At 36.8% G+C, this 72,089-nt stretch overlaps 1 protein-coding gene across 1 annotated transcript; it reads right to left on the reverse strand.

Annotated features, from left to right (window-relative positions):
* Positions 1-24,897: 24,897 nt before the first annotated feature.
* Positions 24,898-26,353, reverse strand: LOC128990734 (uncharacterized). The gene is made up of 2 exons (XM_054413277.1): positions 25,896-26,353; positions 24,898-25,411 (listed from the first exon to the last, which is right to left on the reverse strand). The coding sequence occupies exons 1-2, from the start codon at positions 26,227-26,229 to the stop codon at positions 24,921-24,923; spliced, it is 825 nt and encodes a 274-aa protein (XP_054269252.1). The 5' UTR covers positions 26,230-26,353; the 3' UTR covers positions 24,898-24,920.
* Between the last annotated feature and the right edge of the window lie 45,736 nt (positions 26,354-72,089).

The following is a 72,089-nucleotide window of genomic DNA, read 5'->3' on the forward strand; positions in this document are numbered from 1 at the left end:
TAATAAAAATGGTAAAAAATGATAATAAGAAAACATGTAAAAAGGGCAAAGGGTTATTCCTAAAGCCTTACAGGGGTCGAGGGTTATTGAATACTCTTATAAATAACCTTCCATTCCCACTTCACATACCATCATATCAGTACTGTGGACCTGGAACGAATATACGTGGGAATCTAGCCAAAAATGTACCTCCAAAAAATAAACTAGACTCTTATTGTAAAGAGCATGACATATTCTACATGAATAATCCCGATACCACTGCTCGGAACAAAGCAGACATGAGATTAGCAGACTTAGCTTGGACTAGAGTTACGGCCAAGGACGCAAGTCTTGCTGAAAAAGCTGCTGCTTATGCCGTGACAAATTTGATGAAGGCAAAAGCAAAAATGGGAATGGGATTAAAATTTAATAAAAAAGATGGACAACTACCAGCTGTTAGAGGCCGCAAAAGACGTGCCTCACTTCAGGGGGGTGTACCTAAAAAACGAGCTAAAAAATCTAAAACCAAGAGTAAAAGAGTGCGGAATAGTTAATTTGGATAGCTCATCTGGCACACATTGGACAGCATATCGTAAAAATAAAGATATTGTAATTTATTTTGACCCATTTGGAATCCAACCTCCAAAAGAAGTAATTAAATATTTTGAGGGATATAAAATCTTCTATACAACCGATCAAATACAAGATTTAAATAGTTCTATTTGTGGAATTTTATGTTTATCATTCATAAAAAATTTTTGTTTATAAAAATGGATTCATTTACTATAACATTTTCGGGTACAGAGCCAGAGCTTAAGTCAGTGTTCTTTCCTCCCATAGAATTAAATGATGATTATGTAATTGGATTAGTAGATTTTCAAAGTTATAATTCTATATTTAATGTTAAAAAACCTCTAAATACTTTAACATATTATAAAGTAGAGAAAAAAACATTACCAAAAGGAGATATCTCAGTTGATGATTTAAACCAGTTATTAGATGGTAAACTTAAAGTTATAATAGATAAAAATGGAGACGCATTAATTAATACTAAATCCAAACTTTTATTCAAAGGGCTTATTCCAAAATTAAATCAACTTAAAGGCAACAAATTAACCATTGGAGAAGGTGATGATGTTTTCTATTATGATCACAATGCTCCAGTTACAATAGAAATTTCTGAAGGAACATATGAGGTGGTTGAGCTTGCAAAGGAAATTCAAAAGCAAATCCCAGACTTTTTCCTTACAGCTAATAATAAAACTATGAAAGCGACATTACTTTCTAGCCATGTGTTTGATTTTACAAAACCATGTTTAGGGTCTGTTTTATTGGGATTTAAAGGTGTTTCTACTCCTGGTGTTCAGTTTGAATCTACAAATAAAATAAACATTAATAATGTAAATGTGATTAGAGTAAAATGTAATATTGCAAACGGGTCCTATTTAAATGGCAACAAATCACACACCATACATAGCTTTTATCCAGAAGCTCCTCCTGGCTACAAAATTATTGAAGTTCCAAGAAATATTATATATTTTCCTGTAAATAAGAGAAGTTTAGATGTTGTCAGTATTACATTTGCCGATCAACACGACAAGGCAATTGACTTTAACGGAGAAGAAACTACAATTACTTGTCATATAAAAAAGATATGAGAATTTATAAGAATTTATCTATAAGTGTACAAAATGCTAGGTTCCTAAAGTCAATAGGACTAAAGTTAAAATTTTCTATTAATAAAAATGGAAGATTTTCTAGACGTTACAGGGAAATCCCAATTCGACGATAGTGTGGTTAAAATTACAAATCACTCCTATGTTCCTCACAACACTTTGGCAATAAATAATTCTGATGAAATTCGAATATGTATTAATAATCAAGATTTGCTAACTCTCCCATGTAGAAGTTATCTGTATATTAAGGGAGAAATTGAAAATCATGATAAAGGTCATTTTATAAATAATGCATTTGCATTCTTATTTGATGAAATTAGATACGAAGTTGCAGGTAAAGAAATAGACATTGTAAGAAACCCAGGAATTTCTAGTCTTATGAAAATATTGAGCTCTTACAATAAAACAACTAAATTGTCAAATGTAGCATTTGATTCTGACACGAATTTAAAAGAGTTTCATAAAGGTGGCAAGTTTAGTACATGTTTACCATTAGATCTGTTAATGGGTGTATTTGAGGATTTTAATAAGGTATTAGTAAATGTCAAACAAGAATTGGTGTTGAAAAGATCAAAAAATGATTTGAATTGTATATTAACAACCACTAGTGCTCCAGCCAGTGGCACTGCTGATACGATTCCCAAAATTACACTTAACTCTATTCAATGGGTCATGCCACATGTGATACCATCAGATGGAGAGAAGTTACAATTACAAAAGATGTTATTGCAAAATAAAAATTTGCAAATTGCATTTAGAAGTTTAGAGCTGCATGAACTTCCATCATATCCCAATACCACAAGACATACATGGTCAGTAAAGACGTCTTCAAGTTTGGAGAAGCCTAGGTATATTATATTTGGTTTCCAAACAGCTAGGGATAATAGTGCACGAAAAAGAACTGATGAATTTGATCACTGTAAATTAAAAAATCTCAAAGTATTTCTAAACTCTGAATATTATCCTTATAGTGATTTAAATCTTGACTTTGAAAATGGAGATGTCTCTAAAGCTTATGAGATGTTTATGAGGTTTAGAGAGACTTACTATAATACTATCCCAGATCCTATGATTAGTAGGGCTGAGTTTATGAAGAAATATCCACTAATTGTAATAGATTGTTCTAGACAGAATGAAACAGTGAAGGAAGGAATTGTTGATATTAAATTAGAGATTGAAACTGCAGAAAATGTACCAGCAAATACATCTGCATATTGTTTGATAATACATGATAAAGTGTTTGAGTACAATCCTTTGTCAAATGAGATAAATAAAATGTAAATAAAAGATGAAAAACATTCAACAAGAATTGGTTGACTCTGCAAATCAAATACGAGAGAAATATAGAGCTTTAAAACGTGGCAAGTTTCTAGAGGCTGAAGAGAGGTTCCAAACATTCCAACCTTTAATAGAGCCATTACAAGAATTAAAAAAAATCACAGCTATTGGCAAAACAGAGAGGCCTCAAATGGAGATACTCCCAATGACTCCATCTAGAATATCAATGATACCAAGATTACAACCATTACAACCATTACAGCAATCCACTCCACAGAAATTAGATTTTGGTCTTTTAGCATCAGACTATTTAGGAAATTACCTCAGTAAAAGTAGTATGACAGACACTACATATGGTATTAGACGAGAAGCAAATAAATTTTTTATTGGAAATAAGGAAGTTGATATTGCCAATGATGATGTCACAGTTGCAAATAAAACCTACAAGGGGACAAAAGGCTTGTGGCAGTTGTTAACTTTAAAAGAACCTGAGGATTATACTCAGGTTGATTTGCAAAATTATAAAGAGATTTTGGAAGCCACAAATGGACATTTAAAGAGTTACAAAGATGGTGCACCAATTTCAAGTAATAGACATACTAAATATCTTAATATAATTAAACCTCTTTTTAAATCTGTTGGTGAAGGTTTGAGACAAGTGACTGGTAATAAAATAGACTATATTTATTGGGATGATCCTAATGAGCTTGTAGATAGGTTAAGACTTCTTTGGCTAAGTCGCCAAGCCGGTAACTCAGGAGTGGATAATGAAATAGATTCCATTATTGAGGAATTAAGAGAAAGTGGAATTATTTATTAAATAAAAATATGTTTATAGATAAATTTTATCGTTTATATAATCCATATAATAAGCCTACAGAACCCAGGGCTAGTAATGAACCTACTTTAAATTTACAAGACGATAGTTGGAATTGTTTAAACCGTAAAATTGGTAATGTTAAAGATGGGGAGTTTGTAGATGATGTATCAACTTTGGGTCAGACATTAACTAGAAAAGGTGATGTATTTTTACAAGGTAAAACTAAATATGAGTTTTTAGAATCTAAGAATAAAAATTGGAATGCTAAAAAACAGAAAATTACTAATGTGGAAAAGGGTGAAAGTTTAGATGATGTGCCCACTTTACAACAGACTTTAATACGTAAAGAAGGTGGTACATTTGTACAAGACAATAATAATTTTGAATTTTTAGAATCAGAAAATGGTGTTTGGAATGCTAAGAAACGGAAAATTACTAATGTGGAAAAGGGTGAAAGTTTAGATGATGTGCCCACTTTACAACAGACTTTAATACGAAAAGAAGATGGTAAATTTGTACAAGACGATAATAATTATGAATTTTTAGAATCAGAGAATGGTGTTTGGAATGCTAAGAAACAGAAACTTAGCAATTTGATAGAAGGTACAGATAGTAAGGATGCTGTGAATGTTTCACAAGTTCCAAAAATGGAAGCAGGCTATTGGGATTTTAATAATAAAAGGTTAGTACGTGTTAAACCTGCCGTTGATGACACTGACTGTGTTACAAAAGAACAGACTATAACTTTTGATAAAAAAGAAAAATGTTGGGATGCCAAAAAACAATATATAAGAAATCTGCCAATGGGGGAATTTTTAGATGATATTTGTTTAATGTCACAAGCTATGTATTATGATGGATCAAAATTTGTATATGGAGGAAGAAAATTTAATTTGATGGAATACAATCCTGATTTATTAGTTGCCGACCCCACATCTTTGAGTGGATTTAAGTATATAGATAATAGACCATATATACCAGAAAACTATGTATTTAAAAGAATGGAAGATAATCTATTGATTGGGGCTAATGGTAATATATTTACAGTACAAGGAAAGAGTGATGTTATAAAAAATGAATGAAATTGCATACGAACTTCATAAGCCTGCAAGAAAGAATTTCATTAGAAGGTCTTTTAAAGTATTAGGTATAAACGAAACTGTACAAATAGATTTAATTGATATGCAAAACTATGCTAGAGAGAATTCTGGCAATAAATATATTTTAACTTTAATAGATACATTTTCTAAAAAAGCTTATGCTGCTCCGCTAAAGAATAAGACGGGTTTGGTGGTTACAGAAGCCATTAAAACCATTCTACCAAAGGGGGTTAAAAACATTCAATCTGACAATGGAAAAGAATTTTTTAATCAATATTTTAGCAAACTAATGAAACAATTAAATATTAATCACTATCACACATTTTCTACAACTAAGGCTGCAATTGTGGAGAGGTTTCAGAGAACTTTAAAGAATTGGTTATATAGGGAATTTAGTGCTCAGGGGAGTTATAAATGGTTGGATTTACTTCCAAAGTTAATTCGAAAATATAATAATAAGGTGCATAGATCTATAGGAATGAAGCCTAACCAAGTGAATATTAAGAACAGTAAATATGTGCATGAGAGGTTGACTTCTAAAGTAGTGCAAGTTAAAAAGCCAAGATATAAGGTAGGTGATAGTGTGAGAATTTCCAAGTATAAACATGTTTTTAGTAAAGGATATACCCCGAATTGGACAGGGGAGCTATTTACAATAGCAGAAGTAAAGAATACAAAGCCTGTGACTTATATCTTGAAAGATGAAAATGGTAATATAATCAGGGGAGGCTTCTATACAGAGGAATTGTTAAAGACCAAATATAAAGACATGTATTTGATAGAAAAGGTTATTAGGAGAAAAGGTGATTTATTATATGTCAAATGGCTTGGGTTCCCAAGTAGCCAGAATTCATGGATTTCCACTAAGGATGTCCAAGGGAGCGCGACATGAGCCGGGAGCGCGCCCAAGTTCGCATACAAACCTCGCACGATTTTGTGAATGGATGTGGATTTGAAATAGTAATGGAGTTGTACAATGGTATTGAACATTTATATAGGCTTGTATAGGCCGAGAGCTGGATTTTTAAAAAAGTGGTCAAAAAAAGCTCACCATGTTATTCTTATGGGGAAAACGTGCCTAAAGTGGCGTTAAACCATCATATTGCCTCTACTAATGTTTAATATGTAAATTAAACGCCTAGAAACCTACTTAGTACCTGTGTTCTCCTCACAACCAAAAAGTAATTAAACATTCGAAGCACTCAGTATTTGTACGTGTGTGTGGCGTTGATGTTATCATAATAGACCTGAGCAGTGAGCAGTGAGCATGCGCCGTACAAAAGAACCGTCCGACATGTAGACAGGCGCATCACCCGCCTCCATTAGATACAATCCATTGAATCATTTATATGATAATTGTCTGTCGAATGCGGACAGTGGCCCGCTACATCTGAATGTTTGAATTGCGTCTATTACTGAAGTGGTTGTTTACATAATGGCTCAGCACGCTCACCGCCACAACGCGTGTTTAGCCTACTAAACGATCACGCACGACCGTTGTCATCTTGAGGGGGCATTAATGTTTTCAGAGGACGAATAACGTGTAAATGAGGACTTGAATAATGTGTGCAGTGTATCTTAGAAATGGTTATCAACTTTTCGACAAGTTTTTTTAATAAATCAAATTAAAAATAAATAAAACAAATATCCAGTGCAACCTGTTTCCGTCAGGGCCGTGATTGGGTTTAGTGCTCGCTTACATGTAAATGTTTTTGTTCCTACGTGTTAATACACACGTTGGTACATTTTTCATGTTTTAATAAAAGATTCTACGACTTGTCCAATTCGGATATAATGTTTCTGTATACCTTTTGATAATGAGAAGTATGGCAAAGCATATGTAGTGAATTAAAACACACTATTTGAACTGCAAAATGAGGTATGTAGACTCTGTCTTTAACATTTTAATAGAAACTAATTAAAATAGTGAAGATATCACCGTAGATTTTATGAGCTTTCTATAAAACGTTTAAATAGATTACTTACTAACTTAGCAAAGCAAATTTTGGATAGGGTTAAAGCACACTATTTTAATGAAAAATGACTATATTGCAGATATTGACATTATAAAAGGTATATTGATTACAAGTATAGGCCCACCATGATACTTCACTTTTCCTCCTGATTAACTCATAACAAATCTCTTCTAGAAAAAAAAGAAAGAAGACTTTCAGAAATCACTATTTTCACATTTTTTTCAGAAATGCAAGTAAAAAGTACAGTAGAGAAAGCGATTGTTAAGCAAAGCTCATTTAACCATAATACCGTTACAAACCCTTTAGAATTCTACAGCACGCGAATACAAACTGGTGAACAAAACCGAGAAATCTTAATCCAAAAATTACTTCTGAGCTTCAAAAGGCCTCTTCATTGGATTATATTGAAAATCCCAAACCGCCGAAGCGTTCTAAGTCCACGAGCCACAAAAGGGGTTGAAAGAACCTGTGGTTATTTGAGAAAATATTAAATCTATGGAAGGTCATCGGCGCAGCAGAACTTGCATTGTTGATGGAGGATGTCCAGTGGTAATCTTGTTTGGGAGATGAGATTGACAAGGGAGATGGGCAAGGGTTGCAGCTGCGATAGCAATGGCCAAGGGCAAACATCCGTCAGTGCGCGTGCCCTCTGCGGGTGGTAACACACCACAGAGCGGTAATTAGTGATGATTGTGAAAAGAGAAAAGAAAACTAATCCAACTGATTAAACATAGAGGAGTTGATAAACTGAGGATCAGATTTACGGAGTTGTCTTGTTTTAGGCTGAAGGCTTGTAAGCAGATTTTGTGGTAACGAGGAAACAAGTGTTTGGATGTGGAATCTTTAGAAGTAGAATACTATATCTGAATTTCTTTATGGTTAAATCATTGTTTTTATGTTTGCTTTGGTTTATAACTATTTGGTTAGGTAATAAACAAGCAAGACCAAAAATAGGCACTAAAGATGCTGTGTAAGCATTTGCTGGTGGCATCCAATACTGTATTCAAAATTACATCACTTTAAGAGTTTGATGGTTGTTGTTTGGTATTTTAAAACACTTGATAACCGCAAAAACACGTGGCATCTGAGCTACCTAAAAAGTGCAACTTAACAATGCTTTGGGGCGTCAAGCTTCCTTCATCAACTAGCAATAGGGAAAAATAATGCAAGCCAGAAGGCAGAACCTTCGCACGATGCGTGGCCAATTGTAGTAATTTGTAAGCACCTGCAACTAATCAGGCAAAATAGGAACACGAGTTAGTAAGCCATTAAAGTACAAAATGGATCAAACAAACCTTTCGCCCTCGGTAAGTAATAGGAGGTTGTTTCTCGTTGGAAAGATGCATTACTGGGTGGGTACATTGCGTGCGCGACCTTCGAAGGTGTCAGATACCAGTAATAACACTGAGTACCTGTCAGGTGTAAGCATTGGTTGTGCCAAGCACTATTATCCGGGTAATTTGCACAGTCTGGGTCATATCGGGGTATTATCTGCCTCAAACACATTCTAGTTTAGCCTCTGGTTAAACCTGTCAATTTTAACGTCTTGCTTAATTCCTAATGGACTGAAATGACACAGAATTATGAATATGAGGTGTGTAATTTTAACTGGTTTTTTGTTATTACGGATTTACTCTCGTATTTATTTTCTCCCCAGGTGGTATACTCACTGATAATGACAGACCGGAGAACTATCACGTGCAAGGTTGATTTAATTTTGTGGATACGTTTCTTTTGCAACATTCAAATTAAATACAATCCATCCTCCAACACGTTTCCTCCCAGTAATAGTTTTCATTGTCACATTCTGTTCTGGACGTAATTTAAATGAGCAACTGAAATGCGGTGAGACTGAAAGGTCCTCCTGGTTTCTTCTGTAGATTTGTGATTATGTATCTTAAGTTCGTTTTCTTTTAAGTACATCTCGGGGCATAGTAATTAGAAACTTGAAAACTTAAGTACTGTGTGATTTAATTTAAATTAAGACGCTACATCCATCTGGTCATGACGCATCATCCCTTACCGTTGTGACCATTTTTAGTCTTTCACTCATTATAAATAAATGCACCTTTTTATCGTTTATATGTTCGTGTTCATGTCCCTGTCCATGTTCGTGTGTAAATTTACAATATGTGTATCAACGACCTTCTAATGAAGTAATTTTGACATCCCCTGGACGCCCGAAGATGACTTCGTGACAAGTTGAAACTAGTTGTGTCATTGCAACAACATATTTGGATTACAAGAAGCAGGTATTTACACAATTTTTAAATTTAAATCGATTACTTTAATTAAAAGGCGATATGTTTTCTTACCTATTTGCCGCACACGATTTTTATAAGTTACAACAAAAGTCGTGTGCATCCACCACTCAAAGAGTAATTGAAAAAGATTACGTTTGCATTATGATATAGCGGTGAGTAGGCCGAGTCATCCCTTGGAATGTAAAGGTCAGATATCCATGGTAGCGATGGTAGCGATGCCGCGATTCAGCGATAGCGACAATAGCAGAGATACCTGTGATTTGTGATGGCCCAGACGTTCCCACGGCATCGGCTAATACTCTCATGAGTTATGACCACTCTCTCTTCTTCCTTGCACTCGTTTGTTCTTGGGTGAAAAACAATGCGAGACGTCTCCGAGATGAAGTGGCTGCAAGACGTTGTAATGGAGTTTTGTCTTGTACCGACATTGTGTTCCATTCCTCATTGGGTATTTGGAAGACAAGTGGCAAAAGATGTACTTTAACATTTTGGAATGAAATAATGTCTTTTTTTTTATTTCGTCAGAAGGACATTTAAATATCTGCGTGAGGAAGAAGGATGGTAGTATTTATTTCAAGGTTTTAATTTTTCCTACCGAAAGTGAGTACTGAAAATTTTTAATGCACTTTGGTAATAGAACGGATTTTGTTTTGGTTTTGAATGGTCGATTATAGAGGTACTCAAAGAGGTGGCTCTTGAGGTACTCAAACAGAGCAGATATAGCCCTAAGATGAGCAAACCTCTACCTTTAATACCACGTCTTAATTTTTGACCAGGTTACTGGATTAACTGCGTCAATGCAAAAAAATAAAAATCAAATTCAAATTTACTTTGATATAATAAAGTGTTCTTGTCATATTGAAAATAAATAAATATGTACACAATAATTCAACCCACAACTTGGAGGGTGGAGTGAGGGAGAGTCAGTTACTTGCTAAATTATCCTCCAAGAACTCCTTGATGGAGGAATAGGTCGACTGAGTAAGCTGATTCATCATTGTCATCTCTGATGTCCTGGTCTTTGAGACAACCGTACAGTTTCGTGTAAACTGTTGACTAGAAACTCGGCATCTTGCGCCATAGTTTTTACTGGGGAACATACTTATGAAAGGTCATCAGTGCGTCACTTTTATCTTTCATCCACAGGACCAACCGCAGTCTGATTGATTCTGACAAAACAAACTTAAATCGTCAAAGGATAATTCCTAAGAAAACCAAACTCACCCCATTCACCCGACAATGGAGTTGAAGAAATCCAATAATCTATATGGAATATGGAGGGGTATTATTCAAATTATAATCTGTGTGAAGACACGTGGTTCCCTAAGGGATTACCACCCCCGCCGTGGTCCAGGGTGCGGACAGTGGATTGACAGGTCGTGTGCCATCTGCCAGGTCCGGTGTCCACCCTTCTACTTCCACCACACTTGCCACTCATGGCCGCACCTGGAAAAGTGAGATAGATACAATATTTAGAAGGAAGTGTGAAGTTGATTTAAAAGGTTATCTACATGATCAGGTGTTGTATTTGACTAACACAAGTAGTTACCATTTGGACGCTGATTACTGGACAAGTGGAATGGATACAACAATTAGAAGGATTTGAGAGTGAAGTTGGAATAAAAAGTTATCTAAATGCTCAAACTTGCAATTTGAGCTCAGAGTCCAAGTCTTCACATAGATCAAATTGTTTATATTATGTAGCTTTTTTATAGTTCTAAACTGGGCCAAACTGTTATTTATGATTGGTGTTTTGATAAAAAGTGATTAATATAGGAATATGTTGTGAAAATCAATACACGTTTTTGATGATTGTCTTTCTTGTGAGTTTAAAGAAGGTGGATGCAAAACAATTTTAACCAACCACACCCCCTTCGTGGTTCATTCAGCACATTCTATAAAGTCCTAACACATACTTTGAAGAATGGTTTCAACAACCCCAGTATGACCCCAGTATGGTAACAGTGTCACATCCAGTTAATAACGCTAATAAAGTCTTTAATAATCTTTATTGTGTCCCTACGCAGTAAAATACTGAGTGGAACTAGGTGAATTTTAGTTAAGTTTTTGTTTTACCCGAAGATCGATTTCTGCAATGTATCCAACACGTCAGAAATGTCAACGACTCAGTCATATACCGGAGTACAAGGTTGTACATGCTCTTTAATGAATTGATTATTTGCTATCTTAATTACCTGCAGACTTCAAACTGCATCAAGCTCCCAGTTTAGATCGACTCATCTGTTTCCTGTCACTCCAATTTCAACCCTTAGTTCTCTCTTCACCTGGTCAAGGCAGGTGTGACTTTGCCAATATTGGCACGCCTCAGTTTAGCAATCCGACACCCCGAGGTTGCGCAAGGGTTGTTTGCTCGATGTGCGGGCGTGGCTCAACCCTTCCACCCTCCAACCTGGGCATCTGTCGATGTTTGTCGAGTGCTCGGCCAAAGGTGTACACGAGAATAACATGTTTTCTTCCATTCGAAACGGTTCGATCAACTGAATGAGTTTTGAGAAACGTCCAAAGGGCTGTGATAAATGAAACCCTTTCAGAAGTTGTAGAATCGTCCAATAACTTATTTTGGTGTAACACTACTTATTAACACATTATATTATTGCGTGACATTGGTAATAATATAGCAATATAATAATCAATATAACCAATATGGTAATATAATCTATGGTAAGTAATATATATGGATAATATACGTGATGTTAGAAATATTTTCCTGGAAGGTAACAAAGCAACAAAATAAACAATTTATCCCGAGAGTGTTCAGGTGATGTTTCATGGCTCGAAAATAAATTTATCTAAGTCCTTGATCATTGGACTTTTAATGAATGGTGCAGATAAACTAGCTGATCTTGGTCAGTAACAAATCTGTCATCTCATTACATTCGTTTACCACACATTTTCACCATCTTCGCCTTAAAATATGGACTCAGTTGAGTGTGCGTGATGATATCGCATCTAGAAACTTAGGGGGAAAGTATCCATTTCTTATTAAGTTCGTCATACAGATTTAGATGGTACGGGTTTATTAATTACAATCATCAAATTTAAATCAAACTCTGATATATTTTACAATACGCTGTACTAGTACTTCTACACGGGAGAGAATGCAAAAGAGAATAATTTTTCGGTGTACCATAGTATACAGAGATACATATCCTTTATTGATTGTAGAAACAATTTTCATATTAAATTACAGTAATAGGATCAAAGCTTTTCCCCAAGTTGCCATCAAGATTCTTCTGTACACCATGAATCTCTACACAATCCCATCGTCTGTTATCAGTACAGCGTGGGGATTATGACGTGCCTTGGCTGGCAGCAATGACATAAAGGGGGTGTAACCTGACTGCGATGTCCAGAGATTGTAATACATCAAGCATGATCGAGATCTAATCGTCTATCGGGGCTGGAAAGGGTTGATCCTGCATCTGCCGCGGCGCATTTCCATACAGCTGCGCCCCCTCCACCCTCATTACTGTTACTGCGCAGCACCCACGTGCGCGACTACGCACCCCCCACCCCCCACAATACACGCTCTGTCCATTTGTGCCATTTGTTTGCATGACGGGACTGATTGAAGGCCTTTACACTGGGGGTGGAGTAGGGTGCAGGAATTTTTAATGGCAGGATACGAGGGTGGAATTATAATAGGTGTGACGAGTAGATTTCGGCACTGAATAATTCTTGAGGGTGAAAAAGTAATTTGAACCTAGAGTTCATCAACAAGTAGTTGAAACAAGGAAATTTTTTTCTCATTGTCAACTTCATTGGTTTTTTAAGTATCACAACAACGTTCAAGGAAATGCAGTCACAACAAGTGTTACAAGAATTGCTAACCAGAGTCTCAGATATAATGCACCAAAGTCCGAGATAATTCGTTGAATATTTTGTTTTAAATTCATATCATGGCCTTGGTCCCAACCCTAAGTTGCATCATAAACGAACAATAGTTTGTGTAACTGTTATCAAAGTCGAGTATATTCACCTACACAGTGGCGGTAAATATCTAATATTCATTGCTCAACACTCTTGAGATTGTGGATAAAGCCTATAGAATAACCTTAGTTACGGTATTTAAGGAAACGTAATCTGGTACAGACAACTGATATACTTGGTGCCGTAAAAAATTAATTAATATATTACACAATCTTAATTTCTTATACAGTAATGATCATCTTTCTCCTAAAAAATTATAGTAAGTTACTACTAGCAAATTGACTACACAGTACATTATTCATTGACTTTTAGAAACTGAAGTAAATAATCCATTTAGGACCCACTGCAGCAAATGTTTCATTCAATTAGAACACAGTTTAGGAGACACTCACACTCCTGAGTCTTAAATTATATATTCTCCCTTTATTACTGTTATTTAGTTTATACGGCAAACAAAATGTATTGTTTACAATATGTTATCATTTTAGTTTGGATAAAAACGTGCTATTGGCACATTCGATCATGTATCAATTGATAATTCAAATCAACAACATTACATTATTCTAGATCCATTTACAGCTCTAACATTGTAATCAGATGTCTAGTTCTAGCCAATCAAAGCTATTGACCCGAAACAAAAAGTACTTGCGGCGATTTTATAAATGGTTATCATCCACATTCCTGTATAATATTAGCAATTGACATGTAAATATTAGGATGCCAATCAAACCCTTTCAACCCTTATTTACAAAATGAGTCCCCCAGGGTGGACATCCCTTCAGCTGGACGGTCGAGAGGGATGCTGCGATCGTTGGGAGGAGGTAGTTGGGCAAGTGTTAGATTATTTTAATGATAAAGCAAAACATCATGTTTGTTGGTTGTAATACATCGTAACATTAACACGTAATGTAAGTTAGTGAACTCAATTGTATAAAGTATCTCGCTAAGTAATAGAAAAGTGTTATTTGATATAATTAAGTCAAGTGATTTCCAACAAACTTCCAGTAGTGGGAAAGAACATGACTAAACAATCCCATTTTTTTTTTCAGAAGGAACAAATATAATAATGTATTCCAGAAATCCACAGGTTTGGTAGGGAAATTACTAAGAGCTTCCTTTTTTTGTCTTGTTCAGGGTTGACTCATTTTCCTTTAGGCTACGTACTAGTACAATTTGTATGTGCGATATTTTCTAGTTTGAATACACTATTTATAGTGTAGCCAGCCTATGAGGAAATATTCTTATTTTCAAATCTTGATAAATTCACTCCATTGCCTTGGATAGGCTAACCTGTAAAATAGGCGAGGTGGTATATCTTTTTACGTTTACAATACTGTACTAGATTTTAACATGATGAAAAAATTATTCACGCCAGCATAAAACGAGTTACAGATACGAATTACCCGAGTGATTTCAATGAATACCAATGTCATATTCGATACATTAATGATAACATTGAATGAGTGAGTTAAAAAGCATAGAAAATACAGACAACTGTAAAATCTATATCAAATCTAAAATGTGGCAACAAAACAACGGTCCCACAATTTAAGCCAAACAAAAGTGAAACAATACAAGTTTATCTAGTATCTTGGCTGATGTAATGGTAGAGTGTCGGTGAATTGTAATAGTGGCGAGCTGTAGGGCTGTAACACCATCCATCAACCAAGGGGGGGGGGGTGGCACGCGCCATACACCTGCCTCCCCCACCACAGCAAACCTAATACGCACTACGCAGGCGCGGTGTACACTCAACGCTGTATACTCAATGGCTATATACAATACTATATATACAGAAAATAAATGTTTAAATGAAGTTGAAACACAATAGTGTCTGAAAAATTCGGTATTTCTAGGTTGAATTGAGCATTTGAAATAGATTGACCTTGTTTTTATTATTATAATACCTTCTTTTGCGAAGTTCCAATGGGTGATAAACTTTGCCTTTTCAGCCAAGGTAGGTTGGGAGCTTGGTGTAGATTATCGTTTGTTTAGTTGGTTTGACAGTTGGGTGATCGAGACAATCATTCCATTAACAATTTTCTGGAGCACCTCTAAGATGCTGGCAAAATCTTGGTCTTGTACTTCTTTGAGGTGGTCGAGTAAGTTTCTGAGCGTGGAATTACTGATGATTAACAAGGGCAAAGCATTAATAAAATAGTATATCTTTTGCTTTACAAAAATACCCCCGCCACAGCAAACCTGCAGACAAAGCGAATTGCAGTTTCCCATATTAAATTTGCAATAAAATGTGTCCAAAATATTTCAGATTTATTCATGTTTGAAATAAAATTAAGTTTAATTGGGCAATTACGGCTACTGCTGTAGGAAATGTTATGAGTTTGTATTTAGTAAAGTGTCAATAAACCATTATGAAACGAAAAACTCGGAAAAATTTGATTAAGTTATGGAAACACACTATACGTAGATAAAGTGTTAGTATGTGGTATATTTGTTTGTTACTTTGTCCTAGGACGCTAGGCTTGAGCCAGGGATTGTTTGTCACATAACTTCAGGCTAGACCTAGGGGTTGCGGCATCACTTAGATCAAATCCATTGGTGATTTGGCGGTATTTGAACCCGGGATCTCAGAGACCGAAGTACCGCACTCTAACCACTACACCAGCTTGCTCCCCTTTAAGTGGTACATTACACTCATTTCAAATTAAACGCACCTTATTTTTCTATAGAGACTATTTTAATCGGGATTAGTTTTGTAATTAAGTTATCTGTGTTGTGAAGGATTTATGTGATGTTGTTAATATGGTCTATAGAAAAAAAATCCTAATTCCTGAAAAATTGTAAAATTCATTTTTCAAACCATGAACCAATGTAATCAATTTTCAATGACATCCTATCGACAGTCGATACTACGAATTAATTAATGGAGGAATTCCACCCCTCCATTAAAAAAGCATACAATCCGGTACTGTAAATGCGATACATCCTTTACTGCATTATAAAAACTGTAATTGATTATTTCATATCTTAAACTCTGACGAAGTAACGATCTAATGATGCGAACACACTATTCGTAGATAGAGTGTTATTACGTGTGGTATGTTTATTGAAAAGTGTATATTATGGACTTGTTTGGCTTAGTTTCAGCAGCGGAGTAGGCCATAGCTAAAAATTATTTAATATATTTTGAAAACTTTATTGGACAAAAAGTATTCTAGATGTTTAAGGGCAATGACTGGATAAAACTCATAAAGTACAACACACTCTAGGTTCAGTAATTTCAAAGCCCCCTCTTAATTTAACGTCCAACATACAAAACACAATAGACAAGTAGTATGCAAATCTCTTGGTGCATGAATGCGAACTCGTACAATAGGTGGCGCCCTCATTGCACGTCGACTGGAGGCATTTGATTCGGTGAGCGATTTGCGCGCGAGTGGACAATGCACGCGTGCGAGGCGTGTGAGTACCCGCGTTATACCGCAGCTGCTCCCCCCCCCCACACCACCGGTCACTAGCGTACCTTAGGGCGGGTCAGTGACGGTAGAAACAATAACACCGACTTGCTATTACAGGACTGGAATAATGGATAGGAATAGCTGAGCTGATAGCCAGCTATAACTGATATTACGCAGTATATCAGGAATAGAACGAAATAAAATTCAATAAAAGTTATTGTGTTAATTAGCGATACCATCACAGATGTTTCAATGAAAAAGATTTTGATACTGTAATTTCAAATATACGCTTTTTTGCACTTGTACTGTAAGTTATTGTATTTAACAACTTCTTTACAACTATTTTTGTACATGTACCTACATTAGTTATAAGTACAGATTTAGTTGGATGTAATTCAGACACTATTAAGCATTACTGTTGTTTAGTTACATTATCGTGAGATTTGCAAAACTATGAGTAACTAGCAGAAGTAGGGTAACCGTCCTTCTTACGGGGTTGGCAATGCTTATTGCAGTTATGGGAGACAGTTTAAAAAAAATTGCTTCTCTGGTTGTGTGGGTCTTGAAAACAATAACTCAAATAGCAACTGATAGTAAATTTTTTTTTCAATTGCTAAAATATTTACCTAGTTCATACAAGTATTATCAACAACAGAAATATGAAAAGTCACTATCAAATTTGAAGTCTATAACGAGTCAATACATCAAAGGGAGTTGAAATCACAGACCACAAAGCCCTTGAAACCACAACTATTCTCGCCTAATGAGGTGAACAACAGAAAAGTAATTATCTAAACTATAAACCCAGTCGGAATCCACTACTTTTTTACGCTTGGCGGAATACATGGGAGAGGTGTTTTTATAGTTGCTACTCCTTAAACTGGCGTGTTTTCCGATTTCACGTCCCATTCGAGGACTTATAAAGGAACTATCGACTAGCCTATTATCTATATCATCTACATTAACCCTAAGCGGTCAATTAAAGTGTGGGCCTCTGTTTATAGGCTATCACTTATAGGCTATGAGCAGGGAAGGCCGTTCGTGTGTAAATTGGATCGAATTAAATGAAACATTTCCGTTGTCTTCTTTAATTGGACGCCGCCGTTACGAAGGCTCCCCGTGGAGATGTATGAATCAAGTACTCGAACGATAAACAATACAAACAAAATGCATAGACAAACGCAATCAGAACAGATTGTTTCGAAAGTGATTAGGTTCACTGCAAGCATCAATCGTTAAAGGCCTTTATCATCAATATGTCATATTAGGATGGTAATTAAATTACAAGTTGCAAAAACAATTTTGTCTTATACTGAGACTAGCTTACCCGTCACGCGTTGCTGCGATTTCAAAAAAGTGAACCATTCTGGAATCTCTGTAGATCTTTTAAATTTTTAGAGCACTTAATTTTCGTTATTTTTAATAACCCATACTATTATTATTTTATTAAACAGTAAAACGTAATTTCGCCTCTAAGTGTTTTTCCCCTTCTTTCCCTTGAGATTTGTTTATAGTCATCGCAAAAGCGATACGCACAGTAAACTGTAAACGTTGAATTGAAAGGACATATTACCAGTAGGGATGGTTACAATACGTGGCAAGAGAACTTCTTCTCCCTTAAATTTGCCAAAATTGTCGCTTCTATCCTATTGGTCATCAGTTTCTTCACTGTTAGTCGCGATCATTCATCAACCTGTACCATTACATAATCGTGGAGGGTTTGTTTTTCTCATGAGAATGACGGATACTCCAAATTTTAATTTTGGTGGCACCCCTGGCAAAACAAGTGAGTTCAAGAATTCAGTTGGATAATTTACAGCTTCATCTTGATTCATCAACGTATCTTTGGATACTTATGTTGTTTCAACGGGTTTCACGTAGTCAAAGTAAAGTATTAAAGTATTTCTCAAATCAATGATACAACCCTGTTGGTAAACCACTTTTTACTACTATTGAACATCACAGAATCAAATTGTTTAGTTGAACCAGCTGTTAAGATTCTTTAATTCCATTAAAATATGAATACTCGTAAGGTTAACATGGGAAGCTCCAGAGCCACTGGGGCGGAGCCCTTTTGACGGATCTGCACCAAACTTCACACAAACCATCCTTGAATAATGCTTAGTAATTCCTGAAAGTTTCATTGCAATCTATCGAGCGGTTTCGGAGTCAATTAAGGACAAACAAACAAACATATATTGGATTATATATATATAGATTATTCCTTAAATTAAAATAAGACAAATTAGTATTTACGTTAATTGCTGTACACAATTGTTTTAAGATCCAAAGGTTTTCATAATTGAGAATGACTAAATGGATCAAAAAACTTTATGCAAACTTTTTTTATTAATACCCAAAATAGCGGGAAATCATACAATCCTGGTTCCAAGCTACGGCCACAAATACAACTCCGCCTTTCCCTACACCGAGGCCTCAACAGAAGCCAATGAAGAAAACTATTTTATTGTTGCGTTGCCCCTACCTTGTACTTATCGCGGGAAAACCTTGACCAAAATTTGAATTTTGGGGCCCAATAAAGCCCCAGGGGATAAGATCTGGGCAACTGAGCCCATTTTACTTGCAGATGACTTCCTGTGGGCCTGGGGTCCCTTTGTGGGCTTCCAAAATTAAAATTTAGTAACGTTGACTTGGGCTTATTACTTTGCTGTCACAGTTGCGTTGAGTAAATGATAATTTTTATTTTATTTTTATTGTGCATTCACCATGAATAGTTTTAGCTTAGCAATTTTACTGAACAACAATTTTACATTATAAAACACGAAAGGAGTTGAATTTCTCAGACATAACGTATACGAAGTATTAAAACCCTTTTAACCTGTGCACATCAAAGTCACAAATACAACATAGCCGGTAGCTTAATTGTACAGTGTTTATACGGATTACATTAATGGAGTAGTCTATTCGGTCATTAAAACTCATGAAAATACAAGTATCTTTAGTTTATTGACATTTTAATTTCAACAGGGTTCCACAGATCACTAAACAAAGAAATTATTTTTAACAGTGTCCTTTGGAGCAAATTAACCATTTCCTGTATCATAGACAGGATGCTCACATAGTTATAGACCATTGCGTACCTATAGTTCACACACTGGACACCTGATCGTCCAACCCTTAGTTCCCACACTCATCCCCATCCTAGACCGGAGTAATTGAATTGATTGGCACGCACTCATGTTATGTTGTAGACAACATGGGGGTGGTTGATTGTTTGGACATGTAACGTATATTGATTGAGTTCAACCGTCACACGACGGTGCGGGCTGTTCAAGCTGCTGGGAATAATGATCAATTTTTTATTAGTACCCGCGTAGCACTTATGAAGCAATGTCTTTCTTTTTTCTGTGTTGGTATGAGGTAGAACATTTCTCATAATTCAGATGAGTTATAATACTACCTAGAGCGAAATGTACTGTTAACAGCACATACAATCTCATAATTAGGCCTAGTCCATGGAAACCATTTATGAAGATTTTACATGGAGATCAACCTCTTATCACAATTTAAGATTGCATGTTATGGTAATTGGAAATCCAAGTACACTTTCGTTGAGCATTTTGTTTTTTCCAAAAGTAGCCTAACAGCCACACAATGTGTCCTTATGAAGATCTTGTACCAAAACGTATTTGGTTTATAAACCTTGATTCAAAAGCACTTCAATTCAAGTGCTCACATCATACTCATAACCTGGCACCTATGAAAGATGTGGACATAGATGCACTCTCGGTAGCACCAATATTTCATGAAACACAAAACCTAGGATATTCTGTAAGTCCTAATCTACCTGTCGAACCTTACGCCCCGCCATTCACAGTTCCTAACTCACCTTTGTTCCAACCTGGAGCTGAACGCGATCCGGGTGGAAGATAAATTAGTCCAATTCAGAGTTAGACAGAGCACACGTGAACTGCACAAAGCCAAGGGCCGGTGGCTTGAGGTGGGTTTTTGTGATCGGACATATAGAATTACCTGAATGCTACCGACAGACAAAAACACCGACCTAGTTCCAAGGTAACCGGAGTGCTTCGATCAATCCTAAGCTAACATCGGTAGCTGGGACAATATTTGGGCCGGAAGTCACAGGAAGTGGCGCCATTTTGTCAATAAAACAATTGGATTTGGACTGGGACAACAACGGGTGTCGTGGGAGAGGTGGTGTTGGATTACCGGGGGTCACCAGGGCATTGCTGCTGGAGAGGAGGTGAAATCATAATTATCTACCGTTACTTGATAAAAGGTTCAAGATCACCTAACAAGAGATGGACATCTCTGTGCAATGTGCTGAACATAATGTTATTATGAATTTTTCAATACAATTAGTTCGATTATTACTTCCAGTGCAGCTTTATAAACAAGAGAATCATAAATAGTCAGGGCAATGGGAGTAGCAGACGTAATGTATAGGACAGTGAGACTACCCTTTGAATGTAACGTAAATTTGCCTTGTATATATTGACTTTCTTCCCCGCTGAATCATCAAGCCTCTAGTGATGAGGATTCTTAAGACTCGCAATATATTTTAAGACATCCAAAAAAGACTCGACTCTTGACATCGCCTTTTAAAATGGGACATTTAAGAGCATCAAAACTATCTTGTTTTTATTTAAACTATTTTCCCCTATATCTTCAAGTCTCCCGTGAAATGTAACTTTCTTTGGATTGACAAAATATTCCAAGTTATCCTAACAAGGGACTTGCTCTTGACAGCGGCTCGCCATTCTCCCTTGTTCTCGTAATGAAGGGTGGTCGGCATCAGCAGGTATCGTTGTAAGCAGCTGACAATGGCACATCTGATACCTCTGTGTAACTGATCCTGCGCCTTGTTATTCTATGGATGTTGTTATTGCAGACGCAATCGCCCGTGCCTGCTTTTGCTGGGTTGAATGGAAGTTTTGGTTGCTTACATATTAGGGGTTCTTTGACTATATAATGGAAACGCGAAGCAAAGAAAAGCTGCGTAATTTATTTTTTTTAAACCATTTAAGCACAGGATTAAACATGGTATCGAATATTAAAAAAAAACTCAAATTCTTTATTATCCGTTAAACAGTTTGGAGATTAAGTCCTTTATGGTTTAATTTGCAAAACTAGTCTTCCATCTATATTTGTCTAATCTATATTGGTCCAATATTTGTCATGACGAAACTTCATTTGCGCAAACTTAACCTTTCTATACTGTCTATGTAAGGGATGCTTTTCCACCCCTCAACGATGGAACAAGATAATCCAAAGAGCACGAAGATAATAAGATATTTCTTTAACCCATTCAAATTCATTCCGCGTCATAAAAAAGAATGAAATCAAATCCAACCCTGTCAAAACAAGAAACAGAAGTTCCCAGTAACAATACTCGGGCCCAAAGTATACGATCGGACACAAAGGCTATCAGGGTGTCAATCTTGGTTTTTTTACCCCGCGATAGCAGCCTCTCGGCCCGCGCCGCGCCGCTCGGGGTAGACTCTAGACTCCTGCAGCCCATCATTAAAATTCCTTCCCCATCATCACCTCAATGATTAACACTTTCTACAAATCATCCGTCGGATAAAATCAATTTGATCGATAATTTGCATCCACGGGCCTTACAACCCCGAATACATTTCCATACATTACCACCCTTTGTGAGTAACCTCATCCCCACGCTGCATGAGTGTCGCTTCGTTTACATGTAAATAATTCCATCTCGCAACCCTCAGGTGGGTTTCAACAAACGTGTTTAACATATTCAAATGTTTAACATCACAATCTACTTGAATATGAATTCTAGATGCCTAGGTCTATATGGCGAATCTGCGATTGATGGCTAATCGACGTTGGATAATTCAACCATATAGCGAACAGATAATTGTATGCATACACGAGTATATTCAATCAAGTTCATGTAAATTTTCAACAGAATCTGCGTAAATTTATAGTCAATATGATTCGTATGCTAAATATGATGTATGCTGAAATATGATTCAAAATTCCATTTGCCACTGGATTCTGAAACCTCTTCCTTCGACTTAATATTGATTGTACTTTTAAATTTATAACCTGTTTGAGCAATTGTTCTATGGTGAAAAATAATTAATTTTTAAGCACTTAGGCTTATAAATTCTTAGCATGGAGGTTGAACATTGGCGATTGGGCACTTTCAACATTGGGCTATAAATTACTGCTTTCTATTTCTAGTGAAGGTTCCTTGACGTAAGGAAAAAATTCCTAGGTGGTGATAATGACCCACCATGATCACAAAAAAAAGAAAAATGGTATATGCTAATGGCAAACAAACAAAAATATAAACAATTAATTGCTTTTGGTAACTCCTATGTTTGGCAAGCCATATATCAGTAAATAGGTTGTTACATAACGTATACAAACTCATTCACTGTATATATATATATATATATATATATATATATATATATATATATATATATATATATATATATATAATAGCTAACCGTTGTCAATGAGCCGTGGAGAACATGGACAGAAGTGATGAAATTAAAGGACTACATCAAAACTTACAAATTATGAAATTTTTACCTACCTTATACGTAATTGGCATAATGCACACGTGTGGGGATTCGAAATAAATCCCTTCCATTCAGGGATGCCCTGACCGTATCGAATGTTACCCCAAAATAGGCGTCAGCTTTGTATAGAGTTCCGAACGTGAACGCTGTGAAGGGGATTTATTCCCTGCATTGTCTCCGTCCCTGGGCTCCGGTGGTTGGCGACGTCCAGGTCCAACTGCCCGGAATGATCCAAGCGGATCAACCCTGAATCCGATTACGTTTTGGAATGTCGTTAATTCAGAGTTCGGAAAAGATACTATCACAGGACAAAGTAGATTGGGTTTTTATAAAATCCATGACACCGTTTTCGGCTTTATTAGTAGCTAAATTAATTTACGTGCTTCAATTCAGTTTCAATTCAGATCAGTGCAGCAATTGGAGGAGTATTTAAATTAAAGGGCAAAAATGTGTGGATTATAGTACAGCATTATGCTATTTCTCTAAAATATATCAATTAAATTCGCAATTATTGGAGATTTCAGACCGATTTAAGATTTTTGAATGTTTATAATGAAACATTTGCCAGTAAGACAACAACTAACAAACAATGTCTTAAAGCTCTTTATTTGAGATACCTGATAGTTTGACACTTGTTGCATTTGTATAAAAAATAGTCGTTAATGTGTTACAGATTTTAATAATCTGTGGGGGTTTCCTGGGACATCCTCCCAGATTTGTTCCTGGCTATAATAGTAAACAAAGGACAACCTAAAAGGAACTTTTAGATAAGAGGCACTGATTGTTGAAGCAGGACAAGGGATAGCTTAGTAAAAAATTTTCAAGACGATAATTGTAACATTTTGTATTTAGTCTCCAAAATAGGAAAAATGTTATGATTTAATAGAATTTTTTCGTAAGCAGGTATGTGTGGAGTGAAAACAAGAGTAAAGTTGGAAAATATAATTTATGTTCGATAGCTTGTTTTAGTGTATTTTTTTAGAGAAGGGTTATTTGAATAGTAAAACTGTGTACTAAAATGGGTTTTGATTTTAAACGTCCAGCTCAACTTCAAAAAGGTTACGAACAAGAGTAGGCCTACATATCTAGTGCAGCCTAACCAAAAAATATTTTCTCTACATAATAATGATGCACTATTATAGTCGGATTTTTTTGCGTGGCACTGAAGTATACCTAATGAAGCCGTCTCGGCAACATCAAAGATCCCAACAGCGATTTTCCACATTGTGTTTGTGTACGAGATAAACTCCCGCCAACAAAGACGCTAATGTGGGATTACCATGTAAATCTGACGCCTGTTATTTATCACCGTGAGGCCGAATGTATAATCACACGAGCCATGATGAATGGGGAGACTCGTTAGCATGGGGTGTCGTAGGGGTTGGTCCGCAGCACCGCGGGTCCCGACCATGCAACGGCCCGCGAGAACCGAAACGTCCGTTTAATCTAGTTACAAGCCGTTTTGACAAGACAGGCCGGTCATTTTCCAGTTTGTGGGGCCGTTTAGGCCCGTTAACCCTAGAACCGGACCTAGAGGGTGATAGTTTGCTTAAGATCCTGTTTCGATTTTTTCATTTGACTGTGAGAATAGTATGTTATCATAGCATATAACGTGAGTTGAACCTGTAGTTTGCAATCATTGTATTTAAGTTCATTTTTAAACTATTGGTAAATTTATATATTTATTTTCAACTGGAGTGCAGCAACGATGACGTCGAAAAATGCAACCTAAAGTACTAGAACAAAAATTATTGACTATTAACTAATTGGGATCCCTAATGCGAAGTGGATAGTGTTAATATGTTTAAGACTTAAATATTGAACGTACAATAGAGTACAAATTAGAATGTTACTTTAGAATGTATTGATGGTTTATGTGAATTCACTATACGTATAATGTATAAAAATGTATTTACTATATAACAAAATCTTTCTTATGCCTCCTAGTCTTTGAAGACTTCTCCAAGGTTTCGTCGTCTTCAGATATGTCCATCCCACTTACACTTCCATTCTCAGCTTCTTTAGCTTTCTTCTTTTTCTCTCTCATCTCCTCCTTCTGCCTCCTTCCCCATTTCCCTTTCCTCGTCTTCTTCGGCGGTGTCCACACGTACGCCCCGGCCTCTACACTCTCCCCTGAAGCAAGGGTTGTGTTCAGATCGCCCAGTGTGTATTTCCTGGTTGGCCGGGTGATGATCTCAAACTCTACCTTCTGCATGAACCTCGGGTCAGGCACGAAGTATTTCTTCCCCGGTTTGATGGTGACTCTCTTAGAGGGATCTTTCCACTTAAAGGGGTTGTAGAAGGCTGACCTGCAGCCTGGTCTGAACCTAATGCGTCGTTTGACGCACGCTGCGACCATGTGAGCGTACTGGCACGGGTCCATGTCTTCACTACGCCTCTTCTCCACTGTTAGACAAAATACGTCATTTGGAGTGCGAGGATAATATATTTACTTAGAATATAACTAATCAAAAACTACTACCTATGGATTGTGAAGAAAAATCCTTTACAGTAACCATCCATACCTTATTAAGGCACATCTGTTCTTATTTCAAATATGGAACTAAAGCCCTAGATTGTATAGATATATTAGTACATTATACAGCATTTCATTTACGAATTTAGTGAGGATTACCTCTGACCTAGCTAACAAATTATTTGTTGAGGTGCGCTTCTTACTAGATAATACAACAAATATAGCTTCCTTTCTCATGTTTTAACACAAACTCCTAAAGATTCTGTTAAGAATGTCTTATTGTGTTTCGAATATGAAAAGAAAATTAACTATTTTTCATACAAAAAATGAAGACGGTTAAATCCAAATCCAACACCAAGTCTTAAAGGTAGTAGAATACTATGATTATTTCATTTGATTTCAAATCCTACTCACCTATCTTCCCACAAAACCTAACAGCTCTCTCCATATTCTTGTGGAAGGGATTCTCAGGAAAGGTGTTCCTGAAGAAGAGGTATGTTCCCTTCAAATCGTAAGTTCCGTTCACTAGGATGCCCACGTGTTCCTGCATACACTTCAACATGCACTTGCCGGACCGAGTGTCGGGGAGGTATCCCATCAACAGGTCTGTCACATCGTCTTCTGTACCGTTCACTTCTGCAAGTCTGATACACTTCCTCGCCAACTCGTACACTCCGTCCATCCACAACGCTGCTCTAGTGGAGAACACACAACTGAGGATCACACATAGGATGGATTTTACTTGCATTTGTACGAGTTCACATGTTTGCTATCCTTTTGAATATTGAAGTTCAAAGGATTAATTTTTCCAGTTCAACCATTATCCGTTGTATTTAATGTAGCTACAGCCTGGGAGTACAAATTGCTATCAAGCGTTTCATAGCTATAAGAATTGTATATCAATGTAACTGATATCATCTTAATTAAGTATTTACACAGAGATTTTAATCTAAATGGTCCAGCCACTCATATTCTGATGAATAGTCGACTAGTTGAGTGCGTATGTCGTTCGGTGTTGATGACTTTTCAAATTCTAAATCAGCGATCAGTCAACTGCTTTTTGTTTTTATCTAATCTAAGAATATACATTAAATTACATAATATTTTAGCACATTGGCATACGATTTGAATGAAAACATTCCATGTATTTGTTTCCGTGCTGTTTTTTGTTATTAATACCAAGTTGTACAAGTTGTCATGTACTTTCTGGAACTATGAAAATAAAAATAGCATTTTCTCTAAGCAAATATGCGGGAGTTTGACAGATTCAAATATTTCTGTTTATAAATCAGTAATGTCATTATGGTTTCACACCATAATTTACATATGGTTGAAGCGAATACTTGAAAATGTAGCATGTAAATACATACGAAGGATCATCTACTAGATAAAAAGTAGGTGGAGTAGATAAGGGGATGTTTTCGTTAAATATACACTTTTGGTCAGTTGATCCTGGTTCTTCTGATTGATAACTAAATACGATTGCTTATACTCGATCACCTACATTCGTCAAATCGTTGAATAATTTAAATGGCTATTCCGAACAAAGTAAGGAAGCTCCACACCCACAGCCCACAATCTTTTCGCATCTTGCCATGGGGAATCACAGGTGAAACGTAGGAACTGATGGTATCTTTGAGGATTTACAGTATTCAGACCAGACGCAACCCCGAGTTATTGAGACCTGCTGAATTGGTCGGAGTCTTGTTTACAAAACAGACGGTTAGGCACAAGTCTCCGTTGATTGTATCTGGTGGTTGGTAATCCACGTTTATCCTCAGCTTTGTCTGACCACGAGATGTCGCAATCAGCTGATACAGGAGAGGACAGCTGGCGACCACGGACCAGCTGACGGTCAACATCTGATTAGCAATCTTCGTACTTTAGTAAACCGACCTAGATCTAAACCTCTACTTAGGACAAGTTATGATGACTAAGGGGACACATGCCATAATTTCTAGCAAATAAAAGTGCTAAAAGTAAATACTTGTATGATTGAGAATATTGTAGTAAAGTTCCATTTATAAGAGCAAATCGTATGAGAAAAACACGATTTAAAAAATCTCTTTAGGAAATCGAAAAGAAAATTTCAGAATAAAAATTAATACTCATTTAAGCTATAAGCTATCAATCAAATAAAAAAATATTACTTTAGAAAATATTCTGAAACACGTTTTTATACTTCTTTGTCAACAACACCAAACTGGTCTACAAACGTGGAACAAATCAAAATCATATCACATTATAAAAACATTATTCACTTTCGAAAGGCCCGGCCACTAGTTTTTCTCCGTCAGCCCCAATCAAAGAATTCCTGTCATCCGATTGATCAAAAGAGAGGAATAATGAAACATTAAAACCCCCCGAAAGGGAATTCTTTTTGCCTAATTCCCTTTCGGCCCGCGCCTCTGTTGACATTTTTCGTCAGCTAATAGGTTCTTAATTTGGCAGCCACATTAGGGCTGGTCAAGATAAGAGGGTTGACAGGGCTAACCCGCTCCAGTCTCATTAGAGGTTTATTAGCCCTTCCGCTTGGGTGGGCTATATAGAACATAGTCTGAAGAATCCACATGTCTCAGTGATGGAATACCTAAGGGTTCTGAAATTTGTCCTCACGTGTTCCTTCCAGACTCGAATACTAATTGTATGGTAAAGAGGTGAATTTGAAATACCTCGGAATTCGAATGTGGTAAAATGAGTTCTGACTCTTGGATAATGTTTTTGTGTGTCAGATTAAAATGAAATATCCTTTTCCCTACGTATTTCAAAATATAAGTTCGATCTTGTTTTCCTAAACTACTGGATATACAGTACTAGTTAAAACTGGCATGGAGTACAAAATAAAAGAAATACATATAATAGAGTTCAGCCAAAACTAAGCTAAAACTGCATTATGCCTTACATAACAATGTTGGTTCAAAACATAACAGGCTGAAGACTAATTTGTTTTGTGTTTTTGGCTCGTTCTACTGGTAGCTTTGGTATTGAATGATGCCCTATATTACAGATTTTTCAAATTAAAAGTTCTATTCTTTCCCTTCGTTAATCCACGTTATATAATGACCCCTGGGGTGGATCTATTACATTTCCATCCATTGCTTCTCAATGCGCCCCACCCGCGGCGACGGCGGCGGCTCCAGCCAGAACACTCCGCAAACACTGCGTCAACCCAAGGAAAACATCGCGGCTTTCCGCACAAACCCGGACAATGGAGTCTTTCAAGGTACAAATTTTAAACAAACGTTCGAAAACCACCACTATGGCCAGATTAAAGCGAGCCGCCCTCTCCGTGGTGGATGAAAAGTAAACAAACACGCCGAAACGTCGAACTGCGTCTTCCGGCCCAGTAGACCGACCTAATTAACCCCGGGGGACGTCCCCTATCATCCCCTGTGTCTTAGCGCCGCACCGCCGAAGATGAAACCCGACCCAGTTCTCACTCTTGTTTCAAGATAACCTAATAGATATCAAAAAGGGTTGTGGGATAACGATCCATCCCAAGGTGGAATTTCATTTCTACCTTTGAAGTAGAACAGAAGCATTCAGTGAGGGCTCAGATTTACCAATATGTTACGCAAAATGGCCACTATTCTCGGATATTGTGGGTAAGAAATTTCGGTTATTTTCAACAAGAAGGCCGCCATTATAATCTATCCTATGCAAATGAAGGTGATAAGTAAATGAGAAGTAGTATATGTATGAAACGTTGTATACTTACATTTCGTAAGGGTACGAACCTAAATTAAAATTCATCCCTTCCCATCAATCATAGAGTTCGTCCCTTCCTAGCCTGGCCTGAACCTTACTTACACCACCTTCAATTGAATGGGGCAATTTTTCAATGGTGGCGGCCTTCTTTTAAAGACCCTTAACTTTCCTTAGGAAATCCAACTAAAGCCCCCTAAGTAGTATAGGCCTAGTATGTAATGTATAAGCAGGCCTCCACTTACATACTCGAGAAAGCTGAGTCTCTAGAAAGGCTTGTTCAAAACAAAAGACCGCCATGACCCGAGACCAACGAGGGGTACTTGCTCTTCGCCCACCAGAACCCACAACCATTACTCCAACGACGTTGTGACCGAGTAAAGAGTTCACCTGAGGTCGGTCGGCGCACGTAACAGAACGAAACGTCACAGCTCAATAGCGCCACCTGTCTGTCACTACCAGGGACTAAACATCGGGAATGCCAATGTCATCCATGGCCAGAATCGTCCTGTAAATAGTAGAGCTCTAACAAAATTAATTACTCTGAGATTTTATTTCTAGCAAGGGTCAGCAGGAATTAAGATTTTTTGGTTTGGCTTGATATTCTATGTGAATACCTATTCCAGTACCAAATATGTCTAAAGAAAGATTTTCATGTAGAAATCTTGACAAATGACCAAAACTGTCTACGCTTCACCACTGCTTGATCCAAACAAGTTTAAAAAGTTTAAATTTGAACTTTTTCAACTAATGTTTTCAAGAAACAGTCATTAAACTCAATACAAGGACATTCGATTGGCTTTTACACTTCCTATTACTCATATGCCTATTATGATGTATCAAAATGTGGAGATCCTAAATCATCTTTCCTTAATCGCCAAATGTCTTCAAACATCGTGTTATCCAACACAAAGAGCTTAAGAAGTACCACTGTGACAGTTTTCATCTACATTGATACATTTTGGCTTTCACGAGTAGTTTGATGTGATTAGGTATTGATTGATTGATTGATTGATTGATTAGTGAGTGAAAATTTGATACGTATCATTTTATTAATACAGTAGTTTATACCACTCTCTGTGTATGATGTTTCACTAACTCTATTAATTAAAACATATTTCCCAAGTTCTCTTCGGAAAAAAACTCAAAATAATGAACTGTATTCTACTAGTTAATGAATTGCCATCTCTCGATTTGAGTCTTTTCTCCTCTTCTATGCGGTGCACTATTGTTCTTCTAGCCTGGTGATCCTAGCACCATCACACAACTGCGCCAGAGTCCAGAACGGTAGCTAGAGGAAGTGGCAGGTGAAGTTTATATTTCAAGTTAACCTCAGTAACCGATCGTAATAGACTGTAAGCCCAGTAACCAGAGAGTGCGGTTAGCCTAGGTCAGGCGCGAGGTGCGAGGCTACTGAAAGGGTGATGTGATGATTGGTCTCATTCCGTCACTCAATACTCTACGTCGTCTGTGGTTCATCTGGCGCCGGTCTCCACGCACCGCTGGCCGCTAGGATTGGGTTTGAATTATTTCTTTGATCCAACACGAGCCCAGATACGGTATTCATTACTATAAATAGATCGTTCAGTCATGTGACTGTAAGTGTATGCTCTGCTAGGTGATTGATAACCATGCAGGTACCTGTGCCGTTGGGACGTTGAGGTTGGCAATTGGGGTGAATTTATTGGTGGAATTGTAAATTATCTATAAGATGATAAAAGATAAGATCGATAAGATGCCTAGAACAAAAGTAGATGTCTGTTGATTTGTTGTTCTTTGCTGTTTAGGTGTTTGGATACCTTAGAGTAGACTATATCTCAGTCTGTGACATGTGTTCGCTGTAATTAGTGGGAGTTACTCTAGTTGATACTTTTACAACCTCCCAGACATATAACTATTACAGGAAAAATACCTGAGTATTGAAATCTGTTTCAAGTGTGCATCAATCGAAAATTTGTTAATTGTTTCAATGAAGTAAACCGTGGTCAATGGGAGTGTACTGTATAAATGACCCACTGAAAAATCCGTTTTAGTACACCTTTTACAAAAGTGGTTTTATTCCACTTTGCGGATATCTAAAATTATTTTATGACAATATTTTTACGAAAACTATGTATTTTTATTTAAATAAACACTACACAAGTAAGATTAAAGGAGACGATTTCTTACTGCTGTAATACATTACGGAGTTTGTTTGACCTGGAAGCATATTTTCAAATTCCTCGCACTCTTACACTTATTAAAATTTTTTGGGCCCTGGAATACCTATTGAATACTTAAAAAAATATGTTTATGTTTGACAGTATGTTAGTAATACTTTATTTCACGAAAGAAACAAGTTGACGTGCTGATCTAAAAATATTCTACCTTGAGTTTATTCAAAAATTAAGACCACAATCCAAGTTTGGCGCTTCAGTCCCACGGTCCCAAGTCGCACTGCGGTCATACGAGCAGTTAGTGTGGACACGAGCACTTTATGAGCAATAACCGCTGCGGTAACAAGCAGAAAATCGTCCGCGATCCGCACCGCTTTACTGCCACTATATCATCTGCGGTGTCCGCACTTTCATCCGAACTTCGAACAGCTAAACTGCTTTACTGAGAAATTACATGTGGAGCAAAGTGGATCTGGGTATTAACCAATTAGCTATGAAATATGAGAAATGCAAATGCACCTGATTTATACGCGATCCAATTGGTGGTCGGATGTTTACTCGTAAGGTCTTCATAAAAAAACAAACCGTTATTCAGACTTAATTTTTGGATATTACTCAATTCACCTTTAGATAAGATAAATAATGATAATTTATATCAGAACGAAGTGTTTATAAGGGAAAGCGTTCCTGGCCCTAGTCTAAAAGGAAAATGCCCCTGATGAAATTTACAATAACGTGGTTTAAAAAAATAAAAAGATACGACTTATGCTTTTCGTAATAGATACAAGTTTCAAAGATTGTGTTTGGTAACTTAACTTAATTAAAGCAACACGAATCTCTAAGTGGTGGTACTTTAGAAAATGATATTGTTAAAATTTACCGTAGGGAAATAAAATTTTCAAAAACATGCTTTGACATGTATGTTAGGCTTTTGGAGATTTGATTTCTCTGCTTGTTAGAATATTTAAAAAAATTCTATTCTCTACATTTCGTAATCAAACTATGAATTGCGATGATTTAAACCAATCGGAATACCCACTGATACCTCTATTTATGTTAAACCAAAATTATGACAAGACTGTAAAGCAAGCTTTCTCCATTGCGACTTTATAGGATCATTTTTAACACAAAAACTAAACCACATGTTAGACTTCTGTTTTTACATCATATATCTTAAGCTTTGGTTTGAAAATGCCCTGAACATGTTTTACAATTGGTGGTGTGTATAGTTTAAAACAAAGACCATAATGTTAAAAATCACAATATTTTGTTGACAAATTCAAAAACAAAGGTCATGGAGACTTTAACGATGGAGTTTACAGAAACCGTTAACAATAAACACCAACAATTGATCTTCGGTAGATGGCCGCTTCAATGAATTGACGAAGACAGCGGCCACCGGTAGCATCGAAGCAATAATCTTTGGAATAACCTACAATTCTTTACCAGTTCAACGATGACTCGGTCATTCCAAGAAGACAAAGATTTACAATCTACTTTGACCGTGGAAGCCTTACATCAACATCAGTGATAGTTTGTTACCGGATGGTACTTGTGGAACTACATTCAAAATCGATTGAATGTAGACTTTGAAATTCAAGGCCTTGTCCGCATGGGAATGAAGAGGAGGCGGGGGTGATTGGCGGATTACCAGAAGCCGATGTTCCAGCCTACAAACACTAATCAGACGAAGAATCGATTGTCGGACGCGTGTAACCGCGACGGGTCGTGCCGAGGCCGTGGCCGAGGTGGCGGTGATGGTCCAAGTGTCTTTGTGAGACAACCGCCCTGCCATCCGTCAGCCAAGTAATTGGATCAATGCCCAAGAGTTGCATTTGGATCGTGTTTTTGTAGCTGTTTATTCAAAGCACGCATTACGGATTCTCTAGATCTTTAGAAAACGCAAGGGAGTTTACACGCGGACGTGAAGGAGGGTGTTTAAGAAACAACAAACCCATTAAATAAAAATTTAAAACCACCAACTGTTCAGACAAACGACATCTTCTCAAATATGATAGCCAATAAGTTAGAAGAGTGAACTTATATGGAACAAAGACAGTTTTTTGCTTTAGGAAGTGTTTTTATACGTTGAAGGCATGTGACTATACACTCTACACCCTACGTAGATGTGTATAGTCAATGAAATTACGCATTATCTACAGCATGGGGTTTTTTACATGGGAGTGAGAGAGAGGGGTGGTTGACACGAGATAGCACCTAATTCAAAATACATTTAATCTTAAGAAGATCAAAACTTCTTGTCATATGTCCTGTAGTGATGCTGGATGGGGTGGCTATGGGGTTTCCACTGGTATTACTCTTGTAAGGGTAGGGTCCTCAAGAGCTTCCTGGATCTCTGGGAGGGTGGTTGAACTATACGGAAGCATTCATCATCATCAGTGATATAGGAGAACTGTGCATAACAGAATAATTTCCAAGAGTATGATGGCAACGATGGATCCAAAACTAAGATGAAGTTTGGAAGATCCACATTTCATCACAGCTCTTCCAAGTGAAGATGTAGGTTGTTGGTAGTTGCAATAATTATGTAGAAAGATAAATTCAAATCTTGAACAATCCAAATTAAAAGCCTCTTAAACCCTGAGATATAAATCAAGAAAAAAATCACTCAAAGGAGAAAACCAATCATGGACTGCTCGCACCACTGGGGCTGGTTGCAGAGTTTGCAGACGACGCGACGACACGTCGTACATCTCACGTACGCGCGTCTATTTTGAGCACGCGCACGTAATCCCACCTCGTAAACTAGCGAAGGTGTCCTAGCAGCTGTACTTGTGGGTGTTTTTGCACCTGCCTTTCAGTACGTGGTCATTTAATATTCCACATGTATGTAAACCGCACTTCGCCTCGCAGTAAATTCGCTAGCACCAAGATTGCGTGACCCTATACTATACTGGCCGAGGAGTTTTGTTTTTGTTATGGAATTTAATGTTTTCAAACGCCAGTATTTCAAAGAAAATAAACCTATTTTATATTCCTGTTTGTAAAATAAGTGAGGCAGTAGTTCGTATTTCTATAGGGAGTAGTTTTCGTAGCTATGTTTGTTTCCAAAACATATTTGTGCACGATTTTTTTAGTAGTAATAGTAAATATTTATGAACCATTTATCAAATCTAAAACGGGTATACAATCCTTAGGTTTCTTGGTGGCATAAAACGAATGATATCGCCCAATTTTACATTATTGTATATTCATAACTTCTCCAAACATCACACTGCATTGCCACACAGCCTCAGTTTCAAGTAAAACTGATGTTTTTAGTAACACCACTACTTTATTCCAAACCATCTATTATTTTACCGGAATATTTTTTAAAGATCCAATAGTATACTGTATGTACTTTCTGTAGCTGACATTAATATTGTCATACTACCTTAAAATGACTTTTTCTTAGGAGATAACACCATTCGTAAGTATATATTTTATTTTCGATTTCTATCAAATCTGAGTTATAACGGTAGTCATCATAATTTCAAGTAGCCTACGCGAAAGATGAATTGGGTAAAATTAAACCTTTGATAAACCCTTTGACAAGTAGACTTTCAATCAGAGATATTCAATCCATGCGTATGCGGGATTTCAAATCCAGTTTGTAAATACTGTACCTTTTTTTAGCTATACCTGCATAGCTAGTCATTCTATATTTTGGGCCTGTTGTTTGTTGTTTGCATTTCACAACTTTGTTCTTACGAGCTGAAATCCATTCTTACGGAGCTACTGGAACCTCATCACTTGGTACTACTGTACCTTGGTCTTCAACAAATGAATTGCTGCAATTAGGTTTCTGTTTTACTTTATAAATCACACTCTTGAATTTTTTTAAAGTAGTTATTTGTTTTGTTTTCTAAATACTTAGAGGTTGATTTACTTCTTTGATTGTTTGCGTGTATCTTAAACGCTACGTGTAATGGGAGTGGTAAAAGATGAAGAGAATGAACAGATTTTTGGAGTTTGTTTTTCAACACTTCTACATTTGATTTTTGCAATGAAACTTTATATACCTGAAATTCAGGGCAGAGGGTGGTTGAAATCTTCCAAATTACATTTTGTGACAGTTTCAGATCCGCCCTCCTCAGATCCTTTATCCGTGTGACAGTCAAGGGGTTCCACGGGGATCACTCCATTGCTACACTTGTGATATTCTCTCCCCATAGACAGTAGACACCCCACGTCTGTAACGCGAGCTGTAGAGCTTGAGCTTGTTTACCTGCCCCACATGGGATCTCACTTCCGTCCTGCACCGGAAGCTGTAAAGATGGAGCTAGATCAGATCCAGATACCACTTGCTTTAAATCCGGCCCGGGGTGGACCATTTGGACAAAATGTGGCCTAAATTGTGCGTAAACAATTGTAAAAACCTCGCTGGCCCCGAACTTGCTCCTAGGGCTTTGGGGTCAACGTTCTTCTCTTTGGTAAAATGTAAATGTCCTATCTAATAATAGATTATCTTAAGCAATGCGTATTTATAAACAGTAGGGCCAAACTATTTTAGCGATATTTGAGTGGTTTGTGAATCCATCAAATTCGAAGGAATAGTTCTAAACCTGAGTTTATTCCAATGCTAACTCTAAAGTTTACCATATTAGCCAACCAGGCCTTTCCGATAAAAAGTTAACAATGAACCATATGCAGTTAGGGGAATGTTTATATATGTAGTGTTTTATAAAATGGTATCAAAACTTTCAAACAGATACATCAACAAAACTAAACTCAACAATACTTCTCAATAGAAGAGGTACGTCTACGATTAACCGACATGTTGAAATCTCAAAACCAATCTGGAATTTAACCAGTTACGAAATCGTTTAATTAAGAAAATACGTCCAAACTGTTAATATATTTTGGAACACCCCATAAACTATTCGAGTGTTTTATATTCGTGCATATAAACGATTCACCCGCGCAGTGAACCGCTGACCTGCCAGCAATTAAAAGCCAACGACCAGAATCAAAAGCACCATTAGCGATCCGATGCAGATGTAATTCTTTTTTTTATTGGATCCAAATTTAGGCAGCTCATTGAACCCGGTGCAGACTTGAAGCAATCATTCTGTAATGACCGTTGGCGTATTGAACACGAATCCATTAGGGCACAATAATGCTCCTGCTGCAATTTTATTTGCCAGTTAGAAATGGAACGCCATTATAGATTTTATTGCATATATGTGATGCATTATTATTTCGTTTCGCACCACGTGCAAAACGCATCTGCACTTTACTGCAGAACACCACAGTGTTAGAATATTATGGCACATTTGGTAGTGATGAATATTTAGTGTCAAATATTCATTCATGGAGGAAACCATGAACAACCAACTGCTAGAAACAACCTAGCAGTTGGTCTAGTGTATAACGCTATACATAGTTTTAGATAAAATTACTAAGGGTATAAAAGCTTGGTAGTTCTGTGGCTAAAGAGGTATATTAGGAATTCGAGTTCTAAGATGAAATTTACATTTTACATATACAATTTACATAATATTATACATAATACATACTATACATAATATTATACATAATAATATTATAAATACAATTTACATACGTTGAGAGTTATCAGTAGCGTTGAAATTTTTAACTGTGAGTTGGTTATGGTTATCGCTTAAACTTATAAAAGTTATAAATTGTACTCAATTACTCAAACTTTCCTTATCATTCACTTCCTAAACGTCAGGTTCGTCAGCCACCCCAAACACCCTCCTCTTACTTATAAACAAATCACCCCTACCACGAATGTTCGTGGAAAATATGATTTTTGATTAATTAAAAGGTTGTGCAGTAGCAGCGCGGTGGACAGGTAGCGAAGCAGTGTTGCGCAGACGCTGTTCCCACACATGCGCAGTGCCGCAGTAGTCGTGGGAACTACGCATCAGGCGCGGCCGTTAGACATTCCGCACTCTACCCGTGTTGGCTGCCCGACTAATGGTTATGTTATGGGATACCAGACGTACCTTGTAATAAGAAGCTGTTGTATAAACAAGGCTTTACTGCTTGTAGCACACGCTGTCAAGTGAGACAGGTAGACTGTATTTTCATGTTTAAAGTTTGCATGGTTATTAATTTGTGGTTTGAATAGATGTAACATATTTTATGTGGTTTACTTCGGAGCCTTAACCAATACTTAGGCCAAATAATCATGCCTTGGCGAAGGACAATAACAATCATTAACATTGAATGTTTCTGGATTCAGAAGACCACACCTCAATAACAAGGTTTGAAATACTAAGGGGGGTGTAACAGCATACAGTACAATAAATCAAACGTTTTTATTAATATATTTATTTGCTTACTGTCTACTCATATGAATCGTTCCACATTAGCGACAGGAGACAAGATGTGATATACAATATTGTATATCATACATTTTGTGTATCTTACTTATGTATAACCTAATAACTTACTTATGTTCAAGGTCACTCCCACATTGCAAAGGGCATAATCTTTAATATATAGGTACAATTGTATATAAATACTACTTACTATCCAATATAGGTTACTACGAACAATTTCAGTATCCCACGATCACTGATAAATTATTTTCTGTCAATAAAAGAATGTTTATAGTAACTTTAATTTAAATAGTACTGGAGACTCAATAATTGATTTTTGACATAACCCACTCAAAATCTACAACCTATAAATAGAAAATAACAGAACTTCATAAAGGTTAGGTCTTTCTGTCAAAATGTAAAATACAAAATATCTTATGTTTAAAAAAGAATGACAAAAACAAATCCAGTTCGAAGAGTTGTTGTGCGTGTCCAAGTAGCCTTGCACAATCAATTTGGTCGCGAGTTACCTAGTATATTATTATATTTTGGCGTTTCGATGGCCCAGACGCTCTAATGGGTCCTCTAAACTCGGTATATTGTGAGGGGCCCCGCTGGCCCTGATATATGGGGCCCTATCACGCTACCCTAGAGTGAGGGAAGTTTACATAATTTTGACTTGAACACCCCTGCAACTTGTGTCCAATTTTATTGTGCTAACGAACTTATTTAAATGTACGATAAAAATAAAGAAATATGTCCTTCTTAACCAGTCGAGATTTCCGAAATATGACGTTTAATCATAGGATTAAGTTTTATGGCTTATGGTTTGTGCTTTAGATACGGTAAATATATCTCCCTTGATGTGTGTGTTTTTTTTTCATGCTTAACAGGTTATGAATAGTAAAATAATTTAACTCAACAAATATTTTTCAAAAACATTCTCTATGGGCCAACTATTACCTCACTGATAGCATATTAGAAAAATACAGAAAGATCACATTAATAGGAATATTCTACCAATAAAATTCCCATAAAAATATATCAACTTCTACAAACACACAACCAAAGCACTGATTACGTCAAATGCTTGTTGATCTTATCCAACTTCCTTCAAAACGTATATATTTTTAAACATTTTTAATTATATGAAAGCTTACTGCTAAATCACACGCACTCGTGTTAATGTACTCGTGGTTAAAAAAAACTACCATAACACATCAACAATACCATTGGTATTTAATTCTGCCTCATAATAGAAATGGCATTAAGGACTAAGGAGTTATTTAAATTCTTACTAGTTGTAGCCTCTATGTTCATCAGCTTTAAGTTATTACACTATGAATAATGAATAACGAATAATAAAGTTTATTTCCTACAAAAAACCACAATAAAACAATACATAAGATGAAGAGAAATATGACTGGCTACTTGATCCAGTAGTGTAACCAGTTTAACTTATCTGCTAACATGACGTTGTAATTTATAAAAACTAAACTCCTAAAATAAAACAGTATGTGGAAATTTAGAATTAACTTGTTTTTAAAAGACCAAAATTCTAATTGATATTTTTTTATTTAAATACAACTATTTACAGTTTATTCAACACAGAAATATTATGCCAAGGTTAAATTTATACTAAGAATCACAGCATGCTGAAACATTTAACATAGAAATTAATTCAGAACCTTAGACTGTAAATAAATGTCAAATAAATTCACAAACCATAGCATTACAGAAGGTGGCGCCGGAGTTACAATGTTACAAAGGTAGGGGTCGAGAGCGGACTACAGATATAGCTTTGGTCACGAACACATGGGGACTGAGGCTACACACATCACATTGTGGTTAGTAAGCTTGTGTTAAAGATACCAGGCTAAATTAATTGTGAATGGTATTTAAAAAAGGTAAAAACCTACAACTTATGAACTTTTGTAGTAAGTATTACACACTTGGAACCCAGCTTGCGTTCAACTTGATTCTTAATATTTAAATCTTGTATCTTAATCTTATAATTTTGTATCTCCGCCTACTACTGACTGACTGAAAAAAATTAATGAATGGATAAACTACTTTATTATAGGAGAATTTAGGACAACGTGATCCTTTCTTACGATTAACCACGTTAGTTAGAAGGTATTAACAATTATATATCATGAACACTTATATACACAACCACTGCTGTAGTGATGTAGTTGTGCTATTACACAGTGTAGCATACACACAGCTTCCAGAAACCAGGCTTATCGTTTCACTACCTTCTCTTCAGGTATTTTCAGATCTCTTCTCACCATCTTTGATTAAAGCCTTCCTGCTGATCATCTGCCTACGGGATTATTTTATTAAACGACTAGCTGTACCCGCGGGCTTTGCCCCGTTTAACTTCATAAGTATTCGCATGGCTCAATCACGTCCTGGTTGAAGTTCGTTCGCTACGCTCACTCACCTTTTGGTTGTAAATTAGCTGTTGTCATAAAAAAATTATAATAGTGCTGCACCCTGTTGGTAGTCCTTGTAAATTTAATGCTATTGAACATCATAGAACAGAACCAACTTGTTTAATTGAAACAGCTGTTAAGATTAATTAATTCCTTTTAAATATGAAAAATCATAAGGTTAACATGGGAAACTCTAGAGCCACTGGGGCGGAGCCCGAAAGCCCGATCAGAATAAAAACTACTTAGTTTTCCTATTTAATGCCCAAAGAATCGGTGTACCGAATTTCAGCCTCCTAGGTAAATGGGAAGTGGGAGGATTAGTTATGAGTAAGTGAGTCAGTGAGGGCTTTGCCTTTTATATATTTAGATATTGCGTTTAAGGAGCCGTCCTTTTGCTTTAGTACAATATGTCAGGTCCATCTCACCCTCCTGCTAAATCAGATAAGATATCAATCATATTGTTTTCACAGGATATAAACTTTCTCACACTACCAATTGTGGCAAACAGTGTATCAAAATATTAAAAAATATACTTTATTATTGTGTAACTATGATTATTGTAAGTATCAAGTACAATGTACGCCACACAATACACAAGAGTTATATCAGTGATCAAAGGCGTGTTAATGGTGTTAATCATTTGACATCGCGAGTCCGTGGAAATGACTCTGTTCTCCCCCAATTACAAACATCTGTCCGGTTTTTGCCGCGCAATCTACAAGCAAATCACGGGAAACATTCGCGACTCGGTTCGCCATATGGTTTCAGCCTCGTTGGTTATGTTTTAATTGAAAACTGACCGCTGGCGAATCCCAGGCGACCGTTACTCGGCCAAACCATCATTTTTTGCAAAATGTCATCCAATTAACAGCGCGGCGTTTATAGGAAAATTGATGTAATGGGTGGGTAGAATTTCCCCCACTTTGTTGCCCATTTGGAAAATATCTTTATCTGAAGGTACGCAGTAATTGCTCAATTTCAAATTATTAAAGTTCAATGTCTGCATTGTACAAGGAAAAACCTGTTATGGATGACCAACAGCGACACAAGCGGAGGCATGAGGTAATTGTGTCTCTCAAAATCCCCATTAACAGCATTGATTTTAATGCTGCATTAGTATTGTATATTGTACAAACATTTTGGGAAAAGAGCTCATGGTCCTTTTACTGATACTGATAGTAAAAATTTCCTTGGGATAACATTGGGATTCATTAACAATTATTATCTTTATGAACTAATCATCGTTTATGTAAACCTCGAGTTCTTTAAGGATTGATAATAATCAGTATTTTTGAAACACAATTGCATCACACTTAGATTTGGTTTTCTTATGGGAAAATATTTTAGCAGTGCCGGATCTTCCAGGAAGCTGTGGGAACGTCGACAATAACATATCCCATTGTCAGTTTAAAGTCCAGGTAGCACTAGGAAGCTTAGGTCGAGATTGACGCGGAAAGAGAGCGTTTCAAAATCGGTTTCTCAGGCCCATTGAGAAGAGCAAGGGTTGAAAAGATGACCTTGAAAGAGGTCCCACAATCCCGATGCAAACACAGATAGGCCACCTGGAGCCAAGGGTGGGATACAGCAAACAGGGAGACATTTCCAATCAATGTTTGGGATTTGGGATGGTCTTGATTTATAACTCCTAATAAAGAAGGCTTATAGCTTAGTGCGAAGAAACCCTAAGTTAGTCTATGGTAACGAATGAGTTCTGGTGGAATAAAAACTGATTGTTTAAGGTACGATAGGCTATATAGTTAAGTTATAGACTCATATATAACTTCTAGATGTTACGAGATCCTTGCTTCAATAAGCTGTTTGAATACTGTATTAGGTATTAGTAATTATGGTTGCGGCGTCAATTAATCTCGGTTCGCATTAAAACATTAGGACGAAAAATAACTTCATATGATCCAGATATTCAAACATTAATGACATAGATAAAATGATAGTTATCGTCAAATATATGCAACCCCCTAATCCTACAAACAATTGACTGTATAACGAGTTTCTTGTCTTAAGATTATGATTTAGCGACAGCAGTTTTTAAAAAATCAAGAATTCTTATTAGACTCATACACATTAACAATCAGAAGGGTCAAAAACTTACAATGGGTCCATTCTCCATTTTGAATTCTTTAAACTAAAGATCAAAGCAGACCATTCAAATCCTGTTCAAACTGGAGTAAAATCTCCAATAATAGAATATGAATCTTAATCTTTTCTGAAGGAAAGAGTTGTGCCCAGTCCAGGTGTGAGCGGCGCACAGTAGTTGTCCCAGGATTTGCACCTTTGTCACATTCAAGGCTGTTTGCAACCCTTGCCGTGACATTGTCCAGATAAATCCTCGAACTCGAGAGGTTCTGCCAAATATCGTGTTTATTCCACTTGAGCACGACGGGGGGTGCCACGCTTATCCTCCCTCCACCGCCTTCTACATCAGTCTCCACGGTTTCATTTCAAACTGGTCATGTTGTATGTTAATAATTTCTTCATATGGGAAGAAAGTTCACGTTTTCTTGTAATTTGCATTCACACCCTGTTGAATATGGTGATCACAAGGACATCTTGAAGTGTATGTTCTACGGTGATGGTTAAGAGCTACATGTATAATAACAGTATACTCTGTTCGCAGGTTTTGTGCAACGGGGGTATTTGAACAATCCATAGGACCTAATAACATGGCTGCCACAACAACCCAGTGTATTGGAGAAACAGCTGACGCCTGACACACATGCACTGCACTAAATGTTGTAATTAGAATAACCACCGATGTAAGACTAACGACGGAGAGGCGATGTGAGTGTAAAACGTATTGTTTGTACCTCACCCTGATCTCAATTCACTTTACCTGTTATATGTTTTGAAGAGAAGTGTAACATTTCTAGGACCCTGTATTTTAGTAGGATTTATCATTGAAGTGTGAACATTTTTGTTGTTAATTGGCATAATCTAGATACAAACAAATTCAAGACGCGCAAGCTAGTGGGCTATGGCATCAGATAAATCAATACTGTCATCACTGAAATAATCAATACCGGTACATCAATACAGGCATCACTGAAATAAATTCCTCTATACAGAATGGCACCTTTCCGGTGAAGAGCATTCATTTGATCTGTAATGAATCAATATTACAGTAAGAATAAGAACTTTGAAGAGTCTTCGATTGTCATGATTTCAGTATATTTTCGTTTCCCTTCGCCAGTGTAGCTTTATTCGTCCAAGCTAGTATATACACAACAATGTGTATTAAATCGACTACTATCGCAACTTATGCCACCTCGTCAGTCAATCCTCTCGTCTTGTTGCACCGCTGGCTTCCATACGTCAGTTGGATGGCTTCCTTGTACCACGAGAGTGACGAATTTTCCAGCGCTGCAGCTCCTCCGGGTCGCCACCAATTATCCTATAGATGCCATCTGGCACCGCTTCCAATCTGGCCCTCGCCCGTCAGATGGTGGACCTCCCCCTGGCACCCTGTAAAGTAACTGTAGCTGTAACAGAACGTGTCCTAGGTGTAAACAATCTGGCCCCAATCGGGGTTATTGTTCCTGAAACGAGTTTGAGTCGATGGTGATGTGAAGGAGAGATGAATTCCATAATGCCAAATTATCTACCACTCTCCTTATACTTTCTGACAGGATTTTATTTTTTTTGTACTCTATACTGTGTACTGTGTACAATATAGAAATAATTTCAAATACTTCTTAAACGGTTTGGAGTGTTGTTTTTGTTTTGTGAGGGAGAAAATACTAATTCCAAAATTCAAAACTATCTAATCTTCCTTAAAATTCCTGATCAAATGTTGTTGTGTAAATTACACAGTATTACTATCTTATTTCTTTAGTACCAGAATATCCTGAACCTTTACACCATATTTCCTATGCATTTAGCTGCCACAATGATTTGTCCCTTTTTATTTTTTACCAACTTATGAAGGTATACTATATCTCAATGGTAAAATTTTTGGAAAGCACCCACCATCTTCTCATGATTTACTCGTATTAGCCTCACTCAACAGAAGCGTTTCACCTTAACATATGTTTTAGGCTACAATGTTGTTAGGCTCGGCAAAAAACCTATCGAAATTGAAAATCATTATCGTCTTCTGCGAACTGGAGCGAGATGATGTTCGACAGCTAGACGTCATATGGTGGACTCCAGACCATCTGTCAGTCGGTCGCGTGCCCTCGGCCACCGGAAGTCCAGACTCCGAAGGTTTCCGGAGTCTACAGTTACTCCCGTATTACTCTCTATTATTGTCAAAATTTCGTGGTGAACCGAACACCATTCATATTTTCAGGAAGCACCCTCGTCTTGTGTTCCAAATTGCACAATAAAAAATCTCCCCCAGGATCCAAGATGAAAGATATTTTCTTCGTTGAATACAGAACGAAGAAAATGTTGCAATTATGTTTAATTTGTGCCCATCCTAGAAGCGTAGACTCATATTACTCACAAGACTGCGTCGTTGAATTAGCGAAGATAGTGGATGACGTCACGGATGCGTTGTAGCAATCCATCTTCATTACAAACTAAAATTCAACGTCGGATACTATCATCGCCAATTCGATGACGAGGTCCATCAACCATACTAAAATTAACAAGGTGATTTTAAGTATCAATTTATATTGTATCGTGAATATAAGCGTTAGAGTACTTTCTGGTATTACTGAAAACTCATCTGTTCTTGGACAATTTACAAACCCATGCAAAAGATTATTAGTGCATTAGATTTACGTAACGTAGGGTACTATGTACTAGTACTTCATAAAAAATACTTTTGGAAAAGTAAAAATTATCTTATTTTTCTGTGTTTTTAAATTTATATTGACTTTTCCTCGTGTATCGTAGCGTATAGGTATCACAATCAGCTGACACAGTTTTGGCGGGAGTTACAACCGCTGTCCAAGGTCATTAGCGCGGCAGTGCCACAAGAGTCGTGTTTCGGCACCGTTCTATTTCCATAAATGATGACCCGTTAACTCTCAACATCGTGATGATTGTATTGATTGTAATCGACGTTGCGCGTATAAACAATCTATTCGAGACACTGATAGCTCCATTTCGCCGAGACTATCTGGGAATTATTCCAGCGGAGGACATCTTCAATTACCATGTAGATGATATGTAAATAGTGTGAAAGACATGGACGTTTAGCTAACGGAGGAAGGTTACTCTTTTAATTACGAGAGAGATTTATAGTTGTGGATGTAGCTCGATTGGTGGCGGCGCGACGAGACTTCAGCATACGAATCTGGAACTGAATCAATCGTTTCAATACTGTGGACGCTCCTATTGTCTTGTACGGATAAACGAAAGCAGTAAATCGTAATTTCAACCACTCCAATAGTGATGGCGTACTAATTTAATTCATTACTACGAGCCTTGTAAAACCTAAAGTTGTTAAAGAAATGGATTATATTTTTGTTATACGTTAAGGGACAAGATTAGTGATCCTACTCCATCTTAGCCCATCAACAAGTTTACACCCTATATATATATCAAAGTTAAAAAAAATAATCAAATTCATACGACAACCATAGGAACAATCAGTTGTATTACTTTTCCTAAAAACAAACATTGGAACTTATGTATCCACGATCCACGATGTTCTGAATTTGTAAACTTGTTATCTCATTATAGGCTATCATTCAAAGACATATATATGCATAACAAACATGGACTAAAATGTAGAATATACATACATTATATGACATCATCAACCACAAATCTTTAAAATCCATGCCTATCGTTGATCTACCCGACTACAGAGCTTCTACACACAAGTCCAATCTTATATATTCCCTATTAATATACCTTCTTATGCACAAAACCGACCTACCATAACGAATAATTGATTGTAGGCAATCACGGACATATTGTACTACTGTATTGAATCATTGTCTTCAAAGGTGACCACTTCGTTGAATTGGCCGAGTTTGGAATGCGTCGCAGTAACCGATCTTTGGGGCAACCTACAATTGGGTTAATATTTTGTTTATCAAGGAGAAGAGTTTTTGCAACGCATCCAAAACAACAGCCACTTTCTTCTCCTCTATACGGTAATCTCCCAAGAAAGTGTAAGTATTCTACTGTGGACTCACTCAACCACAAACATAACTTACGGATCTCTAATCCTAATCACTCAACTCTAGTTTCTAGACCTATGCCAAAGATTTGGTATGCAACGTCATATCTAACCTGCTTTCGAGACCATGCTCAACCACAGACTTACAGACCTACTGTGTATCGGAGTCCTAGACCGGCACAAAAACAATGTCCTTGGCGAATGATGCGGGCAAAGCGCGATACGATGCGTCGATTTATCGTCTGTATGAAAAACTAGACCCGGCTAGGCGTGGCTGTGGCTGGCTCGTGCCTCTCACCTGCCCATGCAGCCTGTGATTTAATCATTAAACACCAGCTGATTTGAATTGGCACTGTGACACCGTTGGTCGGATAGTTGAGCTACTTGTTTTACAGCGAATTTCGTGCGCAATCATCGTCGAAACCAGTTTTAGGAGAAGAGGTCTTGAGGAAATTTTCAGATCAACAAATAATCATTTCACGTTGATATAAAATGGGGAATATTCATCGTCATAAAATCTTGTACTGCGATCGTAAAATACTTCATAAATATTGTCACAAGTGGCAGTATGAAAAAACATGTAATTTATAATTAACGGGTTTTACATGCTTTGAATATCGTGTAATAAACTAAACCTTGAACTAACATTTTTTTCATTGAGATTATTGTTATTTTAAATTAATGTGCAAAGGTGTGTGTATGGACCAAGCTTTGATCGTAATCAAAATTACATATATATTTACATCAAAGAAACTATGCAAAATTTGAATAATTAATCATTGATATCAGTTTACATTTTTCATAAGTAAAAGCTTGATTGGTAACTAAACCAAAACTCTGTTTAGTAATACTTACCATTTTGATTTTTTTAGATGTTATTGAGATATTAAACACATCCTTCAATTTTCGTAGATTTGGAAAGTTTTGCTATAATGTCTTTACCAAAATCTAAAATTATAAACACATTTGCCCTAAACTCGCAGAAGTGGTGGGCAACAACCAATCCCACTCCACTTGCTACTCGTTACCAATGTGAAGATCCGCCCATAGAGCCTAATGACATATTTTTTGTTTGCCAAGAACATAAATTGTCCACTAACGAGGTTAGGCGCCTCGACAACTCGCGAATTCTCACTCAGACAGCTACGCTGATGATTGTTATTATTTAATTCAGTACAGAGTTTATTGGTTCATTACAAAAAGGTTCGAGCTAAATGAAGTGACATCGACTCTAATGGTATCATTTTTTTGCAAGTGATAAGTTATTCTTACATATACCTATTAAGAGTATTTTAGTTATGTAAAATAGACTACTTTGATTTGGGTTGATTTTTTTAGTTACAAAAAGGTTCAAGTTCATCATCTTTTTTTATTGCTCTTTGGAAATCCCACCAACCGAACACTTAGGCACCAACGCAATACTTTGTCCCCTTTTGAGGGTAAATTAATTAATCTATGTTACTTGTTTATTGATATATATATATATATATATATATATATATATACTGTATATATATATGTATTAAATTGTTCAAGGTTTTGCACGAAGTATGCTTTATAAAAGTAAATAAACCTCAACTATTTTGTTTTCCATGTAGCTACACTCAAGTGCTGTACGCTTTGAGCATAATATTATTGACACTGGGTATATTCATATTTGGCTTAAAATACCTACTTTGTATGGTCGCCATTTCATTGAAAAGTTAAGTAAAGTAATAATAATAATAAGTAAAGTAAAGTAATAAAGTTAAGTAAAGTATAGACCAAAATTTTAATAACTTTTTGTTATTCACCTGTTTAAAGAGCAATTAATAAAATTAATAGTTGAGATATTTCCTCACTTATTTCCGTACCCGATTTTGAGTTTTTCACCGCGGGATGTGGAAAATCCCTTCCAAAGACAGCCCATCGCCAGACTGTTGCACTGCATTTGTCCAAGGACGCCGAAATCCCAGTGTTTTGGTGTCTGGTGTGCGAGGGGAGCATAAGGTGAACATATGGCTCAACATATGGCGGGGCCGTGAACTAGCGAACCACGTGTTGCGTATAGCGTATAGCGTATAGCGTGTATACACGCACCCTTACACACTCTGACAGCTACTGACCACATTTGCTGGAATTTTCTAAACTAAATTAATGAATTATTAACTAATATTATGAATTTCAAAACAGCATTACTGTTAGATGCCTTGGTTAACAGCCTCAACTGAAATGAATCCATTTTGCTGCTTAATTATACTATTGTTTTGATTTTTGAACTTCTTTTACACTTTTATACACTTTTTTTAACTGTTTTAAAGTCAAATTAACAATTAAAATTAATTGATTTAGAGTATAGATAATGTTTTTCTGTAAACATTGTATAGGCCTACTATTCACGGCAAAAAAAAACTCTTTTTTCACAATTTACGGGATTTTAGTTTCCATTTAGCTTGTTTAAGATGGAGGGTTTCATAATTCTCATAATCTGTGCATAAGTATATCATTAGAAATTTTCAGGTAGCTAAGTTGTAAAGGTGTCATAAACTATTAAACTATAATACATATAAATTAATTACAAACAAGAAAATATTTACAAATTTATGTAAAGATAAAAAATAAAGAGATCAAACATTTTATTTGTTTATATTAGACATGTTTATGTGGTTTGTTTTTAACGTGCTGGTTAAGAAATCAGCTACACCTACTAATGTAAAGGTTACGACTCATTGATCAAGTCATTACGCAAGATCTGTTTTCAGTTATGTATAGGTGTTGAATCTTACAATATCAAGATTAGTTTTTTTTAATAAGAGTGGTTTGCTGTGTGTTAAATTACATTTAAAAGGAAATCTCAAAGGAAGGCTCTAAGAACTGGAGAAATAAACCTAGATAGAATAGACCAAAAGATTTAGTAGCTGATGTTTCCATTCTATTAACATGATTCTACAAAATTATTATTTCTCTTTGTATTTGGCTACTTAAACCCCGCAATGTACTTTTTACGACTAAAAGTAGACAAATTAAACTATTAATTTATTTTCTTTAAACCCTTATTTCTACACAATAAGTGTAAATTAGCTACTCAAATTATTGTAATACAAATAAATCTATTTTGGATGGTCTATACACTCCTTGTATCATGGTTTGATTAAAATTCAAGTAGATTTCCTCTCAAACACCTCTTCAAACCCGGAATCGCTAGAGATTGTTGATGCAAAGATAGATTACCGATTCATAAATATAATTTGATTTACGATTAGATTGACTCGATTCGATTATTGTTTCATTTATATTCATTGACTTCAATTACCAGAAGTTAAACATCAGGTCAGTTTTACTAGCGGTGCCGTCACCGCCAGATAGAATTAAGCGATAAATTTTGTTGGAAACCGATTATGCTGAAACTAAATTTGTAACTTTCAAACGGCACTTACTGGTAAGGGAAATTAATATGTTTATTATTCTTTAATTGGATGACTAAGTTCATATAGATCTGGTTATGATTAGTCGTAAGTGATTTACCTCTATTTTGATTAATCAAATCATTTACATCTTGTAATAGTGAGACAAAGTAGTTTCAATATTTCAATGTTTCTAAAATCACAAATAAAATTGTTGACAGGAGGAGCTGTTTATTGAGCTGTAATATTGTTTGATATTACGTTGAATTAAAATCAGGCCAGTGTATGTATGAGAAATAATAACACTTAAAACACACACACGTTATTTTATATCTATAGTAGATATGGATTGTATTTATTTTATGACTAAATACAAACAATTATTGTGAAATACATAACTGTTTTAAATTCCCAGGTATTATTTTCATTTTCTGGCATCTTAACACGGTTCTAAATATTTTTCTTAAACAAATCTATTGTTATATGTCACTGATAAACTAATTAAATCTTATTATTTTGAAGTGTGTTTATAAAAGGAGATTTTTTAACGCGAACACATGTAAAGCAGGAAAAACTAAATAGAAACATTTTTTTTGTAGCTACAGTGAAATTTGCTTCGCTATAAAAATATGAACCATATAAACTAATTGAGCGGAGCGAGCGAAGCGAGCGTAGCTCTTTGGGATCAACTTTAATGCAACAAATAGAGAAACATCACTCAATAACGGCTGAACGCATTTCAGCCAAACTTAACAAAATTACTTAGACTAATAGTGAGATGGTTTTTAAACAAGCAAATTTCAATTAGGTAATACTAATGCAATTTAAAACGAACTTAAAATTTCCAATTTTTAACATTAGGCTTATGGGACTAAAGTAGCCATACGACAGTTTTTTGTTTACAAGAAAAATGTAAACAAGAGAATCATAAGGTATTTCTTAACTTTCTAGACTTTTCTTTTAAACGTTTTTAAACCATTCCTATGATTTTAATAAACAAGAAAAGGACGTTAAAACATTTTTTCAAGGCGCGGAATTCACTGAAAATTGAGAAAATATACGGAACTACTTTCTTAATGCGCGGAGCATAAACAAGGAGCGGAGGGATACGGACCGCGGTGACTACTTTCTTGGGAACCTATTTGTGTTGCCAGCTGATTAGAATTTAGAAACAGCAAATGTTAGAAATCAGAATCTAATAAGCGATATATCGAACCGCATCAAAATCGATTTTTAATCCGATAATACCTCACAGGTTATATTATGTTGAATTACATCGACGGTGCAGTAAGTTATTACACTTATTAATAAAACGCAGATTGAACACTGATCTAATTTCGGCATGTGGGGAAGGTAGACCGGGATTTATGAGTATTCGTGGTTTGTGAGTATTAAGTGTTTTGAAGTAAGGTTAGATTAGGAAGGTAAAGTGTAGGTTATAGCTATAGGTAGGTGATCGGGTTGTTTATTTGTGTTGCACCATATAATTTTTATTTTTTGGAATAGTTGGTTAAACGCTGTTAAACGGGGAAACGATTACAAAAATGCTTGCATTATGGTATTAACAAGCCATCTACGGTATTCTAGCATTGTCTTTATATAAAGTCAATGATTCTAGAAAATTACTACATAAAAACCAAATGAAAAGAACATTTGCATTTGGATCTTTGACCATAGCAAAACTAACATGTAATTTATGAAATGTGAAAAGTTGTATATCATTAAATACTATTCTGTAATATTAATAATTGTTCGGCAAATCCTCATTTTAATGGCTCGGCTGAAAATGGAATCTGCATTTTGTGAAACAGTAATTTGGTAACAATTCAGTAATTTCAAATGTTGATAACAGTAGCCTATCCTGTATAAATACTGTTATTTGATTGCCAAGCCACGGGCTATACATACGTCCAGTTACAACCATAATAATAAGTAAATAAATTAATTACCTAGGCTTATAGAAGTCCACTTTTAACCACGGTATGGATAATTGTCAAGGCTTGTCCAGAAGTAGGCTACTAATTTCTAATTATATTATCTACATTGTATATTTAAGGCATGTCTTCCCTTCTTATTATTATTCTGTTTTCACTTAAATCAGCTGAATGCGATGTTTACTTATTACTTATGTTTAGGCCTACATTTCAGCCATTTTATGTTGCACGGTTGAATTTAAATGTCAAATTTCCCCTCCTGTTGTTATACTTTAATACTCGTTTTTTTATAGTTACTGTTTTTTGTTATACTTAAATACTTTAACCGATTGTAAGGGTGAAAAATGTAGCCCAATGTTTTTTTGTTGTAGGCTACAGTTTCATTTGAATGTTAAATTACCTTTCTCTTTTTATACTTTACTTTTTGGATGTTAATATCAGATTCCAACTACTGTAATATTTTCATGGTCAAAACTACCATAATGCACTTCTGGACTGGAAGAGGTATCTGAATAACAAGATGTAGTAAAAACAAATTTGAATTATTATAATTTTAATCAATAAAACCAGCATTAGTACATCTATTGACATTTTTACATTTAATTACTTATACAAATATCAAATCACGTTTGTTCCGCTCAACTGGCTTTCACCTCTCTGAAAGCAACCCTAGTATAGTGTTAGCAGTGTTTATCTCTCTTATAGCTAACACTCACCTTTAAAATATAACTAAATATTACATGCAAACCCACACCCCAAGTTGCACGTTAAACTATGTTGCACTAGAGACTTTAACGGTCGTATTAGTGTCATTGCTGATGGCTGCATGTTGTTCATGATTAAATTTTGTACAGCAACGATTCTAAATTGTATTTTGGGATATTATCAAAACTTCCAGCTTATTCGATGTGATTTTCCATCAAACAAATGACAACCGCGGGTGGTCTCTACCGCGTGCCTTGCGCATGCAGCAGCGTGTTACATAGAGTCGAGCACTACAAATGCAGTTGTTCAGTTGTTGCCACTCCGTAAACCAATTTCATGCAGCGTTGCCGCACTAACAGTTGCATTAACTTATAGAACAGTCTGCCAGGTGCACAACGGAACACTAGACCAATGTTAATTGGCGGGGACAAAGGCTGACACGAGTGGTACTTGAACAACGATTGCTAGAACAATGGCGTATGTAAGCTTTGGAACTTGCCTGCGGGAATGGCCTTGTCCAAAATATCTTAAAGCTTGGTCAAACTTGAGGCTCGAAATTTAGTTTTGTGAAAGTCGTTAGTAATACGGTTGCAGTGAGTTTTGGTTGAATATGCAATCTATTTAATTTCCAGCTCAATTACGAAGGAAGCAGCTTTTGACATTGACTTTTCAATTCAGGAGAAGACAATGTTCTGTATGTTTAATGAAAAATACACAGTTGAATGAGGCAATTGCAGACTGCATTACAGTCAAAATTCTGCTTTTCCTCTGAAATAAAATTTTGTTTTGATATGTTGATACAATAAGCTGTACCATCAGTTTGGCTAGGCTAAAAGTTTGCATTTCTGACGTCAATCAGCGATTATATCAGTGAGCTCTGTCGCTGGCTCATTTAAAATACGTTTATTTATTGTAATCCTAAAACTGGCTGCAGCTTTAACATGGGAATGGGATGTGTACCTCTATCAAAAGTCAAATGTATACGTCTATTGGCGGTGCACATATAAACTTACGGCGACAACGAGACAGCCTTGAAAAGTAAGAAAATCTAACACCCAACCCGGACGCAGTGTAAGAGATCACCTCGTGCATTGCAAGTCGTCCTTATAGGGAAACTCGACCAGACACTGAAAATTATTCGAAATTGATTTCGATCTTGATCTAGATAATCGGTGATGAAACCAGTTAAAATCAAGCCCAACCCGCAACCGAAATTGCCCTTTCAATTTCCACAACCACGTGCGTAGCACCATCGCATTAAGTGCAATCATATGTCTGCATCAAACTGCAGCAAATCAATTGACTGACCGGTAAACCACTTGCAGTAAATTAATCCTGGCTGTGGTAGGGCGGATGATGCAAAACGACTAGACTTGAAATAATGATGAGGCCTGAAGGACGGGCGCGGTTGCTGCGATGTAACTTATCCTACCATGATGATCGGAGTGCACCTGATGCACTTAGTGCAATGTGGATTGGACAAACTGCATGTGTTTGGTTAAAGTGGCAAAGCATATTTAATTTAAATTTTTGAGTGAAATATTTACATCGGCTATTGCATCAAAGTGCATGAAATCTATACAAATATGAACCCTTGATAGCGTCAAAACCCATTGTCTTAGGTTTATGGTGATTTGCTATGGCGTAGACCGGTGGTCGCGCCGGCATGACCTAGGCCTTGAACCGCCCGCACATACGGGCACCGAGTCGTTGGTTTACGTAAGTAGAAAACAAGACTAGATCCAACTACGAGCTACTTGCTACTGACACGGTGAGGCAGTGTGGTGGCGGTTATTCTCTCGATCGCAACGGCCTTCCACTGACCGCTGTCCAGCTCCAGCACACTTACACGATGTAGTGACGATATTCAGAATCACCTGAGAGAAGAATCTATCTTAATCACGGAGTAGCAATGGGAATAACGGTTTTTAAAGCTATTGGTGGCCTTATCACTCTGATTTTCCCGTCCACATATGCCTCGGGCCTGTACGTCAACATATCCACCAAGGCAAGAGGTGAGCATACACCTCTTAAGGTGATACATATTATTTGATGGATTTGTAGTCTGTTGAGTTACTAAATGAACTAATTACTCGTCATTTGATCATTTTAGCCTTTGGAAGGAACATAGCTTCGTTTAGAACTTTAACTAAAATACATTTAAATTCAATGTCTGTTCTTCGTACGCCCGTGTCAAATACAATAGGAAATATGGTATAGAAAATGCATAACCATACACTTCTCAGTCGAGCCCTGAAGCCGAAGGCGGCCTCCATCTGTTGCGCCGGCGGCACTGCGGCGGGGATGCCGGAACACTATTGACGGTTTTGCTTGGCATAATATTGGCGGGAATTATCGTGATTACAAACCGTGACTTCCTGTGGTGGAGGGGGTAGAGGGGGAGGGTGGCCAGCTGGTCGGACCGTTACACCCCCAACCCCCGCACGTGATTTATTATCTCACGGTAATTGCGGGTATTAGGCCTGATTGCCCCCAAATCCCGCCGCGGCCCCGCATATGCTATGAGGCATTAAGGGTGGAAACAACCCTACGTAGGAAAGTGAATGAAATTGCTGAAATTTAATTGATAAGATTTATGCAGTGATATGCCCAAAAATTAACATAAGTGAACAATTCAAGAACCAATAGAGTATCGAAGCAAACATTTCAAATGGGTTTAATCTTGGATTCAGCAGATGACTGTGACGTGAATTGACGAAGAGAGGCCGGCGTTTCTGATGAGTTGCAGCAATCAATCTTCTATCTTCAAAGCAAATTACAATTTAAAATTTAAACGAAATACATTTTTGAATTCATTTTTGTTAACCTCTAAGATGGATTGCTGCAACGTGTCCGAAACATCGCCAGCTATGTACGAAATTCAATGACGCGGTCATATCCAGAAAACCGAGACATTTTCTTTATTTATCTTCACATAATTGATTTAAAAGCTACATGCAAAAAATATCGTAAAGTTTCTCTTTTCCCTGGTGGTCCACAGATACAAACAGTGTATAATCAAAGCGTCATCACTTACAAAACAAATGTGGACTTTAACTGATACTTGCCATGTTGAAACAAATTGCTCGCACATAAACGGGACTTCTTTTAACTTCGCATTTGCAAGACTAATGTCGCAGAATGCGGGCAGTCTCAAGGTAATTAGAGCTGCAATAACTCGTCGGTGTTGGCGTTCCTAAACTGGGCAACAGCGATTAGGCTGATGAAGCGCGTGCGTAGTAGATAGATGCGGCGCGGCCAAGACGCAGACGCAGCGGGACAACATTCCTCTAACTAGACCTAGACAAGCGCCAGACGCAGACACTAGGCGACTAGGACAAGGCCACGGACCGGTCCTTGCACTTGCACTTGCATCATTAGATGCTGCACCTGCAACTAGGCCAGACTCGTGCATTGAGACTTCGCACTATCATACAAGCACCTGCTGAGGTAAGTATTCCTTCAACTAGACCTAGACAAGCGCTAGACGCCGACACTAGGCGACTAGGACAAGGCCACGGACCGGTCCTTGCACTTGCACTTGCATCATTAGATGCTGCACCTGCAACTAGGCCAGACTCGTGCATTGAGACTTCGCACTATCATACAAGCACCTGCTGAGGTAAGTATTCCTTCAACTAGACCTAGACAAGCGCCAGACGCAGACACTTCTAGGCGACTAGGACAAGGCCACGGACCGGTCCTTGCACTTGCACTTGCATCATTAGATGCTGCACCTGCAACTAGGCCAGACTCGTGCATTGAGACTTCGCACTATCATACAAGCACCTGCTGAGGTAAGTATTCCTTCAACTAGACCTAGACAAGCGCTAGACGGAGACACTAGGCGACTAGGACAAGGCCACGGACCGGTCCTTGCACTTGCACTTGCATCATTAGATGCTGCACCTGCAACTAGGCCAGACTCGTGCATTGAGACTTCGCACTATCATACAAGCACCTGCTGAGGTAAGTATTCCTTCAACTAGACCTAGACAAGCGCTAGACGCCGACACTAGGCGACTAGGACAAGGCCACGGACCGGTCCTTGCACTTGCACTTGCATCATTAGATGCTGCACCTGCAACTAGGCCAGACTCGTGCATTGAGACTTCGCACTATCATACAAGCACCTGCTGAGGTAAGTATTCCTTCAACTAGACCTAGACAAGCGCCAGACGCAGACACTAGGCGACTAGGACAAGGCCACGGACCGGTCCTTGCACTTGCACTTGCATCATTAGATGCTGCACCTGCAACTAGGCCAGACTCGTGTATTGAGACTTCGCACTATCATACAAGCACCTGCTGAGGTAAGTATTCCTTCAACTAGACCTAGACAAGCGCTAGACGGAGACACTAGGCGACTAGGACAAGGCCACGGACCGGTCCTTGCACTTGCACTTGCATCATTAGATGCTGCACCTGCAACTAGGCCAGACTCGTGCATTGAGACTTCGCACTATCATACAAGCACCTGCTGAGGTAAGTATTGCTTCAACTAGACCTAGACAAGCGCTAGACGCCGACACTAGGCGACTAGGACAAGGCCACGGACCGGTCCTTGCACTTGCACTTGCAACATTAGATGCTGCACCTGCAACTAGGCCAGACTCGTGCATTGAGACTTCGCACTATCATACAAGCACCTGCTGAGGTAAGTATTGCTTCAACTAGACCTAGACAAGCGCTAGACGGAGACACTAGGCGACTAGGACAAGGCCACGGACCGGTCCTTGCACTTGCACTTGCAACATTAGATGCTGCACCTGCAACTAGGCCAGACTCGTGCATTGAGACTTCGCACTATCATACAAGCACCTGCTGAGGTAAGTATTGCTTCAACTAGACCTAGACAAGCGCTAGACGGAGACACTAGGCGACTAGGACAAGGCCACGGACCGGTCCTTGCACTTGCACTTGCAACATTAGATGCTGCACCTGCAACTAGGCCAGACTCGTGCATTGAGACTTCGCACTATCATACAAGCACCTGCTGAGGTAAGTATTCCTTCAACTAGACCTAGACAAGCGCTAGACGCCGACACTAGGCGACTAGGACAAGGCCACGGACCGGTCCTTGCACTTGCACTTGCATCATTAGATGCTGCACCTGCAACTAGGCCAGACTCGTGCATTGAGACTTCGCACTATCATACAAGCACCTGCTGAGGTAAGTATTCCTTCAACTAGACCTAGACAAGCGCTAGACGGAGACACTAGGCGACTAGGACAAGGCCACGGACCGGTCCTTGCACTTGCACTTGCATCATTAGATGCTGCACCTGCAACTAGGCCAGACTCGTGCATTGAGACTTCGCACTATCATACAAGCACCTGCTGAGGTAAGTATTCCTTCAACTAGACCTAGACAAGCGCTAGACGGAGACACTAGGCGACTAGGACAAGGCCGCGGACCGGTCCTTGCACTTGCACTTGCATCATTAGATGCTGCACCTGCAACTAGGCCAGACACGTGCATTGAGACTTCGCACTATCATACAAGCACCTGCTGAGGTAATGTCGTACGTCATCTCTCTTTTATTTGTTTTGCATGTACAACGCTGATGAAAAGATTTTACCCGGTAGGATTTACAATGTTGTCGTCATTTATGATATGAAGTTTTTACTTCTAGAAGCCACCAGATTTTATGATTACCCGAGTAGTTATGTAAATTTTGTTTTAATTTCGCCTTATTCTATTCTCCGGCAAATTTAACCTAATGCTCTGACAACCTTGTAAAGTAATACCCGTTCATGTAATATGCTAATTTTGTGCATTTCTACTGTTGTTCATGGACAACTTGAAACTGAATATCTTAAAGCGTGGTCGGTTGCAACGCGGTTCTCCGTCAAAATGCAATTCTTGTGGTTCTACGGTTTCCCGGTTCTTATGCATCCTGCGGTTTTTATTCGCAGTTGACTTGTTTGTCATTTTCATAGCAGCTGCTAGTTACTGGATTGATGTCTGAACTGGTGGAAAATAGCCGCTAGTCTGGACAGCAAGTGTTTTTGCTATCGCATATAAAAACTAGTAGATGGCACCTGCACACCCACTTACGATGCAGTATCAATGTTTATTTGGTTTGATATACTGAGCATCGTCAGGTTCTGTATCCATCACAAGCTGGAGTATAAATGGCTCACATTTGCTTGCATTTGTTAAACAAGTGTAATGTAGATAATTTTGAAACGTTTTTCTCTTTTTGTTTTCGTACATAAGGAAAAATCCAAGACAATTTTAAAACTCAACCTTTTATTAATGTGTTAGTGAAGTGGGGTTTTCACAACAGTATTGCAGCCGACCAAAATACTTAATTTCTTAAAGCTTTCGATCAAAGTGGGAGGTATACAGAGATGTATAGTTAATGTCTGGAAAAGTGACAGTTGTGTTTCTCTCCTCATCACCCCTCATCTGATAAGCAACCCCAAGCTAATGTTTGGCGCAAAAGCTTGTAAGATTAACCAAACAACGAAGATGTACAACCACATTACATCCTGAATAAACCGGGTAGTCTAAATTTTGATCCCGTTCCCTAAACCATCACACCATTGTTCTCTAACGGTTGTTCCAAAACACCGCCGCGTCCATTGTCTTTTCTCCACGACACATTTGAAGTGTATCACAACCACGAGTGGCCTCTTGAAAACAAAACTTTTCAAGTAGGAAGCTATAAAATTTTCGGTGCTACGAGCCATAACATACGAGTTAGGACAAACAAAGCAGTGATAAGAGTGTGGTCAGGGTTCCCACGGGAGAAGCAGGAGCTGCTGATCGAAAACAAAGTGATGACGTCATTGACGTCCTCATCAGGAGCCGTTGCGAGGCGGGGAGTGAAGCACGTCACAGTCACGTCATGGAAACGTGTTTTAGATGTGTACAGTTATTTTATCTGAGACCTGTGGCTCTGAAATACACTCAAAGAAGTCAAAGGACATTCAAAATTGGAAGCAAAAGATAAATGTTGATAACATATATCTTATCAATTCTTGAAATCTTTATCATTTCAAAATCGAAATCATTATCAAATATTGGTATTCAATATATAACCACGTTGTTGGTTTGGTGAAGATAGTAGTTGACGTTTCGAATGTGTTTCTGTAATTCATTTTCAAAGTAGGCCAAAATTCAACTGCAGAACTTTTAGAATTGTCGAAAGTATCCGAACCTTTGACCACTAACTTCCGAAACAATACTCGACAGACCACAGTCGACTTTGGTTGTGGAAGGTGGGCGTTTTAAAGGTAATTTCAAAGAAAACATTTTTTCATGTGTTTAACCTAAAAACCAGAAAAGACGTAACACTTTTGTCCGCTTATAGAATTACGTTGATAGAGATTAAGTTTAAATCAAAATTCGAATTTCTTATAAAGTGGCATTGGCCGAGGTGATCAAAAGATTTAACCTCCATGTCTTTACACTAGTAGCTTTGTACTTTGTTGCTTTACTCAAGTAGAATGTGGTTCTTCTTTTATGAGCTTTTGGATTTTGCTTGGGTAAAATTAGGATCGCGCAAACCTAAAAAAAGTCATCACCAAATACATTTCTGCTAATAAATTCAACATACAGTATACACCTTTTGCAACAAACGGCTTCAATAGGATATTTCTGATGAAAACTAAAAAAAAACTTATGAGTCGTTGAAAGTAAAACAGGATTACAAACAATCTCGGATGGTTGGTGTTTTTTGGGTCTTGCAGTTTTTTGGTTCATATAAAAAAATTGCCCTGGAAACAGAGGACCATAAACAAAGATTTTATTGTGACGTTATCTACAAAATATAAACTGACAAGTGTATATGTATGAACATAGAAAAGGTAATACTTCATTTCTGCAGTACTAGTCGTAGTCCAAATTTAAATCATGCATTGGAATATGTTATGACTTTGTGTCAACTCATTAAACTAAACATATTAATTAGCTACGCTGAAAGGGTGTTGTAGACGTAATGATTGATTGTTGGAATGTGCTGTAGGAGTTTCATAGCTGACGGGAAACATGACTAGGTCTTGTAAATATAATGACTACATCAACTCCGGCCCGGACCTACCTAAACCCACACACACCGTGGGACCGCGGTCAGGGATGCGTTTACTCCGATGGATAGGACGTTTAAAAAATTAAAAAAGTTCCAGAATTTGTATTGTGTTTCAATGCAATTGGCATTTTTTACGTTATTTCCTTTTTATGTGAAACTGCCAAACCCTTACAAGTTTTGTTTACTATCCACAGAGGAAGAAAAACAAAATCCGTAAAATCTGAATAGTGCAATAAATAAAAAAGCTAAATTTGATCGATTCTATCGATAAGAAACAAACTACTTTACTTTTTCTTCATTCGAATGACATGTGAAATTTAAATTTACAGAATTTTTGTTTTCCATAAACTTTAACAATTTTTGTTCCCAACGCTTCAATGTACATTTTCTAAACAATACCTGTTATATGAACCGGGCATTCTTACTTTTTTAAGGAAATAATTGGAAAAAGCCATATTTTTTACGAATTAAAACTCCCATAACGCCTTGTGCTCAATTGATGGTTCACGAACTCATTGAAGTAGATACAGTCCTACACGTTCATGCCAAGTTTGATCAAAATATCACCACAATTGCTCGTCGTGTTCATACAAATTTTAACGAATGGTGTTTTTGGCCTCTTAGGTGTATCAAAATGAAAACCTATATAGGGTCCTGGTATTACAGTGGGACCTATAGGTTGGTAATAGGTAGAGGAGAAATTTGGAGATAAAAGACTAAGTGTTCAAAAGCATTTTAGAAAATTACCAGGCAGATGTATGCATTTTATCTTGTAAATTTATATAACAATAAATTTGTAAACTACGTTAATTCCCTGACATTTATAAGTTTTGGACATTTTTCCTGCATGTTTATCCTGGTTACGTGCCCCAATGTGTAACTTCACGTTCATTCGTGCGTTTTGAGCTTTGTCTTGGATATATCCTGTTATAACGGTGTGTAAAATTACACATCGCCGACCCTGGGAACCACCCTTGACAATAAACACGATCAATCATAGTTCGTGTTAGCCCAAAAAATAAACAAAGGGCTTTACTGGCCACTCTAATGTTAGCGGTACAAGTGCGTGACAGCACACAAATCGTATCGGAATCCTGCAATACTCGACATATGGTAGACCAGCTGGCACTCGGTACGCGGTACAATGTACTACCACCTGCAGTACGTAGCCGTGCGGTACAATACTAATACTACACACCCTGTAGGAGGGTAATGGAGCAGAAGAAGTTGGCTCGGGGGTGAAACTATTGTAATTGAGTTGAGTCTGTGAACTGCGGGGGTTGTATTGGGTAGAGATGTAATTATTGTGGTGCATAATTTAGCTGAGTTCAAAGGATATTTGACTGAATATATTAAATTGGATGAGAAATCGTAATCGACTACATCTAGAATTAACGTCGTAAGTTATGCTCGTCTGGATTTGTTTCCAGACAAAATATTTGGTTCGTAACCAAGCGATACCATTGGACTCAGAAATTTACAGGTATTACTTACTCAATAATATTATAATCATTATTATAATATCAATCATTAGTCATTGGGCTATTGATTAAAAATCTCATCTAACAAAAGTTTGACGTAGAAAATAATTCAATGAAGGGGATTAAATTGGAAACATTAAAGAATAACTCTAAATAAATATTTGGAGACTATTATTGTAACTATATTTGAAGTTATTAGATTTCGGATTTCACCAAAGATATTTCACGTTTTTGAGAGATTAGCTGCTTTACAAAACCATCAAACACAAATACAGATTACAATCGTGGTGCAACTGCATAACGACTGTTCACATTGTACATTGCATGTAGAGGGTGAAATGACACTTCGTGTCACTTAATTACAGATACAATATTGTCCAACTCACGGTAGGTGGGGAACAACCAGATAGGGGCGTGGGAACAATCCTGCTACAACTGTGACAAAAAGATAACACCACTAAAACCACTCGAACGTTACGTGCACGATATAAAAAAATGACATATTATATGTAGACGGTGAACTTTGAATATTTTGGGTGGATAAATGATAAAATCTCCTCGTTACAGAAACCTACAGCCTAATTTGTTTAATTTAATTTTAATTTAAACAGGTACATGATATGTGACCCGCCAAGGGGAAAGGGACCTTAACTTCCATTTTTTCGAAATTGAGATATTAGTATACTGTATCTGTAGTCTACCTTAAAAACCAAAAACACAGTTGAAAGAATTTTCAAGATATCTTGAAAAATGGCTGAGTTATGGATGTTTGAATTCAAAATACTAGTAATTTTACGATATCGCGTTCCAAAGTTTCCAATTTTTGGAACGAAAATATCTTTTGACCCAAAGTACTATATACCATCTTTAACATATCATTTTGTCAGAAATTTAAAGGGGAATATAAATATACCATTATATTTGAGAAAATTCTGTGCACTTTTAGTCCAAACTCTGTTTAATGGATAGGGGTGGGTAAAAAAAACAGATAATTTTAAAAACAAAGTATATTACTACATAAATTTACAAAAAAATAGTGAATCTTATTTATGTACTAATGAGATGGAAAAATTGTTAAAATCAGTTTTAATATTTATGTACATCATATAAGCTTTATGTACTCTTTTATATTTTTTTGCCCTTCTGGTCCTTTTGGGGGGGGGGGCGTAACTTCACTTGGACCAGCGCTCCAAAAAATTACGAGGATTTTCTCGAAAATGCCCCAAACGATTTTGTTAAATATTTAGTATGTTGTATCCCTTTAAATTCTGAACAAAATGGTATGACTCCCATTTCTATAAAAAGTCTGGTTCAAAAGTTATTGTAAATTATGTAATTTTCCCATGACAATCATTATTAGCTAATTTCTCCACATTTTCTTGGATTTCAGGTTCAGAATCTGATTAATTAAATTAATTAAATCAGAACTTACATTGCTAGCAAAATAATCTTCACATACTTGACGTAAATCATCAGTTATTTCACCAGTAAAAATACTATCATTAACAATTTTCGCTATGTTATCCTCCATAGTTGCACAGAACAATGTTACTGTAGCAAGAGGACAACAGTGACTAATGGAAACAAAGTCTCACACTGGACAAGATAAGGAAAAGGAAGATAAGATGAGATAGTTGGCTGGAAGCCAAAACAGCTGTTTCTAAAGAGTTTAACTGATAATACTGTGTAATAGGACGCTCAAAGAAAAGGGACCTTAACTTCCAACCATATAAATAGCATTGGGGAAGTTAAGGTCCCTTTTCTCTACTTTGCAAAGGGTTTGAAAAAAAAAATAATTTATCCACGTTCCACATTAAAGGCAAGTGTATACTGGACGAAATGATGTTTAGAAACATACATAGAGTAAAAAACAATAAAAATCTGAAAATGTGAATTTTTTACCCAATCCTCTAAAACTTGCTATACTGTAAAATTTTGGCCGGGAAGATAAGGTCCCTTTCCCCTTGGCGGGTCACATATATAAAATATACTTGTATCTATGATATATACAAGCAGCACACCACTCCCAAACGTCGTGTTGAGTACGATACAAGCAGAGCACCACTCCCAAACGGGGTGTTAAGTTAAGTACGATACAAGCAGCGCACCACTCCCAAACGGGGTGTTAAGTACGATACAAGCAGCGCACCACTCCCAAACGGGGTGTTAAGTACGATACAAGCAGCGCACCACTCCCAGATTGCACTCACAGACGTAATTGGTCACCGATAATAGGTGATAATTCAGACATTAAACCAGTGTCGCCTACTAGGCAGAGGGAGCAGGAGGCGTAAGTAAACAATGCTGTACCGTTACCAGGCGATATCTTCATTAGGCCCACAGGTTATGTAAAACAACTGGCGATTATACCCTATAGGGCGGTGCCAGCGGGATTCTTGCAACGAGCGAGAACGTAGGAAGTGGCCTGTGGGTGGTGTCGTACTGTTACAATGAAGAGACAATAATTGGTTATGGCACTAAACTGGTGTTGACGCCATATGCAAATAAGAGTAAGAGGTAGTGGATGTGTACTGACTCTTTGGCATTTACAACAAATACGTGATTTATATTTTTTGTGTGTTTTGTAAGTGTTTGTTAACCATACATTGATGGTTCAGAGGATAAGGCCATCTCTTAAGTAATTATATCCTGATGGACGTTTGGCAACTGAGGTACACATACCATCTATTTGGCCCAATTGAAGCCAATTTTTAAATTTTAGTAGAACATAGTTGGATGATCCACTCAGAGAGTACCACTGTTTAGAATTCTATCCTCTCTCCCTTATTTTTTAATATAGTACGAGTATTTTGGATGTTGTGCGATCCAAAATATAGTTTACAGTACGTTAGGTTTTCAGTTTTCTTGGTTTAAAAATTGGCTTTTTAAACAGTAATCAGTTGACTCAACACACTTTGTTGATGGCTAAATTCACGTAGATATCCATTCTAAAACTACTGTACTCCTTTAACAAGGAATTATAATATACAGTTCTATCTATATGTAAAGCTCTCCAGCAAAAAATAAAGCTTATATAATTGTGGTGACAAAATATAATGGAATACATATGGGAACTTAACAGTAAACACATTGATGACCAACTTAAGCGGGGTGTAATTGTTTAGTTTTACAACAAATTCGTATGAATTTACGAGTGATATCAACTAAGAATCATATAATTATTAGAGAAATTATATAGTTTGACAGTAAACCTCGAATGTAAATTACAAAAGCGAGGGAAGCCAGAAGCAGGTGAGTATAGGCAGGTGGAAGACACGCGCTCTCACTACGACCAGTCCAAGAACTACATCAGTAAATGCTGCCGAAAACATGATCCTCTTAAGCTGTAAGTCATTTTACCTTATTGATAAAATACAATAAAGTAACTGGAGGCTAAAATGTAGTTAATATGTATCATATATTTCATATAAACAATCAAACCCAATATTGTGGTCATTGTCGTGGTTTGACTGGCTTAACTGATTAATCTGGTCTGTCAACATATCCAATATGTCCATCATTTTTTTACTCCATCCTATTTCTTTTTTCGTCATCATTCAACTCTTCTCAGATTTGTGACTTTTGCTGGGGTCTCAATCTCTGTCTTTGTTTCCAATAACCACCAGAGTCCTCAAATTCCCTCGTCGTCTACATTACCCCACAATTTTCTTCGAAAACGTTATTCTTCTGACAAGGAATCCTCCATCTCATTCATACTTCGTATATAACTGCCACCAAAAATACAAGCTATTGGCACCATTCCACCCCTCATCAAGTATTTTATTCTCTTCCTTATCTTTTTCATTAACGAGTCCTTGTCTTTACTTCCACCTGATATCCCGAACTTACAAAGCTAAGTGCACCCCCTTCCACCAAATAACTCACAAACCATGGATTTTTTTGTTTTACAGTATTACGATTCATGATTTATCCACGTCCTTCGTCAGAATTTGTTTACTATTACTCTCTAACCCTCTACACACTATTACTGTACTATCCTCCACCGTCCACGACCACCACTTCTAACTCTTTCACCTCTTCTTCAAAGTATTCATTTTATCATGTCCATAAATATTTAACTTCGTCAGGGTTTTAACTTTTACCTAACTAATCCCCATTTTCTCCTACCCTCACCCTTACTCACGATTAACTCCACCATTTCCACCAATACCAATCCCACCTCTTCTGACTCTACCACTTCAGCATATGATTAACCTCTTCTAATATATAACTATTATATCTCATAAGCTAATTCTCCTATGCTATCGTAACCGTTTGACCACCACTATCCTCAGCCATGTCCTATACGTACCTCTTCGCTAAAATATCTACTGCAGTAAGTTCTCAACTACTTCTAACCTCGTCACTGTATATTTAACTATTACCTCTTGTTCACTAATGCAATCCAGCTCAGTTACCATTATCCTTTAGCACGACAACCCCCACCATCCCCGGCTACATCTTCCTCCTCTTCCACCTCTTCGCCACTCCGCCTCCCGGAAGTGGCACGTGCAGCTGACTGCTGTCACACCTGTCCCTCTCCTTCCACTCATTACCTGTTGCATTTCACTCATTTTCGGGCCATCATTGATTTCTAATGAGAGTCGGACAGCCGTCGTATTCACCTCTGGAAATACCAGTCCTTCGGAGTCTGATTGATTGGTGGTTTACGCACCGCTACTGTTTCACTGTTGATGTATTTGTGAAAGTTTGTGGGAGGAATACAAGAAGCTCATACGATTATCAGAGTGAGTATATTTTTGGTATTGAGAATGGAGGCTGATATTTCCTACGCTAATATGTATACACTATTTGAATTGGAGGTTCAATTCTACACTACAGAAAATGTAGGTAATATTTCTACAAAATATCATGATGGAAACCCTTTTCCTGGAAACAAATGTAAAACACATACACCATAACTGTTAGGTTAAAATTTAGTATTATGACGACAGGTATCATACTTCATGAGCGTAAACTTTGAGGCCAACAACCCTGGTAAACAACATTATTTTACAATTTGCATTGTTAAGTTTACAGATAGTTGGATATCAGCTCACCTTTGACGAACTGTTGCCAACTCTGTAACACAATTGCATTTTCAATGCTTCCGTGTATCTCATCATCATGCACTATCTGTAGGCAAGTATGTATATAAATTCAACTTAATTGAATGATGGACCCACAAAGTGTGCTGCTCTAACAACATTTTCCTCGTTAGCTATTGTTACCATGATAGACTACGTAAAAAAGGTGCAATAGTTTACCATAAGTTTACCTTTAATTTTTCCTTTATTAAGAAATTGACATATTCATCGGAAACCATTAATTTAGAGCAACTATGTCTCTTGCAGGTAAAATGGAATTTAAAATTAATAATGTCAGTGTTGATTTATAAAACTCACAACAGTTTTAACATCAGAAAAGCCAATATGATCTAAAATTAAACATGAAAACTTTATATTTGATACAAATTGTACACAAAAGAACCTTATTGTGGAAACACAATTGCTATTTATTTTATCAACTATCTTTTCGCAAACGATTTCAAAATTAGTATTTACACTGAATTTGGGATTTCCCATTTGGCATATATGAACCAGCTGTAGCAAATGTACTTAAAAGAACAAGTTGATATAGCCACTCGCAGAGGGTGATACAGTGTAACCCTTTTACGTATATTTCCTCCATTAGTTTATTACACTTTCACATTATATCTTACGAGATAAAAAAGATTATACAGATTGCAATAAGTTATTTTTCAAGCTTGGTTTGTTATAAAGTTGCCATTATCTACAGAAACGAGTAAGTGAATGCCCTCAATACTTCAGCTGGGTATAGTGCTCACCTGACAATCAAAGGACCACCGGTTTGATCCTAAGAAAAGTGTGTAGCTTTTCGATGGATCAAAACTGGACCTAGCAGTCCTTGATCATTGGGCTTTTAAAAATGTGCCTGACAAACAAAACAGCTAGTCTTAGTCAGCAAAACAGTTCTACACTCATCCTTCACTCATATTTGGGTTGAAATACTCACCTACTAGTAGGGGCGTCCCTATCTGAAATGATAGATCAATCAATTGACAATGATACCTAAGTGTTACGATGGTTTAATGGTAGTCTACTGCATCAAGCTGATGTGTCAGCCTTGGAAGCAACACGTATAAAACGTGTCAACTAGAAGGCAGTGAAGGCACCTGCCACACATTACAGATTCAGAGCCACCACAATTGTGGAAACCCAGCTACACCTGTGGAACGTGAGGTCGGCCGCCGTGGATCACGTCCAAACCTTGTGTCTTCAGCTTAACATTCTACCAGAAACTACACTTCCTTATCGCCTTCGTGGTCACTTTGCATATAAAGAGCCATCAAAACTGTGGCGGCGAGTGCCCGACCAAAATATATTTGATGCTCTCAGGTATAGTGCACATGGTGTTCACAATCAACTCGAGATACAGTTGACAGTTCTCCTATTTCTATCGTGATTGAATGATCTCACCAAGCAATAGACGTTGAACTGACTTCGTCTAACAAAATGTCATGGTTAATGAGTTTAGTTAAATTTTAATTTAATTGTAATTTTCTATGAAAACAATACTTCATCAATCATGTCGCGTTCCAGCAAAATCCAATAAAAAATCGAATGAATAATCAAAACAATTGCCAGCCCTGTATTTCTGCAACACCACCTTTCATATGAGTAGAGACGAACTATTTTATAATCGTGTTTGTAATTCCAGTTCTCAATTACTTAAATATTTGCGGTAAGATGTTTTATTGGTCTGCATTTGTATTATTCGTGGTATTTGCATTATTCTTATTATTAAAGGAAATATTACCTCAACTATTTTGCAATTATATTTACAGCATATAATATGTAATTTAGATTATTACGTAGATTTAGATTACGTTTTCGTATTTTTTATGGAGCAGTGCGTGGTACCTTGCTATCCTCCTTGGTAGTTATTAGTGCCTCTACTACTGACTTACTACTGATGCCTATTTAAATATTCTGTGTTTGTATTTTCCAATATTTCAGACAGAAGGATTACAATGCCAAGTCTTGATTTGGATATAAAAATAAATTCATTGTATATGATTGATACATATTATTGAATTTATGTGATGGTAAAGTGGCTAAGTTGAGAAAATTAAGCTTCTCACAAGTGATTCACGAACATTTAAATTAATATTTAATTTTTAAATTGAATTTTCGGTTTTATATAAGGGTAGTTTTGTATGGATTTTTAAACGAACATTGATATAAGGGTTCACTTAAGAGAGTAATAGTAAAATCAAATGACCTATATTGACTTTCCAGAATGTTCGATTATTGATATTAAGAGCCTACTGCCAAGTTCTAATTAGTTTCGTGCAACCTTTTTTTCATATAGGCCTATTCATTTCCATAAAATGTTCAACAACTGAACTGTTATCAGCAATGTTAGAAAACCAAGGTCTGCGCGCCTACATACCAAAATATATATTACGTTTTGTATACAAAGTACGAGCAATTCAAATCAAGACAAATTTAACATCCAGAAACACCATTTGTCTTCATTAAAAGCCAGACAGGGCGGGGGAGGGAAATACCAAATTTCGGGACAAGTTCATTTAATTAAGCTCGACAAAAAGTGGTCTACTCGAAAAAATCGCTTTCATATACAACATATATAGTACAAGTTTCGCAGCCTTGGTTGTAAGGGCACCTGCTGAATTTTGGAGGTTTGTGTATTTTACTTTATTTGGCATTCTATTTTCCTTTCCACCCATTCTGTGATCTTTATCCAATTATTCAGATGAATTAAATGACAGGGCGTAGTTTACGCTCTTTGGGTGGAATAATATGGCTCGTGCTTTCGTTAATATTATTTGCCTCAAATCATAGTTTTTTTGTTTTGTAATACTGTTTATTATTGAAATCTCAAACACAAAAAGACTAATTCTAATTTCAGTGACTTTACACGAGTACATAAGGCAAAAAAATATGTGTGAATAGTATACAGTACATAGGTATAAGAGTTGTTGTATAAAAATATATCTAGTTAACGCCTTTAATCTAGTACGCCTTGAAAATGGTCATAGCCTTAAATATTTGCTCATTATATTAAAGGATATCCTTGCATAGCATCTATAGACTTATTCCTTTGTAATATACAACGACAAAAGCTGGTGGACACGACTTACAAGTTTCAACGATGTAATCCGAAAAATAAAGTTTTTGTGACTATATCATATTGTCACTGGTTATGACTTCAATTAAATCGACAAAACACAAAAACCAGCTTTCAGCGGCGGAGACTTATTGATCAGAAGTTTGCCGCAGTTATTGCTTAAAAAAACTCCGTTCAATCAGTTTTACAAAGGATGTTTTCTTTTTGACAATTTGTAGAATAACGCTAGTAATTAGTGGACGACTTGTCGTGTCAGTTCGGTATGTGCAGTGGTCTTTCAAACAAATGACACGCGGTTAACCTTCAGTTGCAAACAGGATAAAACTTTGATTTATTGAAAGACCGACAAATTGAATATGTCACGGAACAATTATTTAAGTTTCTATCCTATCCATTAGCATAGAAATGACTTAAACGATTAACTTACATATTTATCAAAGTGTAGTTGTCGTTTTGTGTGCAATGCTATATTACTTTGTAGAGTATTTATTGAATCGTTTGGTTATTTTTATTTTTATAACAGACCCAGCTAACTTTGTATGTAGATCTAGAGGGTTTGTGGCAGAACACGTGTTGTTCAAACTAATGTTCAATTTGGCCAATAACTTGAGCTATTCAAAAAACAGTTTGTATAATAAAACCACTTGTGTTTGTGAACGAGATTAGCTGTAGTTTACTCCATACATCTTGGTAGTGGCCAAGGATGGAAACATATTAGTAATGTAATTAAATTCATCAATTAGGGTTATGAGACGAGGAATCAACGATACACAATGAGTCCTAAACTAGCTTTATGCTAAAACTAACACCAACAATCAATATAGTAAATTTTTCACCGGCCCAATATTTTAATAAGAAATAAATAAGTGTTGATTTTTCATTCATTAATCCACAATTTTTGTTTTTTGCAGCTGAAATTGTATACAGGATTTTTGTTAATCTTGTTGGTTATGTCCATATTAATTGTGTCATCTTATAAGTGTTTTGATTACCTAACTGCATTCTAAATTTTTATTTATTTTTGATGACAAATTTATTTGATATGTTTCATTAAAAAATAAACTTATAAAATCAGTCCAATTTTTAGTGTACAAACATTATAATCACGTTTTTTTTACATAGGTATGACAGAATTGAAGTGGAGCAAAAGCTACAGTATTATACATTTTCCCTTGACTTGCCAACTTGCTTAAAAATGTTAACTAGTCCACTTAAACCGCCTTTATTATTATTGATTCTTTTACAGTTGATTCTTTTTAAATCATTTTACTTTATCAGAATTTAAACCAGAATTAAACATTCTATTAACATTTCAGTGTGCCTTTATAATTACCTTGCTTTTTCTTAATTGTGACAGAATGGAAATAGGACGATAAACTACTATATCATACCTTTTCCCCTTACTTCCACAGCGCACAACGTTCTGTACGCAAGGAGGATCGTCCTCGGCGGGTGGAGGGAGGTCCTGCATGGGTCGGCGCGTGGCCAGGGATGGTGGTAGGGTGGACCAGGTGGGGGATGGTGGCAGAGAGTGGCGGAATGCCAAGTAGCAGGTGGAACATTCAGGTGGTGCCCGCATCAGAGAAACCTACACAAGTGTATACACCTGTCGTCTGCAACGTTGTAACACAGGGGAGAAAGTCGCCAACTGACTTAATTATTTTTTTTTACAAAAATGTTTTTTTAGTAGGCTAAATTAAATTGAAGTTTTCTTGGAATTTATTAGTTTGAGCGGTCGTTTTGAAACCATTTCAGCGTATTAAAAAAAAATGTAATAATTTAATAAACAAATTACACTTTATATGGGGGTTAGATAATTGAGAGATCATTTTGAAATTTCTTGCTCGTCTTTTGAAAGTTTTTTTTACACGGTTAGATTTTTCTTACATCTTTATTGTGGATATTCTGGAGAAATATTATGCATGTTTATCAGTAGTTCAGAAAAGCTCAAAAGGGATTCAATTTCATGTAAATGTGACGAAAAGTTCTTTTAGTTTGAAAGATGAAAATTATCTACTTTAAAACAAACCTGAAAATGTTTTTTTCTCATTCAGCAGTTGCGTAAACTTTGCCACAATACAGAAAGTCCAAATACAGTTCTCACATATCTCATAGAATTTTACCTGAGAAAAGTCAGTAGCTTTTTGATGGTTCGAAACTGGACCCAGCTGTTCCTGATCATTGGGCTTTAAATAAATGATCCTGACT

The sequence above is a fragment of the Macrosteles quadrilineatus genome, unplaced genomic scaffold (assembly GCF_028750875.1).
Source record: "Macrosteles quadrilineatus isolate MER2022 unplaced genomic scaffold, UCM_ALF_1.0 Scaffold_3__2_contigs__length_128488019, whole genome shotgun sequence".
Lineage (NCBI taxonomy): Eukaryota > Metazoa > Arthropoda > Insecta > Hemiptera > Cicadellidae > Macrosteles > Macrosteles quadrilineatus.

Excerpts from the sequence above, each read along its gene's own strand:
- LOC128990734 (XM_054413277.1), bottom strand. The coding sequence starts at position 26,229 with ATGCAAGTAAAATCCATCCTATGTGTGATCCTCAGTTGTGTGTTCTCC. Across the intron at positions 25,412-25,895 it reads TAGGTTTTGTGGGAAGATAG|TGGAGAAGAGGCGTAGTGAA; the intron begins GTGAGTAGGATT and ends TTTGTCTAACAG.